This window comes from Rhinolophus sinicus, unplaced genomic scaffold (assembly GCF_057876585.1).
Source record: "Rhinolophus sinicus isolate RSI-liver-muscle unplaced genomic scaffold, RSI-T2T HiC_scaffold_22, whole genome shotgun sequence".
NCBI lineage: Eukaryota > Metazoa > Chordata > Mammalia > Chiroptera > Rhinolophidae > Rhinolophus > Rhinolophus sinicus.
Genome location: NW_028290712.1, coordinates 2593609 through 2665697, shown reverse-complemented (window position 1 = coordinate 2665697; position 72089 = coordinate 2593609). Strand labels below are relative to the sequence as shown.

The 72089-nt window shown below is 41.2% G+C and overlaps 1 protein-coding gene across 1 annotated transcript; it reads left to right on the top strand.

Annotated features, from left to right (window-relative positions):
- Positions 1-56127: 56127 nt before the first annotated feature.
- Positions 56128-65537, top strand: LOC148754349 (uncharacterized). Its single transcript, XM_088795329.1, is given in 6 exon segments — positions 56128-56284; positions 61563-61937; positions 62281-63159; positions 63162-63481; positions 63484-64423; positions 64426-65537. Coding segments are annotated over 6 exon segments (3783 nt in total).
- The last annotated feature ends 6552 nt before the right edge of the window (positions 65538-72089 follow it).

Sequence of the window (72089 nt, the reverse complement as noted above, 5' to 3'; positions counted from 1 at the left end):
GGGTCCTTCAGGATAGCACAGGCTTGAACCAGGAAGAGAACACGTCTGTTAATCCGACTCTCTGACCAATCCTTCCTTTCCACTTCATCGAAATATCTATGCTCACAGGTGAAGAGGCCCATCAAGTTTACTTTCAGAGACTTCTTTCAGTGTGTAATGATTCTCTCCCTTTCAATTCATTGTGAAGTAAATCTGTGAAACTTCTTTCCAAAATCATTGCTCTCTGTGTAAAATGGTAATCTACTCCATCAGGCAAATATCCACCAACACACCAAGGGCACATAAATTTCACTAGTATTGTTTGTTTTTAGAACTGAGGTGCTGTCTCATGTAGCTCAAAGTTTCAAGGAGGCAGAGCCATCACAACATTAGAGGACTTGTGTTGCTTCAGAGCATCCCTACTAGGATTATAGCTTACACTGTTTTGGTAAAATTCACACCACCAGGATGCCATTGGAACCTTTAAAAAATACAATTCAGTTTTGTAATATGCCAATAGCACTTTGCTTTCCTCAATCCTTCCTTCTAGTACCATTTTATTCATTACAGGCAATCAATAGACACCTAAGCCATGCAACTTCAACTTCCCATGCACACTGCCGCACACCTTGCGCCCTGTCAAACACTGACATGCTTCTTTTCCTATGAATTTGACATTGTCTTTCTGTTATGTTAATTGAGAGACAGCCTATGTGGCCTTGGGATGCTAGCTTCTTTCTCTTGCCAATTTCTCAAGATTCTATCTTGTGGTGGCCAGCATCAGGACTTCTGTAACCTTTATGACTGTATATTTTCTCATTTTATAGATATATGACCTTCACTAATGCATTCATTACTTGATCAGATATTGTGTTTCTACATTTTTTGCCTTTATATACAGTGCCATTCTGAATTCTGTTTAGGAGTTTCTGGGCATCTGTTTTAAACATTATTGTATATATATGTATGGTAACTTTATATTTTCATTCTCAACATTTTGGGCACATAGTGAAGTATTTTCCACGTAGCTATATCAATCTATGTTTCCAACAGACACACATAGGTTTCCAGTTCATCTACATCACATTGTCAAAGCACTTCTGATCTTTTCTGTTTGGTTGATGACAGCATTCTTGAAAGAGTAGTATATTGTCTCATTGTGCTTTCGATTTTCCCTCCCTGACTGATAAGGTGTCCAATTTTCACAGTAAATATTATAGGCTGTGTGGCTTCAATAACAGAAGTGTAATTGTCACCATCCTGAAAGTCCAAGATGAGGTGCCAGACTGTTGCTTTCTCAGGAGTGTCTGTCAACAGGATATTGCTCAGTACGGTTGGATGCTGAGGGCATCAGGTGGAAGGAAAAGCCAGAGCAGAGCCACTGAAATCGTTCTCCTAACAGACTCACTGTCTGTTATCCAGAATTGGAATTGGAATCTGTGCTCAGCAGCCGCCTGGGCAATCACATGTCAATATACTCACGTGTCACAAAAACAACAGTGACAACATCATCCCTTTCCCAGGAGGACACAGCCACAGAGGTGCATTGGGCCATTTGCTAGCAAGAGACTTATCCAGGACATTCCATCCACTTTGAGACATGAGTGTGATTTCAACATTCTCTGTTCTCCGTAGAACAATATTTCTCATACTACTGAGGACCTTGGGCCCAGCCATGATGACTTGCGAGGAATCACCTTGCCACTTCAAAGAGGAGCAAGAACAGACATGCAGTTGGGATGTGCACTAGTTCCAAAAAGTGCCCCATCAATGAGGTATACCGGATGAATGTTAGATACAGATAGAAGCAGATTAGGTCTTCTAGTCTCTCATGTTGATTTTCAATATGAACCACTTATCATACACAGCAAGTTGGGGCATCAGGTTCTTAATGGCCCTCGTCATTTGCTGAGTAGTGTCAAGGGAGTTTTGGTACACAGAGAGGAAGGATACACATTTGTATGGTGCCCTGTCAGTTCTGACAGGCAGAATGGGCTCCATGAGTCTGCCATCTGAATTCCCCAATGTGTGCCTATCAACCAGTCAATTTCAGTGTGTTGGATGTAATTCAGTAAAGGTAAAGTTCACTAGGAATTACCTGAGAAAGAAACGAAGGTCCACTTTCTTTATGTGTGGGCTCAGTAGCTGGTTCTGTATATACTGTAGTTCTGCATATTTTTCTTGTCAAAAACACTGACTTTTTCCGGGGAAGACACTCTTTTCCAACCCTTAGCAGGAGATGTAACAAATAATTCAAAGTCTCAACAGACTCTCTGACCACACATGGAATCCCACATGCAAAATGTACAGACTGTCTGAGTAAAAGCGTGAAAACTAGGAATGGTTCCTCAATCATGAAGATCAGAGTATTACATGCAACTCAACAACAAAAAAACAAACAATCCAATTTAAAAATGGGCAGATGACCTTAAGAGACATTTCTCCAAAGAGGACATACAAATGGCAAATAGACATATGAAAAAATGCTCAAGATCACTAATCATCAGAGAAGTGCAAATAAAAACCACAATGAGATATCTCCTCACCCCAGTTAGAATGGCTAACATCAACAAGACAAATAGTAGCAAGTGTTGGAGAGTCTGTGGAGAAAGAGGAACCCTCATACACTGTTGGTGGGAATGCAAACTGGTGCAGCCATTATGGAAGGCAGTGTGGAGGTTCCTCAAAAAATTATGAATAGAATTACTGTATGACCCAGCAATCCCTCTCCTGGGTATCTACCCAAGGAATCTGAAAATATTTATACATAAAGACAAGTGTGCTCCAATGTTCACTGCAGCTTTGTTTAGGGTGGCCAAGACATGGAAACAACCAAAATGTTCTTCAATAGATGAATGGATAAAGAAGTTGTGGTGTATATACACAATGGAATACTATTCGGTGGTAAGAAAAGATGATATAGGAACATTTGTGACAACATGGATGGATCTCGAGAGAGTAATGCTGAGCGAAATAAGTCAGACAGAAAAAATAAAGAAGCATGTGATTTCACTGATTCTGTACATATTTAATTTGCAGTAAATGAAATCTGTGAAAACTATTTTCCAAAATCTTGTTCTCTCTGTAAAACGGCAAGTTATTCCATCTGGCCTATATCCATCACACACTTATTTCTGGCAAGGGCAATTCATCCATTGGGACCTAAATTTCACTGCCAGTGTTTGTTTCTAGAACTTAGGAGCTTTTTCCTATTGGCCAAAGGGTATAGGAGACAGGGAATTCACAACATTAGAGGACTTTTGGTATTTGATAGGTGCCCTACTGGGAATATCCCTTACATTGTTTTGGTAAAATTCACACCAGGGTTTGCCTTTGGAACTTTTGAAAAATACAATTCACTTTTGTACTATGTCTACAGCATTGCGATTTCCTCAAACATTTTAGTATAAAATTTTTTTCTGATTATAAGCAATCATTAGAAGCCCAAGCCAGCAACTTTCAATTCCCAACCACGCTGCCCACACCTTGTGACCTGGTCAACACTGACCTGCCTTCTTTCCCTATGGATTTGACATTGTCTTTCTGTTATCTTAATGGAGAGATATTGTATATGTTCTTGGGGTACTAGCTTATCTCTCTTGCAATTTTCTCAAGATTCTTTCTTGTTGTGGCCAAAATCAGGACTACTGTCACCTTCATGACTATATCTTCTTTCATGTTATACATACGCCACCTTCACTAATATATTCATCAGTGTACTTGACATTGTGTTTGTACATTTTTGCCATTTTCTACAGTGCCATTCTGAATTCTGTTTAGGAGTTTCTGGCATTTATTTTGAGATATCCATTCCTTTTATATATCCATGGTCACGTGATATTTACATTTTCACAATACTGGACAAATATCAAAGTGTTTTCCACAGTAGCTATATCATTCTATGTATCCACCAGAGACATGTGAGCATTCCAGTTCTTCCACATCACATTGTCAACACACAGGTGATCTTTTCTCTTTGGTTATCACAGCATTCTTGGAGGCGCAGTATATTGTGTCATTGTACTTTCAATTTTCCCTCCCTGACCAATAAAGTGCCTGATTTACATAACAAAATGCTATAAACTGTGTGGATTCAATAACAGAAGTGAATCTCACCCTGCTGAAAGTCCAAGATGAAGGTGCCAGAATGTTGTCTTCTCAGGATGATCTGTCAACAGGAAAATGCTCAGCATGGGCTGACTCTGAGTGCCTCAGGTGGAAGGAACAGCTGAGAAGTACCACAGAACTTGCTCTCCTCACAGACTCACTCTCTCTTGTCTTTCCATCACTGGAGCTTTAATCTGTGCCCAGCAGCCACCTGGCCAATCACATATCAATATCCTCATGTGTTACAAACAAACTGAGCCATCATGAGCCCCTCTCCAGGAGACCACAGCCACAGTTGTGCCTTGGTCCATTTGCTGCCCAGAGACTTATCCAGGATGTCTTTCCACTTTGAGACCTGAGTGTCACTTCACCATTTTCTGTGCTTTGTAGAACTATCTTCTCATATTACAGAAGCCCTTGCAGCAACCAAAATGACTTGCCAGGAATCACCTTGCCATTTCGAAGAGGAACAAGAAATTATATGCAGTTGGTGTGAGCACTGGTTCCAAAAAGTGCCCCATCAAAGAGTGTTCCGAGATGAATGTGAGCTTCAGATAGAAGAACTTTGCATCTTCTAGTCTCTGATGGTGTTTTTAAAATAGAATGCCTTATCATGCCTACGAGGTTTGGGTATCGGGTTCTTGATAGACCTCAACATGTGCTGAATAGTGTCATGGGAATGTTGGTACATGGAGAGAAACGATACACATTTGTATGTTAATCTCTCAGTTCTGATAGGCAGGATGGGATCCACGGTTCAGCCATCTTAATCTCCCAAAGCATGCCTATCAACTGTCTGATTTCAGAAGTTGGATGTAATTCAGTGGAGTTCAGGTTCACCAGGAATTACATAAGATAGAAAGGAAAATCCATTTTCTTTGTGTGGGGGGTTAGTGGCTGTCTAAGTATATACTGTAGTTCTCCATATTCTGCTGGTCAAAGACACTAAATTTATCTGGGGAAGAAACTCTCTGTGAACCCTTAGTAGGTGATGGAACAAAGAATTGGAATTCACGATAGATTCATTGACTGCACATGGAATCACACATAAAAAGTGAACAGACTCTAGGAGTAAAAGGGTGAAAATTGGGAATGTTTCCTCAATTATGAAGAACAGCGTATTAACATGTTGCGTACGGCGGGGTTTAAATCCCTCTTGAAGATTCTTGTGATCCGTATGCAACATGTTAAAGTAACACACACAACATGCACAAAATATAAAAGATGAAACAGATAGGCATGCCACAGGAGGCCCTCAGTAACATGTAGATAATGGGAGGGGCACTCAGATCTGCAGCAATCGAGTTTCAGCCTGATTTAGACACCAGGACCCTCATGATAGCCCAGTCTTAAACCCAGCAGGATACCACAACCATTGCACAGTCTCTCTGACCAATCTTTCCTTTCCACTCAAATTAATTATCTATGGTCACAGGTGAGGAGGCCCATCATGTTTTGTTTCAGAGACTTCTTTCAACGGGTTATGATTTTTTCCCTTTCAATTCACAGTGAATGAAATCTGTGAAAACTCTTTTCCAAAATCAGTGCTCTCTCTGTAAAACGGTTATGCAGTCCATCAGTCAAATATCCACCATCACTCTTATTTCTAGTAAGGGCAATTCTCCAATTGGTACCTGACTTTCAATGGCAGTGTTTGTTTTTAGAAAAGAGGAGCTTTCCCATGAAGCCAAAAGTGTCTAAGAGGCAGTGCCATCACCACATTAGAGGACTTGTGGTTTAGGAGAGGTGACCTACAGGAAATATCCATTACATTGTCTTGGTAAAATTTGCACGATGATTTTGCCATTGGAACTTTAAGAAATACAATTCAGTTTTGTAATATGCCAACAGAATTTTGCTTTCCTCAATCCTTGCTGTCTAATACCATTTGTCTGATTACAAGTAATCAACAGAAACCTAACCAATGCAACTTCCACTTCCTATTCATGCTGCCCCACTCCTTGCATACTGGAAAACACTGACTTGCCTTCTTTCCCTATGAATTTGACATTGTAGGGCTGTTATCTTAATGGAGAGACAGCATATGTGGCCTTGGGATGCCGGCATCTTTCTCTTGCAATTTCTCAAGATACTTTCTTGCTGTGGCCAGTATCAGGACTTCTGTCACCTTTATGACTGTATCTTGTTACATTTTACTCATATAACACCTTCGCTAATGCATTCACCAGTTGATCTGATATTGTGTCTCTGCCTTTTTCCCATTATCTACAGTGAACTTCTGAATTATGTTTAAGAATTTCTGAGCATGTGTTTTAAACACTATTATGTATATATCAATGGTTACATGACATGTTCATTCTCAACATACTGGAGAAATAATGAATTGTTTTCAACCATAGCTATATCATTCTATGTATCCAACAGAGACATGTTTGCATTCCAGTTCTTCCACATTGCATTGTCAAAGCTCAGGTGATCTTTTCTCTTTGGTTGATCTCAGCATTCTTGAAGGAGTAACATATTTTCTCATTGTACTTTTGATTTTTCCTCCCAGACTGATAATGTCTTATTTTCAGAGCAAAATATTATAAACTGTGTGGCTTCAAAAACAAGTGTATTTATCATCATCCAGAAGTCCAAGATGAAAGTGCCAGAACATTGCTTTCACAGGAGTTTCTATCAACAGGAAACTGCTCAGCAGGGTCTGAAACTGACATCAGGTTGAAGGAACAGCGCGAGCATTGCCACAGATCACTCTCCTCACAGACTCACACTCTTTTGTCTGCCCCACACTGTAGCAGTAATCCGTGCCCAGCAGCCAACTGGCCAATCACACATCGGTGTACCCCTGTATCACAAAAAGACAATTGTGACATCATCATCCCTTCTCGAGGAGGCCACAGCCACAGAGATGCCTTGGAACATTTCCTGCCCAGAGATTTATCCAGCACTCTCCTTATTCTTTGAGACCTGAGTGTGACTTCATCATTCTCCGTGCCCCGTACAGCCATCTTTCTCATATTAGTGAGACCCTTGGGGCCAGCGAAAATGACTTGCCAGGAATCACCTTGCCCCTTTAAGGAGGAGCAAGAACTTATATGCAGTTGGTTTGAGCGATGGCTCCAAAAATTGCCCCATCTAAAATTGTTCCCAAATGAATGTGAGCTCCATATTGAACAAGATCCAGTCTTCTAGTCTCTGATCATGATTTTCAACCAGAACAACTTATGATCCTAGCAAGTTTGTGCATTAGTTTCTTGATTGTCCTCATCATGTTAAGTAGTGTCAAGGGAGTGTTGGAACACGGAGAAGAAGGATACACATTTGTATGTTGCTGTGTCCGTTCTGACAGGCATGATGGGCTCCACGGGTTTGCCGTCTGAATTCCCTGATACTTGCCTATCAACTGGATGATTTCAGGAATGGAATTTAATTCAATAGAGATCAGGTTCACCAGGAATTACATGAGAATGAAAGGAAGGTCCACTTTCTTTGTGTGTGTGCTCAGAATCAGGCTCAGTACACACTGAAGTTCTCCATATTTTACTTGTCAATACCACTGCATTTCCCCATGGAAGTCACTCACTTCCACCCCATAGCAGGATACGTAACAAAGAATTGGAAGTCACGATAATTTCTATGACCAAACATGGAGTACCACATGCAAAATGTACCGACTCTCTGAGTAAAGAGTTGAAAAATGGGAATGTTTCCTTAATGATGAAGATCAGAGTATTAAGAAATGCACATAACATTCATAAGCAGTGTTACCAGATGAATGAGAGCTCCACGTAGGAGCAGATTTGGACTTCTATTCTCTGATAGTGATTTTCAAAAAGAACCACTTATCATAATAAGCAAGTCTGGGCATCAGGTTCTTGATTGTCCTCACCATTTGCTGAGTAGTGTCAAGACAGTGTTGGTACATGGAGAGAAAGGATACACATTTTTATGGTGCTCTGTCAGTTCTGACAGGCAGGATGCACTCCATGTGTCTGCCATCTGAATTCCCTGATGCACGCCTGTTAACCTGCTGATATCAGAGGGTTGGATATAATCCAGTAGAGGTCAGGTTCACCAGGAATTACCTATCAAAGGAAGGAAGGTCCACTTTCTTTGTGGGTTGGCTCAGTAGCTGGCTCACTATATACTGTAGTTCTCCATATTCAACTTGTCAAAGCACTGAATTTCTCTGGGTAGACTCTTTCTGCCACCTTTTAGCAGGTGACTTAACAAAGAACTGGAAGTCATGATAGATTCTCTGACCACACATGGATTCTCACTTACAAAATGTGCAGACTCTGTGAGTAAAAGGATGAAAATTGGGAATGTGTCTTCAATTATGAAGATCAGAATATTAAAGAAAAGCGCCTATCAGATGCAAAATGTAAAAGATGGAACAGATAGGCATGATGTAGGAGGCTCAGCAACATGGAAGAGAATTAGAGTGGCAGAGAATATCAGCAGTAATCTGAGTTTTAGCCTTGTTTGGTCTCGAGGTCCTTCAGGATAGCCCCACAAGAGACCACAGCTGTTGACCCGGATCTCTGACCAATCCTTCCTTTCCACTAGAAGGCAATATCTATCCTCCCAGGTAAGGAGTCCCATGATTTTTTGTTTCAAAGCACTCTTTCAATAGGTAATGATTTTCTCCCTTTCAATTCACAGTGAATGAAATCTTTGAAAAATTTCCTAAAACAGTGCTCTCTGTGTAAAACTGCAGGCTATTCCATCAGATAAATATCCATCACCTCACATATTTTTAGAAAAGGCACATCTCCCATTGCGACATACATTTCACTGGCAGTGTTCATTTTTAGAATTAAAGAGCTTTCCCATGTAGCCAAAAGGGTCTATGAGGCATGGTCATCACAACCTTGGAGGACTTGTGATTTAGGAGAGGTGCCCTACTGGGAATAGCCCTTACATTGTTTGGGTAAAATTCACACCATCAGTTTCCTATTGGAAACTTAAAAAATATACAACTCAGTTTACTAATATGCCAACAGCATTGTGGTTTCCTAAATCCTTGCTGTGTAATATCATTTCTCTGATTACAAGCCACCAATAGAAATCCAAGAGATGCAACTTTCATTTCCCATCCACTCTCCCCCACTCCTTGCGCCCTGGAAACACCTGACTTGCCTTCTTTCCCTATGAGTTTGAGATTGTTGTTCTATTATCTTAATAGAGAGACAACATATGTGGCTTTGGGATTCTAGCTCATTTCTGTTACCAATTTCTCAAGATCCTTTCTTGCTGTAGCCAGTATCAGGACTTCTGTCACCTTTATTACTGTATCTTGTATATATATATATATATATATATATATATATATATATATATATATATATATATATATATATAAAACCTTAGCTAATGCATTCATCAGTTGACCTGATATTGTGTCTCTATATTTTTGCCATTATCTGTCGTGACATGCTGAATTTCATTTAGGAGTTCTGGGCACCTGTTTTAAAAACTACAACATATATATATATATATATATATATATATATATATATATATATATATATGGTCATGTGATAATTTCATTCTCAACATACTGGACAAATAACGAAGGGTTTTCCACAGCAGCTATATCATTTTATGTATCAACTAGAGCCAAATGATAATTCAAGTTCTTCCGCATCTCAATGTCAACACACATGTGATATTTTCTCTTTGATTGATCACAGCGTTCTTTCAGGGATACCATATTGTCTCATTGTGCTTTCAATTTCCCCTCCCTGACGAATGAAGTGTCCGAATTGCATATCAAAATATTATAGACTGGCAACCACTAAACTATTATCTGTGTCTATAAGTTTCTGTTTCTCATTTGTTTGTCTTGTTCTATTGTTGTTTTTGGTTTATATGGGTGGGGGGTGGGGGGTGGGAGATGAGGGTAAGGGGGATCGAATATATGGTGATGGAAGGAGAACTGACTCTGGGTGATGAACACACAATGGGATTTATAGATGATGTAATACAGAATTGTACACCTGAAATCTATGTAATTTTACTAACAATTGTCACCCCAATAAATTTAATAAAATAACATAAAAAATATTATAGACTGTGTGGTTCCGTAGAGAAGTGTATTTCTCAAAGTCCTGAAAGTCCAGTTTGAAGGTGCCGGAGCATTGCTTTCCCAGGAGAGTCTCTCAACAGGAATCTGCTCAGCAGGTTGTGCCACTGAGGCTGTCAGGGGGAAGAAACAGCCAAGCAGAGCCACAGAGGCCACTCTCCTCACAGACTCACACTGTTGTCTGCCCAGCACTGGAGCTTTATTCCGTGCCCAGCAGCCACCTGGTACATGACATATCAGTATCCTCTTACGTCACAAAAAGACAACTGTGACATCATCATCCCCTCTCCAGAGGTCACAGCCACAGAGGTGCCTTGGACCATTTGCTGCCCTGAGACGTATCCAGGACAGTCCTTTCACTTTGAGCCCTGGGTGTAACTTCAACATTCACTGTGATTTGTAGAGCCATCTTCTCATACTACAGAGGCCCTTGGAAGCAGCCAAAATGACTTTCCAGGAATAAGCTTTACACTTCAAAGAGGAGCAACAATTGACATGCAATTGGTGTGAGCACTGGTTTGAAAATTTGCCCATCAAGAGTGTTCCCAGATGAATGTGAGCTCCAGATAAAAGCAAATTGTGTCTCCTAGTCTCTGATGTTCATTTTAAACCAGAACCATTTATCATAAATAGCAATCTTGGGTATCAGGTTCTTGATAGAACTCATCATATGCTGAGTAGTGTCAAGGGAGTGATGGTACACGGAGAGGAAGACTATATATGTATGGAGCTCTGTCAGTTCTGACAGCCAGAACAGGATCCATGGCTCTGCCATCTGAATTCCCCGATATGTGCCTATCAACCAGCTGATTTCACAGGGTTGGATGTAATTCAGTAGAGGTCAGGTTCACCAAGAATTACCTAAGAAAGAAAGGAAAGTCCAGTTTTTGTGTGGACTCAGTAGCTGGTTCAGTACATGCTGCAGTTCTCCATAGTCTTCCTGTCAAAGACACTGAATTTCTCCAGGGAAGTTAATCTCTGCCACCTTTAGCAGGTGCCATAACAAAGAATTGGAAGACATGATATATTTTCTGACCACTCATGGAGTACCACTTGCAAAATGCATAGACTCTATGAGTAAAATGGTGAAAATTGGGAATGTTCCCTCAATTGTGAAGATCATTCTATTAAATAAACCCACATTACATGCAAAAAACGGAAAAGATGAAACAGATAGGCATGCCATAGGAGGCCCTCAGTAATGTGGAAGAGAATGTGAGAAGCACAGCAGATTGGCAGCAATCCGAGGTTTAGTCTGATTTAGATTCAACGTCCTCCAAGATTGCCCAGGCTTGAACCCCACAAGAGACCATAGCTGTTACCCAGGCTCTCTGACCAATCCTTCATTTCCACTCGATGGAAATATCTATGCTCACGGGTGAGGAGCCCAATCTCCTATTTTTTCAGAGACTTATTTCAATGGGTAATCATTCTCTCCTTTTCATTTCACAATGAATGAAATCTGTGAAAACTGCTTTCCAAAATAATTGCTCTCTGTAAATTCCTTGAACCCCACAAGAGACCACTGCCTTTTTCCCAGTTCTCTGAGCAATCTTTCCTTTTGACTTGAAGGAAATGTCTACGATCAAAGGTGAGGAGGCCCATCACGTTTTGCTGCAGGGACTTCTTTGAATGCATAATGTATCTCTCCCTTTCAATTCCCAGTGAATGAGAAATGTGAAATCACCTTTCCAAAATCAGTGCTCTCTCTGTAAACAGCACCTATTCCATCAGACAATATCTACCACCACACTTATTTCTAGCAAGGCTACTTCTCCCATAGGGAACTAAATTTCACTGGCAGTGTTTGTTTTTAGAACTGAGGAGCTTTGTCAAGTAGCCCAAAGGTTATAGTAAGCAAACAATCACAACATTAGAGGACTTGTATTTTAGGAGAGGTGCCCTACTTTTAGCATCCCTTACAATGTTTTGGTAAAATTTACACGTCAGTTTGACTTTTGAACCTTTAAAAATACAATTCATTTTGTAATATGACAACAGAATTGTGCTTTCCTCAATCCTTGCTGTGTAATACTATTTTTCTGATTAAAAGCAATCAATAGTAACCCAAGCCATGAAACTTCCACTTCCCACCCACACTGCCCTACATTTTGCGCCCTGGCATACACTGACATGTCTTCTTTCCATATGAATTTGATGTTCAGTTGTCTTAATGGAGAGGCAGCCTACGTGGCCTTGGGATGCTAGCTTTTATCTCTTACCAATTTCACAAGATATTTTCTTGCAGTGGCCAGTATCAAGACTTCTGTCACCTTTATGACTGTGTGTTGTTTCATTTTATGCACATAACACCTTTGCTAATACATTCATCAGTTGAACTGATATAGATTTTCTACATTTCTGCCATCATATACAGTGCAGTTCTGAATTCAGTTTAGTAGTTTCTGGACAGGCGTTTTAAACACTAGTTTGCATATATCAATGGTCACGCAGTGTTTTAATTGTCAACATACTGGGCAAATAAGGAAATGTTTTCTATGGTAATTATATCATTCTATGTATCCAGCAGAGATATGTGCACATTCCAGTTCTTCCACATCACATTGTCAACACTCATGTGATCTTTCTCTTTGGTTGATCACAGCATTCTTGTAGGAGTAGCATAGTGTCTCATTGTGGTTTCGATTTTCATTCCCTGAATTGTAAAGTGTCTGATTTTCATAGCAAAATGTTATGGACTGTGTGGTTTCAATAATAGAAGTGTTTTCTAACCATGTTGAAAGTCCAAATGAAGGTGCGAGAATGTTGATTTCTCAGGAAGGTCTGTCAACAGGAAACTGCTCAGCAGGTTCTGACGTTGAGGGAATCAGGAGGAAGGAACAGACCATGGACAGCCACAGAATTTGCTCTCCTCACAGACTGACACTCTGTTGTCTGACTAGCACTGGAGCTGTAATATGTGCCCAGCAGCCATCTGGCCAATCACAAATCAGTATCCTCATGTGTGACAAATTGACAACTGTGACATCATCATCTTCTCTACAGGAGTCCTCAGCCACAGAGTTGCCCTGGCCCATTTGCTTCCCAGAGACTATCCAACACAGTCCTTTCGATTTGAGCCCTGAGTGTAACTTCACCATTCTCTGTGCTTCACAGAGACTTCATTCCCATACTACAAAGGCCTTAAGCCCCAGATATAATGACTTGACAGGCATCACCTTGTAACTTCAAAGAGGGCAAGAACTGACATGCAGTTTGTGAGAGCACTTTCTCCAAAAAGAGTCCCATCAAAGAGTATTACCAGTTGAATGTGAGCTCCATAAAAATGCAGATTTGTTCTTCTAGTCTCTGTTGATGATTTTCAAAAAGAACCACTTATCATACAGAGCAAGTTGGGGCATCAGAATCTTGACTGTCCTCATCATTTGCTCAGTAGTGTCAACGGTGTGTTGGTACAAGGAGAGGAAACATACATATTTGTCTGGTGCTCTGTCACTACTGACTGGCAGGTTGAGTGCCATGGGTCAGCCATCTGAATTCCCCCATGTGTGCCTGAAGTGGCTGATTTCAGAGTTTGGATGTAATTCAGTAGAGGTCAGTTTCGCCAGAAATTACCTAAGAACACAAGGAAGGTCAAATTTATTTGTGTGTGGGCTCAGTATGTGACTCAGTAGATACAGTAATTCTCCATATTCTACTTGTCAAAAACAGTGAATTTCTCCGGAGGAAGACAACTACTGCCTCCCCTTAGCAGGAGACATAATAAAGAATTGGATGTGACAATAGATACTCTGACAACACATGGAGTCCCACATGCAAACTATGTAGACTCTATGAGTAAAAGGGTGAAAATTGGGAATGTTTCCTCAATTACAACATCAGAGTATTAAAGAAAAGCACATTACATATGCAAAATGTAAAAGATGAAACATATATGTTGGCCGTAGTAGGCCCTCAGTAACACAAAAGATAATGGGAGAAGCAGGTCCTATCTGCAGCACTCCAAATTTTAGCTTGATTTAGATTCCAGGTCCATCAGGATAGCTTAGGCTTGAACCCCACAAGAGACCACAACCATTGCTGCAATGGTTCCTTTCCTGAGCAATCATTCCTTTCCACTCCAAGGAAATATCTACCCTCACAGGTGAGGAGGCCCATCACATTTTGTTTCAGAGACTTCTTTCAATGTGTAATGATTCTCTGCCTTTCAGTTCAGAGAGAATGAAATCTGTGAAAACTCCTTTCCAAAATCAGTGCTCTCTCTGAAGAATGGCAAGCTACTCCATCAGGCAAATATCCACCAACACACTTATTTCTCGCAAGGGTATTTCTCCCATTGGGACATAAATTTCACTGGGAGTGTTTGTTTTAGAACTGAGGAGCTTTCTCATGTAGTCCAAAGGGTCTATGAAGCAGGGCAATTATAATATTAGAGGACTTGTGCTTTATGAGAGATGCCCTAATGGGAATCTTCCTTACATTGTTTTGGTAAAATTCACACAAACAGTTTTCCATTGGAATCTTCAAAAAATACAATTCAGTTTTGTAATGTGGCAACACATTGTGCTTTCCACAATCCTTGCTGTATCATAACATTTTTCTGATTACAAGTACTCATTAGAAACTCGAGCCATGCAACTTTCACTTCCCATCCATGTTGCCCCACACCTTGCACCCTGGAAAACACTGATATGCCTTCTTTCACTACGATTTTGAAATTGTTGGTTTGTTATCTGAATAGGTAGACAGTGTATTTCAATTTGGGATGCTAGCTATTTTCCCTTGCCAGTTTCTCAAGATAATTTCTTTTGTAATCGTGACTTCTGTCATCTTAAAGACTGTATCTTGTTTCATTTTGTACGTACACCAGTTTCACTAATGCATTCATCAGTTGACCTGATATTGTGTTTCTACATTTTTGCCATTAACTACAGTGCAGTTCTGAATTCTGTTTGTTTCTCGGCATCCGTTTTAAACACTGTTGGGTTTATATCACTGTTCAGCTCATATTTTCATTCTCAACATCCTGGAATATTAGTTTACAGAACTGTTTTCCACAGTAGCTGTATCATTGTATGTATCCGCAGAGACAATTGAGCATTCCAGTTATTCCACATCACATTGTCAACACACGTTATCCTTTCTCTTTGTTTGATCACAGCATTCTTGTAGGAACAGCATATTGTCTCATTTTGCTTTTGATTTTCCTTCCCTGATGAATAAAGTATAGGATTTTCATAGCAAAATGTTATAGACTGTGTGCCTTCAATAACAGAATTGTACTTCTCACTGTCCTGAAAAAGTACAAGATGAAGGTGCCAGAAGTTTGCTTTCTTAGGAGGGTCTGTCAGCAATCAACTGCAAAGCAAGATCTGAGGCTGAGGGCTTAAGGAGAAAGGAACAGCCTGAGGAGAATAATAGAATTCGATCTACTCACAGACTCAGACTCTCTTGTCTGCCCAGGATTGGAGCTTTTATCTGTGCACAATAGATGCCTGGTTAATCACATCTCAGTGTAACCAAGTGTCACACAAAAACAACTGTGACACCGTCATCTCCTCTAAAGGAGGCCATAGCCACAGAGGTACCTTCAACCATTTGCAGACCAGAGACTTATCCAGGACAGTCTTCCACTTTGATCCCTGAATGTGACTTCACCATTCTCTGTGCTCTGTAGAGACTTCTTTCTCATACTTCTGAAGCCCTTGGGCCCAGCCATAATGACTTGTGAGGAATCACATTGCATCTTCAATGAGGAGCAAGAACTGACATGCACTTGATGTGAGCACTGGCTCCAAAAATTGTCAACTTCAAAGAGTGTTACCGGATGAATGTGAGCGCAAGATAGAAGCAGATCAGGTCTTCAAGTCCCTGATGGTGATGTTCAACAATAACCACTTATCATACCTAGCAAGTTTAGGGATTAGGTTCTTGATTGTCCTCTTCATTTGCTGAGTAGTGTCAAGGAATTTTTTGTACACAAAATGTAAGGATACACATTTGTATCAAGCTCTGTCAGTTCTGATAGGCAGGACAGGCTCCATGGTAATGCAATCTGAATTCTCCTATATCTGCATATCGACTGGCTGATTTCAGAGTGTTAGATGTATTTCAGTAGAGGTCACGTTCACCCAGAATTACCTAAGAAAGAAAGGAAGGTCCAATTTATGTGTGTGTGCGCACAGTTCCTGGCTCAGTGTATACTGTAGTTCTCCATATTCTACTTGTCAAAGATAGTGAATTTCTCCAGGAAAGACAATCTCTGCCACCCCATAGCAGGTAACGTAATAAAGAATAGGATGTCATGACAAATTCTCTGGCCACACATGGAGTCCCACACGCAAAAAATACAGACTCTGTGAGTAACAATGTGAAAATGGGAATGTTTCCTTAATTATGAAGATCAGAGTATTAAAGTAATGCACATAACATTTGCAAAATGTAAAAGATAAAACAAATAGGCATGGGAAAGGAGGCCCTCAATAACATGGAAGAGAATGGAAGAGGCACAGTAAATCTGCAGCAATAAGAGTTTTAGCCTTATTTAGACTCTAGATCCTATAGGATACCCCAGGCTTGAACCCCACAAAAGGCCACAGCCATTGTCCTGGCTCTCTTATCAATCCTTCCTTTCCATTTGAAGGAAATAATCTATGCTGACAGGTGATGAGGCCCATCACGTTTTGTTTCAGAGACTTCTTTCAATGTGTAATGATTCTGCCCCATTGAGTTCACAGTGAATGAAATCTGTGAAAACTCCTTTCCAAAATAATGCTGTCTCTGTAAAATGGTAATCTACTCCATCAGGCAAACATCCACCACCACACTTAATTCTAGCAAGGGAAATTCTCCCATTGGGACCTAAATTTCTCTGGCAGTGTTTGTTCTAGGAAGTGAGGAGCTTTCTCATGTAGCCCAAAATGGTCTAAGATTCAGAGCAATCAAAACATTAGAGTACTTGTGGTTTATGAAAGGTGCCCTACTGCGAATAACCCTTATATTATTTTGGTAAAATTCCCAACACAGTTTGCCATTGGAACATTTAAAAAATACAATTCAGTTAGGTAACATACCACCAGCATTGTGCTTTCCTCAGTCCTTGCTGTCAAATACCATTTTTTTTTATTACAAGAAACCCAATCTATGCAACTTTCACTTCCCATCCATGCTGCCCCATGCCTTGTGCTCTAGCAAACACTGACCTGCCTTCTTTCCTATGAATTTGACATTGTCTGTCTGTTATGTTAATGGAGAGAGAGTGTATGTGGCCCTGGGATGCCAGCTTATTTCTTTTGCCAATTTCTCAAGATATTTTCTTGCTGTGGCAAGTATCAGGACTTCTGTCATGTTTATGTGTGACAGGCCAGCCGCCAAGAGTCCATGGGTTCCCGAATGGGGGAGTGGGGAATGAATAAAAGACACTCTCACATATGATGATGGCAATCTGGGACTTCAGTGATCCTGAAGACACTAAGTTTATTTTACTGCACCCATATAAGCAGTTTGAGCACGTGCAAGTATGTATTAACATAACAAATGTAAATTCTTTAGCTTTCACATAGAGGATACAACATTCACGGAAACTCTCACAAGTAATTATCTTATCAATTGCCCTGATAGGCATCAGCCTTCTGTGTCTGGGAACTGGCCGCTCCCACCAAATTCCTCAGCAGCTTACAAGCTCAAGATCCCCCCAGGTGCAGGCAGAGACAATTGCCTCAGGGGGAGGAAACAGCTAGCATAAACCTAGCCATTCTGCAAAGCTCAGAGTTTCCTGTAACCATGGCTCCCCACATCTATGACTGTAACTTTTTTCATTTTATACATATACCACCTTTGTTAATGCATTCATCAGTTGACCTGATATTGCATTTCTACTTCTATGTGATTATCTACAGTGCAGTTCTGAATTCTGTTTTGGATTTTCTGGGGATGACTTTTAAACACTACTGTGTATACATCAATGGTCATGTGATATTTTCATTCTCAACATACGGGACAAATAGAGAACTGTTTTCCACGGTAGTTGTATCATTCTATGTATCAACCAGAGACATGCCAGTATTCTTGTCCTTCTACATCAGATTTTAAATGCACATGTGATCTTTTCTCTTTGGTTTATCACCGCATTCCTGAAGGAGTAGCATATCGTCTTATTGTGCTTTCAACTTTCCCTCCCTCATGGATAAATTGTTCAATATTCATAGCAAAATATTATAGACTGTGTGGCTTCAACAACAGAATTGTATTCCTCTGTGTCCTGAAAATCCAAGATGAATATGCCAGATCCTTGCTTTCTCAAGATGTCTGACAACAGGAAACTACTCAGCAGGGTCTGATGATGAGGGAGTCAGGAGGAAGGAACAGCCTAAGAAGAGCCACAGAATTTGCTATCCTCACAGACTCACTCTGTTGTCTTTGCAGAACTAGAGCTGTAATCCATGAACAGGCACTGCCTGGCCAATCACATATCATTATCCTCATGTGTCACAAAAAGACCACAGTGACTTCATCATCCTCTCTCCAGGAGGCCTAGTCACAGAAGTGCCCTGGACCATTTTCTGCCCCGAGACTTATCCACGACAGTCCTTCCACTTTGAGCACTGAGTGTGACTTCACCATTCTCTGTGCTACGTAGAGAATTATTTCTCATACTACAGAGGCCCTTTGCCCCAACCATAGTGACTTGCTCGCAATCTACTTGTCACTTCAAAGAGTAGAACAAACAGACATGAGGTTTGTGTGAGGGCTGACAAACATATGTGCTCCATCAAAGAGAATTACTGGATGAATGTGAGCTCCACATAGAAGCAGATTGGGTCTTCTAGTCTGTGATGGTGATTTTAAACAATAACCAATTATCGAACCTAGCAAGTAGTGCATCAGGTAATTGATTGTCCTCATTAATTGCTGAGTAGTGTCAAGGGAGTGTAGGTACACAGGGAAGAAGGATACAAAACTGTATGGTGCTCTTTCAGTTCTGACAGGCAGGATGGGTTCCATATGTCTACTATCTGAATTGCCTGAAACGTGCCCATCAACTGGCTGATTTCAGAGAGTTGGATGTCATACAGTAGAGGTTGTGTTAGCCAGGAATAACCGAAGACAGAAGGGAAATTCCACTTTCTTTGTGTGCAGTATCAGTAGCTGGCTCTTTACATACTGCAGTTTTCCATATTCTAATTGTAATTGTAAAAGACACTGAATTTATCCAGGGAAATCACTCTCTGCCACCCCTTAACTGGTGACCTAACAACAAATTGGAAGTCATGATAGATTCATTGACTGAACATGGAGTTCCACATGCAAAATGGACAGATTCTGTGAATAAAAGGGTGAAACTAGGGAATGTATCCTCAATCAGGAAGATCAGAGTATTAAAGTAATGCACACACATGTGCATAATGTAAAAGGTGAAACAGAAAGTCATTCCGTAGGGAGCCCTCAGTAACATGGAAGAGAATGAGAGAGGTACAGCATATTTTCAGCAATCCGAGTTTTACCCTGATTTAGGTCCTTCAGTATAACTGAGGCTGAACCCCACAACAGACCACAGGCATTGCCGTGGCTCTGTGATCATCTTTCTTTCCACTCGAAGGAAATGTCTACACTCACAAATGAGGAGGCCCATCATGTTTTGTTTCAGAGACTTCTTTCAATGTGTAATGATTCTCTCCCTTTCGATTCTCACTGAATGAAATCTGTGAAAACTCCTTTCCAAAATCAGTACTTTCTCTGTAAAACGGCCAGCTACTCCATCAGGCAAATATCTTCCACAACACTTATTTCTAGCAAGGTCTCGTCTCCAATTGGGAACTACATTTCACTGGCAGTGTTTGTTTTTAGAGCTGAGGGGCTTTCTCATGTAGCCAAATGGTCTATGAGGCTGGGCCATCAGTACATTAGGAGACTTAACCTACTGGGAATATCCCTTACATTGTTTTGGTAAAATTTACACCATGAGTTTTCATTGAAACATTTAAAAACTACAATTCAGTTTTATTTTTTCCAACAGCATTGTTCTTTCATCAATCCTTGCTGTTTAATACCATGTTTTTTTAATACAAACAGTCATTAGAAACCCAATCCATGCAACTTTCTCTTCCCATCCACGCGGCCCCACACCTTGCGCTCTGGCAAACACTGACCTGCCTTATTCCCTATAATTCGACATTGTCTGTCTGTTATCTTCATGGAGAGACAGTGTATGTTGCCTAGGTTTCCACCTTCCTTCTCTTACAAATTTCTCAAGATAGATTCTTGCAGTAGCCAGCATAAGGACTTCCGTCACCTTCAAAACTGTGTCCTGTTTCATTTTAAATATATACCATCTTCATTAATGCATTAATCATTTGACCTGATATTGTATTTCTATATTTTTCCATTATCTACAATGCAGTTCTGAATTCTGTTTTTGAATTTCTGGGCATCTGTTTTAAACACTAATGTGTACATATCAATAGTCACGTGATATTTTCATTCTCACCATACTGGACAAATAGTGAACTGATTTCTATGGTAGTTATATCATTCTATGTATCCACAAGAGACATGTGAGCATTCCACTTCTTCCAGATCACATTGATCATGCATATGTAATCTTTTCTCTTTGGTTGATCACACCACTCTTGTAGGAGTAGCATATAATCTCATTGTACTTTCAATTATCCCTCCCTGACCAATAAAGCGTCTGATTTACATAGCAAAATATTATAGACTGTGTGGCTTCAATAACAGAAGTGTATTTCTCACCACCCAGAAAGTCCAATATGAAGTTGCCAGAACATTGCTTTCTCAGGAGGGTCTGCCAGCAGGAAACTGCTAAGCAGGGTATGATGCTGAGGGCTTCAGAGGAAAGAACAGCCCAAGCAGAATCACAGAAGACACAATCCTCACAGAGTTAAACTCTGTTGTTTTTCAAGCACTGGCTCTTTAATTAGAGCCCAGCAGTCGCCTGGCCAATCACATATGAGTATCATACTGGGTCACAAAAAGACAACTGTGACATCCTCATGCCCTCTCAAGAAGGCCATAGCCACAGAGTTGCATTGGACCGTTTGCTGCCAGTGACTTATCCAGGACCGTCCTTCCGTTTGAGCCTTGAGTGTGACTTCACCATTCTCTGTGCTCCATAGAACCATCTTTATCATACTATGGAGGCCCTTGGGCTCAGCCAAAATGAATTGCCAGGAATCACCTTGTCACTTCAAAGATGAGCAAGAAGTGACATGAGGTTAGTGTGAGTGATGGCTAAAAAAGTGCACATTCAAAGAGTATTACCTGATGAATGTGAGCTCCAGATATCAGCAGATCAGGTCTTCTAGTCTCTGATGGTGATTTTCAACAAGAACCACTTATCATACCTAGCAAGTTTGGACATCAGATTCTTGATTGACATCATCATGTGCTGAATAGTGTCAAGGGAGTATTGATACATGGAGAGGAAGGATACACATCTGTATGATGCTCTGTCAGACCTGACCAGCTGGATGAACTCCATGGGTCTGATATCTGAATTCCTCGATACTGCCTATGAACTGACTGATTTCAGAGGGTTGGATGTAAGAAAGAAAGGAAGGTCCACTTTCTTTTTGTGTGGCTCACCATATACTGTAGTTCTCCATCTTCTATTTGTCAAAGGCACTGAATATTTCTGGGGAAATCGCTCTCCGCCAACACTTAGTGTGTAATGTAACATGGAATTGGAAGTCACACATGGAGTCCCACAGACAAAATATACAGATTGTGTTAGTAAAAGGGTGAAAATTGGTAATGTATCCTCAATTATGAAGATCGGAGTATGAAAAAAAAAAACCACATAGCATGAGCAAAATGTAGAACATGAAACTGAAAGACATTCCATAGGAGGCCCTCAATAACATGGAAGAGAATGGGAAGACACAGCAGATACGCAGCAATCTGAGTTTTAGCCTGATTTAGACTCCAGTTCCTTCAGGACAGCCCGAGTTTGAACCCTGCAAGAAACCTCATCATTGCCCCAGTTCTCTGACCAATCCTTCCTATCCACTCAAAGAAAAGATCTATGCTCATAGGTAAGGAGGACCATCATTTTATACATATGCCACCTTCGCTAATGCATTCATCAGATGACCTGATATTGTGTCTCTACATTTTTGCCATTATCTGCAGTGCTGTCTTGAATTCTGTTTAGGAGTTTCTGGTCATCCAGTTAAACACTATTGTGAATATACATAAGGTCACGTGATATGTTCATTTTCAACATCCTGAACAAATAGCAAACTGTTTTTCACTGTAGCTATACCACTCTATGTATCCAGGGGAGACATGTGAGCTTTCCAGTTCTTCCACATTGGATTGTCACACACATGTGCTCTTTTCTTTTTGGTTGATCACAGCATTCTTAAAATAGTAGCATATTGTCTCATCGTGCTTTCGATTTTCCATCCCTGACTGATAAAGTGTCTGATTTTCATAGCAAAATGTTATAGACTGTGTGACTTCAATAACAGAAGTGCATTTCCCACCATCCTGAATGTCCAATATGAAGGTTCCACAATGTCGCTTTCCCAGGTGGTTCTGTCAACAGGAAACTGCTCAGTAGGGTCGATCACTGAGGAGCCACTGAAGTAGCTCTGCTAACAGACTCACACACTGTTGTCTGCCCAGCACAGGAGCTGTTATCCATGCCCTGAAGCCACATGGCCAACCACGTATCAGTATCCTCATGTTTCACAAAAAGACAACTGTGAAATAATCACCCATCTCTGGGAGGCCACAACCACAGAGGTGTCTTGGACCATTTGCTGCCCATATACTTATATAAGACAGTCTTTCCACTTTGAGCCACGAGTGTAACTTCACAATTCTCTGTGCTCCATAGAGGCATCTTTCTCATATTACAGAAACCCTTGGTCCCAGCCAAAATGACTTTCCAGGAACCACCTTGCCATTTCAAAGAGGAGCACAAAGTAACATGAAGTTGGTGTGAGTGTTTGCTCCCAACTGTGCTCCATTAAAGAGTGTTCCCTGATAAATGTGAGCTCCAGATAGCAGCAGATCATGACTTCTAGTCTCTGATGGTGATTTTCAACAACTTGTAATACTTACAAAGTTTGGGTATCAGGTTCTTGATTGCATTCATGTGCTGAGAAATGTCATGGGAGTGCTATACATGGAGAGGAAGGATACAACTTTGTATGATACTCTGTGAGTTCAGCCACACAGGATGAACTCCATGAATCTGACATCCTAATTTCCTGATACATGCATATGAACTGACTGATTTCAGAGGGTTGGATGTAATTCAATAGAGGTCAGGTTCACCAGGAATTCCCGATCAAAGAAAGGAAGCTCCACTTTCTTTGTGTGTGGGCTCAGTAGATGGCTCAGTATATTCTACTTGTCAAGTACACTGAATTTCTCTGGGCAAGACACACTCTGTCACCACTTAGCAGGTAATGTAACAAATAGTTGGAGGTCACGATAGATTCACTCACCACACATGTAGTCCCACATGCAAATTATACAGACTCTATGATTAAAAATGTGATCATTGGTAATATTTCCTCAATTATGAAGATCAGAGTATTAAAGTAACACATGCAAAATGTAAATGAGGAAACAGATGGATAGGCCATAGGAGGCACTCAGTGAAATGGAAGGGAATGGGAGAGGCAGGCACAGCAGATCCGCAGCCATCCGAGTTTAAGCCTGATTTAGACTCCAGGTCCCTTAGGATAGCACAGACTTGAACCACACAAAAGACCACAGCCATTGCCCCGGCTCGCTGACATTTCCTTCTTTTCAACTCGAAGGAAATATCTATGCTCACAGGTGGTAAGGCCCATCACACTTTGTTTCAGAGTCTTCTTTGAATGTGTAATGATTCTCTCCCTTTCCATTCACAGTGAATGAAATCTGTGAGACCTCCTTTCCAAAATCAGTGCTCTCTGTGTAAAACGGCCAGCTACTCCATCAGGATACTATCCACTACCACACATTTCTAACAAGGAAATTTCTCCAGTTGGGACCTAAATTTCAATGGCAGTGTTTGTTTTTAGAACTGAGTAGCTTTCTCATGTAGCCAAAGGATCAAAGTGGCTGGGCCATCACATTAGAGGACTTGTGGTTTAGGAGACGTACCCTATTAGGAATATCCTTTACATTGTTTTGCTAATATTCACACCACAAATTTGCCATTTGAAGCTTAAAAAATACAATTCAGTTTTGTAATATGACAGTAGCATTTTGCTTTCCTCAATCCTTGTGGTCTAGTACCATTTTCCTGATTACAAGCAATCAATAGAATCCCTAGACATGCAACTTCCACTTCCCATCCAAGCTGACCCACACCTTGAGCCATGGTAAACACTGACATGCCTTCTTCCCTTATGAATTTTTTATTTATTTATTGGGGTAACAATATTTAGTACAATTTCATAGATTTCAGGTGTACAGTTCTGTATTACATCATCAATAATTATCATTGTGTGTTCATCACCCAGAGTCAGTTCTCCTTCCATCACCATATATTTGATACCCCTTACCTTCGTCACCCACCCAAACCCCAATTACTCCCGTTGTTCCCTAGGAATTTGACATTGTCTTTCTGTTATCTTAATTGAGAACCTGTGTATGTGGCCTTAAGATGCTAGCTTGTTTCTCTTGCCAATTTCTCAAGATTCTTTCTTACTGTGGACACATCAGGACTTCTGTCACCTTTATGACTGTATCTTGTTCATTGTATACATATAACACCTTCGCTTATGCATACACCAGTTGACTTGACATTGGGTTTCTACATTTTTGACATTATCTTCAATGCAGTTCTGAATTCTGTTTAGGATTTTGTGGGCATCCATTTTAAACACTATTGTGTTTAAACACTACTCTAGCAAAGGAACTTCTCCCATTGAGACCAAATTTCACTGGCAATGTTTGTTTTCAGATCTGAGGAGCTATATCATGTAACCCAAAGGGTCTAGGGGTCAGGACCATGAAAACATTATAGGACTTGTGGTGTATCAGAGGTGCCCTACTGGGACTATCCCTTAGTCCCAGTAAAATTCACACCACTAGTTTGCCATTGGAACCTTTACAAAAATATAATTCAATTTTGTAATATGTCAACTGCATTGTGGTTTCCTCAATCCTTGCTGTGTAGTACCATTTTTCTGTTTACAAGCAATCAATAGAACCCCAGGCATGCAACTTTTACTTCCCTTCCATGTGGCCCAACACCTTGCGCTTTGGCAAATAGTAACCTGCTTCTTTCCCTATGATTTTGACATTGTCAGACTGTGACCTTAATGGAAAGAGAACCTATGTGGCCTTGGGATGATAGCTTATTTCTCTTGCCAATTTCTCATGATTCTTTCTTACTGTGGCCAGGATGAAGTCTACTGTCACCTTTATGACTGTATCTTGTTTCATTTTATACATATACCACCTTGGCTAATGCATTCATCAGTTGACCTGGTATAGTGTGTCTACATTTTTGCCATTATTTTCAGTTCAGTTCTGAATTCTGTTTATGAGTTTCTGGGCATCCGTTTTAAACATTATTGTGTATATATCAGCAGTCAGGTGATGTCTTCATTCTCAACATACTGGAAAAATACCTAACTGTTTTCCACCTTAGCTGTATCATTCTCTGCATCCAGCTGAGACATCAGAGCATTCCAGTTCTTCCACATCACTTTGTCAACACATATGTGATCTGTTCTCTTTGGTTGATCACAGCATTCATGTAGGAGTAGTGTATTGTCTCATTCTGCTTTTGATTTTCCCTCCCTGACTGATAAAGTCTCTGATTTTCACAGAAAATGTTATAGACTGTGTCGCTTCAATAACAGAAGTGTATTTCTCAGCATCCTGAAAATCAAAGATGGAGGTGACAGAACGTTCTTCCTCAGGAGTGTCTGTCAACAGGGAACTGCTCACAGCGTCTGATGCTGAGGGCATCAGAAGGAACAACCTGAGCAGAGGCACAGAAGTCGCTCTCCTCATAGTCTCACACTCTGTTGTCTGCCCAGCACTGGTTCTGGAATCTGTGCCTAGTACCTTGGCCAATCACATATCAGTATCCTCATGTGTCACTAAAATATAAATGTGACATCATCATCCTCTCTCCAGGAGTCCACATCCACAGAGTTGTCTAGGACCATTTGCTGTCCAGATATTTATCCATGACAGTTCATCCAGTTTGACCACTGAATGTGACTTCACCATTCTCATGCTCTGTGGAACATTCTTTGTCATATAAACAAGGCCCTTGAGCCAGACATAATGACTTGCAAGGAATCACCTTGTCACTTTAAGAGAAGCAAGAACTGACATGCAGTACTTGTTCTGGTGTGAGCACTGACTCGAAAAAGTGTCCCATCAAAGAGTACTCCCAAATGAATGTGGGCTCCAGATAGAAGCAGATTGGGTCTTCTAGTCTCTGGTGGTGATTTTCAACAAAACCACTTATCAAACTTAGCAAGTTTGGGCATCAGGTTCTTGATTGTCCTCATTATTTGTTGAGTAGTGTCAAGGGCCTCTTGGTACATGGAGAGGAAGGATACATTTGTATGGTGCTCTGTAAGTTCTGAAAGGCAGGGTGGGCTCCTTGGGTCTGTCTTCTGAATTCCCTGATATCGGCCTATCAACTGACTGATTTCAGAGGGTTGGATGTAATTCATTAGATGTCATGTTTACCAGGAATTAATGAAGAAAGAAAGGAAGGTCATCTTCTTTGTGTGTGGGCTCAGTAGCTGGCTCAGTATATATAGTAGTTCTCCTAAATCTACTTGTCAAATACATTGAATTTTTCCTTGGAAGAAACTCTCTGCCACCCCTTAGCAGGTGACATAACAAAGAATTGGAAGTCACGATAGATTCACTGACCACACATGGATTTCAACATGTAATATATACAGAATCTGTGAGTAAGAATGTGACAATTGGGAATGTTTCCTCAATTATGAACATAAGAGTATTAAAGTAATGCACATAACTTGCGCAAAATGTAAAAGATGAGAGGGGAGAAGAAAATGGCGGTGTGAGTTGAGCCTGTGTAGAGCTCCCCTGGAATTTACAACAAATCAAACAAAAAAACTCCACAAAGGAATCTCTGCACAGCAGACAGGCAAGAAGGAGAGGTCCACTACTGAATTCACATACAGGTGGGAGAATCACGCGAGCGGGGGAGGAGAGAAGGGAGTAATGTGGTGACGTTTCCACGCGGGCACAGGACGCAGACCTAGCTCAGTGCTCCGAGCTCGCTGCTTCCTGAGACTACCACAGCTGCAGGAGATGGAAGAACTTGGACTTGTAGGGCTACACTACCCACAGGGCTGAGGGGGCAACATATAACACAGCTGAACACAACACTCACGGCAGAGACCTCGGAGAAAAGACTGAGGGAAGAAGGCTGAAAATGGTGGTTTAAGACCTCACTGCCAAGCAGAGAATGGAAGCCTTAGCCACTAAGACAAATACCCTCTCCCTACCCTCCCAGAACTCGTCCCGCCCCCTCCTGCCTGATGCTAGAAAAAGAACAGTAGCAGTGTCAGATCAAAAGAATAGAATATTTGCTGTTCTGAGAATTGTGGACCGCAGACACAGATTTGCAGCCCAACTAGTTCCGGCAAGAGGGAGGGAGCTGTGTAATCAGGACAGGCTGGTGGTGGTCACCGCCATTGCTCTGGGAAACCTCTCACAACTCACCCGGCCCCTGGCCCCACCTATCTGGACAGAGCCCTGCAGGAGTAAACAGAACTGCTGTAATAAATGGGCTCTGACTCTGGATCTGGACGAGCTTTGGAACATCAAAAGTTATGCGCAGACAAACCGGGACACTGCGCCTTGTGACCTAGACGAACTATTAACAGAGGAGAAGGCCGTCTCTCAGGGAATGCCCCCATTGTGTGAGACGCTGGAATAGTGCAGAGAAAACATAGCACTACCATGTGGAAGAAAAAAAATAAGATGCAGTCAAAGAAATATAAAACATTCTACCAACAAGTACTGGAAAACAAAAGAAACACCTCTTCCTATCAACCTGTTGCAGAAGCCACTCATGTAGATGTCTAGGAAGAGAAATAGTAAATCAGTAATTGCCATGAATACCCAAGGCAACAAGATAGCTCAGAGAAAAAGTGAAACATCTCCAGAGAAGGCACTTAAAGATACAGAAATATGTGACTTAAATGACAGAGAATTCACGATTGCAGTTCTGAAAAATCTCAACGAGATGCAAGAAAACACAGATAGGCAGTTAAATAAACTCAGAAACACAATCAAAGAGCAGGTATGCATTTTATGAAGAGATTTAAATTTTGAAAAAGAACCAAACAGAATTTCTGGAGATTAAGAACTCAATAGAACAAATTAAGAACGAAATATCCAGCTTAGGTAGTAGAGTTGACCAGATGGAGTAAAGAATCAGTGACATCGAAGATAGAAACCTGGAAATTACACAGATGGAAGAAGAAAGAGACTTGAGACTTAAAAGAAATGAAAAAACTCTACAAGAACTTTCTGACTCCATCAGAAACAGCAATATAAGAATAATGGGCATACCAGAAAGAGAAGAAAGAGAGAGGGGAACAGGGAATATATTCGAACAAATTGTCGATGAGAACTTCCCAAATTTGTGGACAGAACTGGACCCTCGAATCCAAGAGCAAATAGAACACCTAGTTATCTCAATCCCAACAGGCTTTCTCCAAGGCACATTTTATTGAAGCTGTCTAAAATCAACGACAAAGAAAGAATCCTCAAGGCAGCCAGGGAAAAGAAGACGGTAACTTACAAAGGATAACCCATTAGATTATCGTCAGCTTTTTCAGCAGAAACTCTACAAGCCAGGAGGGAGTAGAAACAAATATTCAAACTAATGAAAGAGACAAATTATGAGCCAAGAATAATATATCCAGCAAATATATCCTTTAGATATAAGGAGGAATAAAGACCTTTCCAGACATACAAAAGCTGAGGGAATTTTCTAATACACGAACTGCACTACAGGAAACACTAAAGGAGGCTGTTTGATCACCATAAACAGGGAAAATTTGTGGCAAACAAAACATAAAAAGGGGGAGAGTAAAGGCCTGATTCGGAATACAGGAATGGAGAAAGTAAGCGTGCTGAAGAAAATGGAATACTCTAAATATCAAACTTTCTTTTACATAAACTTAAGGGTAACCAATCAAAAAAAAAAAAAAAAAAAAAAAACACACCAGAACGGAAATATATACTGTAATAAAAAAAAAAAGAAATAGAAGGAAACAGCATAGAATACCACCACACAGAAATAGTAGACAACTAAAAAAAGCTAAAAAACAATGGAGACACAGACTTGCCAGAAAACTAAAAATAGAATGAAAGGAAATCCTCACATATCAATATTCACCTTAAATGTAAATGGATTTCACTCACCAATAAAAAGGTACAGAGTAGCAGATTGGATCAAAAAACTACACCCAACAATATGCTGTCTCCAAGAGACACATCTCAGCTACAAGGAAAAGGATAGAATCAAAGTGAAAAGGTGGAAATTGACATTCAAAGCAAATGGTACCCAGAGAAAATCAGGTGTAGCCATAATGATATCGGATGAAACAGACTTCAAGGTGAAACAGATAAAAAGACAAAGATGGACATTTCATAATGGTGGAGGGGACTATACAACAAGAAGTCATACAGTCATCAATATTTATGCCCCCAATCAGGGAGCACCAAAATACACCAAGCAACTACTAACAGAACTAAAGGGAAAAATTGACCAAAACATAATTATACTAGGGGACTTAAATACATCATTGACAGCTATGGATAGATAATCCAAACAGAAAATAAATAACTAAAGAGCAGCCCAAATGACAAACTAGGTGAAATGGACAAAATTGAATTTATACAGCACTTCATCCTAAAACATCAGCCTATAGCTTCTTTTATAGTGTATACGGAACATTCTCAAGGATAGACCATTTATGGGACATAAAATCAGCTTCAGCAAATTTGATAGGATTGAAGTCATACCAAGCATACTCTCTGATCACAAGGCTTTGATATTGGATATCAACTGCAAAAAGAAAGGAGGAAAAAACTCAAACACATGGAGATTAAACAACATACTTTTAAAAATGAATGGGTCAAAGAAGAAGTTAGAGGAGAGAGCAAAAGATACATAGAACAAATGACAATGAAAATACATCCTACCAAAATTTTGGGGATACAGCAAAAGCAGTCTTAAGAGGAAAACTTATCTCATTATAGGCCTTTCTCAAGAAACAAGAAAACTCCCAAATAAATAACCTCATGTTACACCTTAAAGAATAGAAAAAGAAGAACAAGTAAAACCCAAGGTTAGCAGAAGAATGGAAATAACAAAAATTAGAGCAGAACTAAATGAAATAGATAACAAAAAGACAATAGAAAAAATAATGTGGCAAATAGCTGGTTCTTTGAAAAGATTAACAAAATTGACAAACTCTTGGCCAAACTCACTAAGATAAAAAGATAGAAGACACTAATTAACAAAATCAGAAATGAAAAAGGGGAAGTTATCACGGACAGCACAGAAATACAAAGGATCATCCAAGAATACTATGAAGGACTATATGTCACCAAATTCAATAACCTAGAAGAAATGGACAAGTTCTTACATACATATATCCTTCCAAGGCTGAACAATGAAGAACTGGAAAATCTAAACAGACCGATCGCCAGTAACGAAATTGAATCAGGCATCCAAAACCTTCCCAAAAGCAAAAGTCCGGGACCGGGTGGCTTCACTAGTGAATTCTACCAAATCTTCAAAGATGATCTAATACCGATCCTGCTCAAACTTTTCCAAAAAATTGAAGAAGAGACAGTACTCCCTAACTCATTTTATGAGACCAACATTAACCTGATACCAAAATCTGTTAAGGACAGCACAAAAAAAAAAAAAAAAAAGAAAGAAAACTACAGACCAATATCCCTGATGAATACGGAAACAAAAGTACTATATAAAATTCTAGCAAATCGAATACAACACTGCATTTAAAAGATCATTCATCACGACCAAGTGGGGTTCATCCCCGGGGTAAAAGTATGGTTCAACATCCGCAAGTCCATCAATGTGATACATCACATAAACAAAATGAAGGACAAATATTATATGTTTATATAAATTGATGCAGAAAAATCATTTCAAAAGACTCAACATCCGTTTATGATTAAAACACTTAATAAAATAGGTATAGAAGGAAAATACTTTAACGTAATAAAGGCCATATATGACAAGCCCTCTGCTAATCTAATAATTAATGGTGAAAAACTGAAGCCCTTTGCTCTATGTTCAGGAACACGACAGGGCTGTCCCCTATCACCTCTGCTTTTCAACATAGTGTTGGAAGTCCTTGCGAGAGCAATCAGGCAAGAGAAAGAAATAAAAGGCATCCAAATTGGGAAGGAAGTAGTTAAATTATCACTCTTTGCAGATGACATGGTGCCACATATAGGAAACCTTAAAGACTCCACCAAAAAGCTATTTGAAACAATCAACGAATACTGTAAGATGCTGGCTACAAAATCAACGTACAAAGTCCATTGCTTTCCTATATACTAACAATGAAATCTCAGAAAAATAAATTAAAAAATGAATTCCTTTGCAATTGCAGCAAAAAGAAAAAAAAAATAACTAGTAATAAACTTAACCAAGGACGTGAAAGACCTATAAGCTTAAAAGCATAGGACATTTTAAAAAGAAATTGAAGAACTCACAAATAAATGCAAAGACATTCCATGCTAATTGATTGGAAGAGTCAATATAGTTAAAATGGCCATATTACACAAAGACATATGCAGATTTAATGTGATCCCCATCAAAATCCAAATGGCATTTTTTAAAGAATTGGAACAAAAAAATCATCAGATTTGTTTGGAGCCACAAAAGACCCAGAATAGCCAAAGCAATCTTTAGAAAATTGAACAATGCTGGAGGTGTCACACTCCTTGACTTTAGCTTTTACTACAGGGTAGCAATAACCAAAACAGCATTTTTGGGAGGAAAATGTACACATAGAACAATGGTATAAAATAGAGAAACCAGGAATAAAACCATAAAAATACAGACAGATAATTTTTGACAAAGAAGCTAAAAACATACAATGGAGAAAATACAGCCTCTTCAATAAATGGTCCTGGCAGAATAGGAAGCCTTGTGCAAAAGAATGAAACTGGACTGCTACCTGTCACCAAGTACCATAATTAATTCAAATTGGATCAAAGACTTAAGCTTAAAACATGAAACAATAAACTGCATAGAAGAAAACATAGGTACTAAACTTGTGGACCTTGGGTTCAAAGAGTATTTTATGAATTTAACTCAAAAGGAAAGGGAAGTAAAAGCTAAAATAAATGAAAGGGTCTATATCAAACTTAAAATCTTCTGCACAACAAAAGAAACGATCGAGGCAACCAACTGAATGTGAAAGGCAAACAACTGTATGGGAGAAGATTTTTGCGAACTGCTTCTCATGAGGGGGCTAATATCCAAAATATACAAGGAACTCATGCAACTCAACACACACACACAAAAAAAATTAAAATGGGCAGAGGACTTGAAGAGACATTTCTCAAAAGAGGACATGCAAATTCCAAATAGACATATGAAACAATGCTTTCTGGTAAGTGGGGTGGGGAGTTGAAGATGAGGGTAAGAGGGATCAAATATATGGTGATGAACGGAGAACTGACTCTGGGTGGTGAACACACAATGGTATTTATAGATGATGCAATACAGAATTGTACACCTGAAATCTATGTAACTTTACTAACAATTGACACCCCAATAAACTTTAATTAAAAAAGTCAAATACCATACAATTTCACTCATATGTGGAATCTAAAAAGCAAAATAAATGAACAAACAAAACAAATCACAAAGGAAAATAAGTTGTATCATACACAATGGAATATTATTCTTCGGTAAGAAAAGATAAAATAGGACCATTTGTGACACATGGATGGACCTTGAGATTATGTTAAGCGAAATCAGTCAAAAAACAGGGAACAACGTGATTTCACAGGTATGCGGTATATGTACCAAAAGCAACAAAAGAACAAGACAAACAAATGAGAAATAAAAAGTCATAGACATAGATTATAGTATAGTGTTTTCCAATGTGTAAGGGGGAGGAGATGGTAGATGAGGGTAAAGGGGAACAAATATATGGTGATGGAAGGAGAACTGACTCTGTTTGGTTAATACACAATGGGATTCATAGGTGATGTAATACAGAATTGCACAAAATTAAAAAAAGAAATAATATAAGTCCATAATGATAAAAAAAAAAGTTGAAATATTTCCTGATACTAGCAACGACAAGGATAAATCATGAGACCTTGGCAAGTGAAAGAAGCTATATTCAGAAGGCCACATATGGTGTTAACGCCATTTACGTAACAGAAAGACAATATTAAAATTGTCTTTGAATAGAAGGCAGGTCTCTGTTTGCAGGGTCCAAGGTGAAGGGAGAATGGGAAGTGAAAGCTCCATGGCTTGGGTTTCTATTGATTGTTTGGAATCAAATAAAGCATATTAGATAGCATCCATTGATGATAGCAATGTTGTTGGCATATTAGCATGACTGAATTTTATTTTTTAATGCTTCAAATGGCAAACTGGTGTGCATTTTAGGAAACAGTGTAAAGTGATATTCCTAGCAGAGCACATCTGATAAACCATAATTATTGTAAAATCTGATGGCCCTGCCTCCTAGACCCTTTAGGGTACATAACAAAGAGTCTCAGGTATAAAATCATTAAACACTACCACTGAGTTAGGTCCAAATCAGAGGAGGGCCCTTGTTAGAAGGAACTGTGGTGGTGAATATTTGCTTGATGGAGTAGATTATAGTTTTGGTGAGGGCACTGATTTTGGAAAGGAGTTTCCACAGATTTCATTCAATGTGAATAGACAGGGACAGAATCATTACACATGGACAGAAGTCTCTACAACAAAACATGACGGGTCTACTGACCTGTGAGCAAAGACATTTCCTTGAAGTGGAAAGGAATGATAGGTCAGAGAGTAGGCTCTGTGGTCACTTTGTAGGTTTGAGGCCTGGGCTAAACTCAAGAACTTGCAGTCTGGACCAGGCTAAAACTCAGACTGCTGCAGGTCTGCTGTGCCTCTCCCATTCTCTTCCATATAATTTAAGGACTCATACTGGAAGTCTACCTGTTTCATCTGTTACGTTTTGCATATGTTGGGTGTGTTTCTTTAATAATCCGATCTTCATAATTCAGGAAACATTCCCAATTTTACATGTTTACTCAGAGAGTCTGTACATTTCACATGTGTGAATGTATTTGTGGCCAGAGAATGTATCATGTCTCCCAATTCTGTTACATGACCCGATAAGTGGTGGCAAAGAGTATGTTTCCTGGAGAAATTTAGAGTGTGCTTTGACAAGTAGAATATGGAGAAACAGCATTTACTAGGTTAACAGTACTCGGCAATCTACTGAGACAACACCTAACGAAAGTGGACCCTCCCGTCTTTGTTAGATATTTTCTGGAAAATCTGAACTCTACTGAATTAAATCCAACCCTCTGAAATCTCCTGGCTGAGAAACTATATCGTCGTTTTCAGGTTTCAAACCCATGGAGTCCATCCTGCCTATCAGAACTGTTAGAGGAACATACAAATATGTATCAAGCTTTTCTGTGCACCAAGGAAAGGAACGAGTGGTTAGAGAGCCTGGTCGATGTCTGTGGTCTCTTCCAGGGTCCTGGCCGAATTACACTGAAGGAACTGCAATCTGGACAATGCTGAAACCCAGATTGCTGTGGGTCTGCTGTGCTTCTCCCATTGACACGGCTCTCTGAACAATTTTCCTTTCCACTCGAAGGAAATATCTATGCTCACAGATAAGTAGGCACATCACGTTGATTTTAGAGCTCTTTCAATGTGTAATGATATCTGTGAAAACTCCTTCGCAAAATCAGTTGTTCTCTCTGTAAAATTGTTATGTACTCCATTAGGCAAATATCCACCACCGCACTTATTTCTAACAAGGCCACTTCTCCCATTGGGACCAAAATTTGTCTGGCATTGTTTGTTTTTATATCTGAGGAGCTTTCTCCTGTAGCCGAAAGGGTCTAGGAGGCAGAGCCATTAAAATATTAGAGGACATATGGTTTGTGACAGAGTTTTCTACTGGGAATATCCCTTACATTATTTTGGTAAAATGCACACAACCAGTTTTGCCACTGGAACTTCTAAAAAATACAATTCACTTTTGCTAATATGCCAATAACATTGTGCTTTCCTCAATCGTCACAATCTAATACCATTTATCTGATTCCAAGCAATCTATCAAAACCTCATGCCATTTCACTTCCCATTCCTCCTGCACCTTGGGCCCTGGCAAACACTGACCTGCCTTCTAGCCCTATGAATTTTACTACTATTGTTCTCTTATGTTAATGGAGTAACACCGTATGTGGCCACCTGAAGCTAGCTTCTTTCTCTTTCCAAGGTCTTAAGACACTTCCTTGTTGTAGCCAGTATCAGGACTTCTGTCATGTTTATGACTGTATGATATTTCATTTTAAAAATATATCACATTTGCTAATGCATACGTCAGTTGATGTGATATTGTGTTTCTACATTTTTACAATTATCTATAGTGCAGCTCTGAATTCTGTTTGGGAGATTGTGTATACTTGTTTTAATCTCTTTTGTCTATATGTCAATGATCATATTATGTTTTCATTTTCAAAATACAGGACAAAATGTGAACTAATTTCTACAGTGGCAACATCATTCTGTTTTTAGCAGAGACATGTGAGTGTTCCAGTTCCACCAAATCACATTGTCAACGACTAGTGAAATTTTTCTTCATGTTCATCACACCATTCTTGAGGGTGTAACATATCACTTTGTGGTATGGATTTCCACTTCCCTAGCTGTTAATATGTTAGTGTATTCAGAATTTCATGGCAAAATGTTATAGACTGTGTGGCTTCAATAACAGAAGTGTATATCTCACCATCCTGAAAGTCCAAGATGAAGGTGCCCTGAACGTTGATTTCTCAGGAGGGTCTTGTAAAAGGAACAAGCTCAGCAGGGTCTGACGCTGAGAGTGTCAGTAGGAAGGCCCAGCATGAGAAGAACCACAGAGGCTACTCTGCTCACAGACTCACTCTCTGTTGTCTGCCCGGCATTGGAGCTTTTATACCCACCTATAGCCGTCCAGGCCAATCCCATCACAGGATCTGTGAGTGTCACAGTGATACAACTTTGACATCATTGTCCCATCAACAGGGGGACACAGCCACAGAGGTGCCGGGCCCATTTCCTTACAAGACACATATCTATTATACTCCTCCCTTTCGAGTCTTTATCCACCTGCACCACCCTCTGTGCTCTATAGATGCAGCATACTCATATTACAGAGGCCCTTCAGCCCAGTGATAATAACCTGCATAGAAATCAGAGTGCCAGTACAAAGAGGAGCAATGTCCTGACATGCAGTCTGTGTGAGCCCTGCCTCCAAAAAATGAGCCATCCCAGAGTGTTCAGGAATAAATTTGAGCTCCGGAAATAAAGCAGAAGAGGGTTTCTCCTCTTTGTTGGTACTTTCAACAATAAGCACTTATCATACCTAACAGGTTTAGGCAACAATTTATTGATAATAGATCCACATTTCCTGACTAGTGTCAATGGGGTGTTGGCTCACAGAAAGGCACAATACGGACTTGCATGATCCTCTATCATTTCAGATAGGCAGGATGGGCTCCACGGGTCTGCCATCAAATACAATGATATATGCCTCTCAGCAGGCTGATTTCTGAGGGTTGGATTTAATTCAGTAGACATCAGATTTTTGAGAAAATACCTAAGAAAGAAGGGAGGGTCCACTTTCTTTGAGTGTTGGCTCAGTAGCTGGCACTGTTTTTCTCATTATTCTACTTTTCAAAGCACACTCTGAATTTTGGTGGGAGGACACATTCTGCCACAACTTGTTGGGTAATGTAACAAAGAATTGGAAGCAACAATCGATATCTGTCCACAAATAGTTTCCACATACCAAACGTACAGACTCTAGGTAAAACAGTGAAAATTGGGAATATTTCCTGATTTATGAAGATCAGATTATTAAAAAACACACAACGCACACCAAGTGTAAAAGATAAAGCAGATAGACTTGCAATATAAGGGCCTAAATTATATAGCATGCAATGGGAGAGGCACAGCAGACCAGCAGCAATCCGAGTTTTAGCCTAGTCCAGACTGCATAGCTAGTCCTTCTGTATAGCTAAGCCCTGAACCTTGGAAGAGACCACCACCTCTGAGGAGACTCTCTGTTGAGTCCTTCTCACAGCTCCAAGGAAAAGTCTATGCTCACGGGGGGGGAGGCCCATCAAGTTTTGTTGTGGACACTTCTTTCCATGTGTGATGATTCTGTGCCTTTCCATACACATGGAATAAATCTGTGAAAAACCCTTTCCAGAATCAATGCTCTCTCTGTAAACCTGTAACCTACTCTATCAGAAAAATATCCACCACCACCACCTCTTTACAACAAGGGCATGTCTCACATTTGTACTAAATTTTAGAAGCAGTGTTTAGTGTTTTTATCACTGAGAAGCTCTCTCATAGAGCCGCAAGGGTCAAGGAGGCAGGTGCCATTAGACTATTTGAGTATGGATTATCAGAGGTATGGTACAAGGAATATTCCTTACATTGTTTTGGTGAAGTGCCCACAACCAAGTTACCATTGGAACCATTAAAAATTACAATTCAATCATGCTGATAGACCAACCACATTGTGCTATAGACAATAGGTGCTCTCTAATACCGTTTATCTGATTCCAAGAAATCAATAGAAACCCGATGCGATGCAGCCTTCATTTCCTGTTCTCCCCTGACCTTGGCCCCAAGCATACACTAACCTACCTTTTTTGCTATGGATTTGACTAATGTCATTCAGTTATGTAAATAAAGTAACACCATTCCTGGCCATCTGAAGCTAGCTTCTTTCGCTTCCCAAGATCTTAAGATTCATCCAATTTTCAGAAAAATGGTAGCGTGAGGTGAGGCTCTGTAAATCTCCCCTGGAATTTACAAAGAATGGAACAACAAAAACTCCACAAAGGACTCCCTGCACAGCAGACAGGCAAGACGAAGAGGCCCACTACCAACTGACATCACCTACAGGTGGGAGATTCACGCTAGTGGAGGGAGGTGGAAAGGGAGAAGTGCGCGGAGACTGAGCTGTGCGGCGCAGGACGCAGACCTAGCTCAGTGCTCTGAGCTCGCTGCTTCCAGGAACCACTGCAGCTGTGGGAGAGGGAAGAACTCAGACTGCTAGGTCGCTGCTTATGGCCCACAGGCCAGAGGGGGCAGCATATAACATAGCTGAACCCAACGCTCACGGCAGAGACCTCAGAGAAAAGACTGAGGGAAAAAGGCTGAAAACGGTGGTTTAAGCGCGCACTGCCGAGCAGAGAACGGAGCCTTAAGCAATGAGACTAGCCGCCTCTTCCCTCCCCTCCCAGAGCTCACCCCGCCCGCACCTGCCCGGTGCTAGAAGCGAAACAGTAGCAGTGTCAGATCAAAACAACAGAAAATTTGCTGTTTTGAGAACTGTGGACCACAGACACATTCACAGCCCAACTAGATCCGGCAAAGGGGAGGGAGCTGTGGAAGCAGGAGCAGCTGTGGTGGTGGTCACCGCCATTGCTCTGGGACACCTCTCACAATTCACCACGCCCCTGACCCCACCTATCTGGGCGGATCCCAGCAGGAGTAAACAGAACTGCTGAATATACAGGCTCTGAATCAGGAGCTGGAAGAGCTTTGGAACATCAAAAACTTTCCGCATACCCACCAGGACACTGCACCCTGTGACCTAGACAAACTATTAACAGAGGAGAAGCCATCTCCCAGGTAATCCCCCCATTGTGTGAATGGCAGGAATAGTGCAGAGAAAACATAGCACTAATATGTTGGAGAAGAAAAATAAACTGCAGTTGGAGAAATAATAAAACATTCTACCAAAAAGTACTGGAAAACAAAAGAAAGACCTCTTCCTATCAACCTGTTGCAGAAGTCACTCCTGTAGATGTCTCGGAAGAGAAATAGTAAACCAATAATCACCATGAATAACCAAGGCAACAAGATACTTCAGAAAGAAAGTGAAAAATCTACAGAGAAGACACTTAAAGATACAGAAATATGTGACTTAAATGACAGAGAATTCAAGATTGCAGTTCTGTAAAAACTCAATGAGATACAAGAAAACAAAGAGAGGCAGTTAAATGAACTCAGAAACTCAATCAAAGAATAGCATGAGCATTTTAGGAAAGAGATTGAAATTTTAAAAAAGAACCATTTAGAATTTCTGGAGATTAAGGCTCAGTAGAAGAAATTAAGAACAAAATAACCAGCTTAGGTAGTAGAGTTGACCAGATGGAGGAAAGAATCAGTGACATCAAAGATAGAAACCTGGAAATGACACAGATAGAAGAAGAAAGAGACTTGAGACATAAAAGAAATGAAAGAACTCTACAAGAACTTTCTGACTCCATCAGAAAGAGCAATATAAGAATAATGGACATACCAGTAGGAGAAGAAAGAGAGAAGGGAACAGAGAATATATTTAAACAAATTGTCGATGAGAACTTCCCAAATTTGTGGACAGAACTGGACCCTCAAATCCAAGAAGCAAATAGAACACCTAGTTACCTCAATCCCAACAGGCCTATTCCAAGGCACATTGTATTGAAGCTGTCTAAAATCAACGACAAAGAAAGAATCCTCAAGGCATCCAGGGAAAAGAAGATGGTAACTTACAAAGGATAACCCATTAGATTATCGTCAGCTTTTTCAGCAGAAACTCTACAAGCCAGGAGGGAGTGGAACCAAATATTCAAACTATTGAAAGAGAGAAATGATGAGCCAAGAATAATATATCCAGCAAAGATACCCTTTAGTTATGAAGGAGGAATAAAGACCTTTCCAGACATACAGAAGCTGAGGGAATTTTCTAATACACGACCTGCACTTCAAGAAATACTAAAGGAGGCTATTCGACCACCATCAACAGGGACAATTTGTGGCAACCAAAACTCAAAAAGGGGGAGAGTAAAGGCCTGAACCAGAATATGGGAATGGAGAAAGTAAGCGTGCTGAAGAAAATGGAATACTCTAATTATCAAACATTCTTTTACATAAACTTAAGGGTAACCACTGAAAATAAATCCAGAACTGAAATATATACTGAAATAAAAGAAGAAACAGAGGGAAACATCGTAGAATACCACCACACAGAAATAATAGACAATAACAAAGAGACAATGAAACAATGGAGACACAGCCTTACCAGAAAACTAAAGATAGAATGACAGGAAATCCTCACATATCAATAATCTCCCTAAATGTAAATGGACGGAACTCACCAATAAAAAGGCACAGAGTAGCAGATTGGATCAAAAAACTAAACCCAACCATATGCTGCCTGCAAGAGACACATCTCACCTACAAGGACAAGCATAGACTCAAAGTGAAAGGGTGGAAATTGACACTCCAAGCAAATGGTACCCAGAGAAAATCAGGTGTAGCCATAATGATATCAGATGAAACAGACTTCAAGGTGAAAAAGATATCAAGAGACAAATATGGACATTTCATAATGGTGAAGGGGACTGTACAACAAGAAGACATAACAGTCATCAATATTTATGCCCCCAATCAGGGAGCACCAAAATACACCAAGCAACTACTAGCAGAACTAAAGGGAGAAATTGACCAAAACACAATTACACTAGGGGCCTTAAATACATCATTGACAGCTATGGATAGATCATCCAAACAGAAAATTTACAATGAAATAGTAGCCCAAATGACACATTAGATGAAATGAACATAATTGACATTTATAGAGCACTTCATCCTAAAACATCAGGTTACACATTCTTTTCTAGTGTACATGGAACATTCTCAAGGATAGACCAAATATTGGGACATAAAATCAGTCTCAACAAATTTAAGAAAATTGAAATCATACCATGCATATTCTCTGATCACAAGGCTTTGAAATTGGATATCAACTGTAAAAAGAAAGCGGGAAAAAACGCAAATACATGGAGACTAAACAACATACTTTTAAAGAAGGACTGGGTCAAAGAAGAAATTAGAGGAGAGATCAAAAGATACATAGAAACAATTGACAATGAAAATCCATCCTACCAAAATTTTTGGGATGCAGCGAAAGCAGTTTTAAGAGGGAAATTTATCTCATTACAGGCCTATCTCAAGAAACAAGAAAACTCCCAAATAAATAACCTCATGTTACACCTTAAAGAACTAGAAAAAGAAGAACAAGTAAAACCCAAGGTCAGCGGAAGAAAGGAAATAACAAAAACTAGAGCAGAACTAAATGAAATAGAGAACAAAAAGATAAATGAAAAAATTAATGTGACAAAGGGCTGGTTCTTTGAGAAGATTAACAAAATTGACAAAACCTTGGCTAGACTTACTAAGATAAAAAGAGAGAAGACACTGATTAACAAAATCAGAAACGTAAATGGGGAAGTTATCACGGACACCACAGAAATACAAAGGATCATCCAAGAATACTATGAAGGACTATATGCCACCAAATTCAACAACCTAGAAGAAATGGATAAGTTCTTAGAAACATATAGCCTTCCAAGGCTGAACCATGGAGAACTGGAAAATCTAAACAGACCGATCACCAGTAACGAAATTGAATCAGTCATCCAAAACCTTCCCAAAAGCAAAAGTCCGGGACCAGATGGCTTCACTAGTGAATTCTACCAAACCTTCAAAGAGGATCTAATACCAATTCTGCACAAACTCTTCCAAAAAATTGAAGAAGAAACAGTACTCTCCAACTCATTTTATGAGGCCAACATTACCTTGATACCAAAACCTGGTAAGGACAGCACAAAAAAAAGAAAACTACAGACCAATATCTCTGATGAATACCGATGGAAAAATCCTAAATAAAATTCTAGCAAATTGAATACAACACTGCATTAAAAAGATTATTCATCACGACCAAGTGGGGTTCATCCCTGGGGCACAAGGATGGTTCAACATACGCAAATCCATCAATGTGATACATCACATAAACAAAATAAAGGACAAAAATCATATGATTATATCAATTGATGCAGAAAAAGCATTTGACAAGATACAACATCCATTTATGATTAAAACACATAATAAAATGGGTATAGAAGGAAAATACCTTAAAATAATAAAGGCCATATATGACAAGCCCTCTGCTAATCTCATAATTAATGGAGACAAACTGAAGCCCTTTGCTCTACGTTCAGGAACACGGCAGGGATGTCCCCTATCACCTCTGCTTTTCAACATCGTGTTGGAAGTCCTTGCCAGAACAATCAGGCAAGAGAAAGAAATAACAGGCATCCAAATTGGGAATGAAGAAGTTGTATTATCACTCTTTGCAGATGACATGATGCTATATATAGAAAACCGTAAAGACTCCACCAAAAAGCTATTAGAAACAATCAACGAATACAGTAAAGTTGCCGGCTACAAAATCAATGCACAAAAGTCCATTGCCTTCCTATATACTAACAATGAAATCTCAGAAAGAAATACAAAAAAACAATTCCTTTTGCAATTGCAGCAAAAATAATAAAATACCTAGGAATAAACTTAACCAAGGATGTGAAAGACCTATATGCTGAAAACTATAAGACATTTTTGAAAGAAATCAAAGAAGACACAAAGAAATGGAGAGACATTCCGTGCTCATGGATTGGAAGAATCAACATAGTTAAAATGGCCATATTACCCAAAGCAATATACAGATTCAATGCAATCCCCATCAAAATCCCAATGGCATATTTTAAAGAAATAGAACAAAAAATCATCAGATTTGTTTGGAACCACAAAAAGACCCCGAATAGCCAAAGCAATCTTAAGAAAAAAGAACAATAATGGAGGTATCACACTTCCTGACTTTGGCTTGTACTACAGGGCTACAATAATCAAAACAGCACGGTATTGGCAGAAAAACAGTCACATAGACCAATGGAATAGAATTGAGAACCCAGAAATAAAACCACATAAATATGGACAGAAAATTTTTGACAAAGAAGCTAAAAACATACAATGGAGCAAAGACAGCCTCTTCAATAAATGGTGCAGGGAGAATTGGATAGCCACGTGCAAAAGAATGAAACTGGACTGCTATTTGTCACCATGTACGAAAATTAAGTCAAAATGGATCAAAGACTTAAGCATAAGACCTGACACAATACACTGCATAGAAGAAAACATAGGTATTAAACTTATGGACCTTGGGTTCAAAGATTATTTTATGAACTTGACTCCAAAGGCAATGGAAGTAAAAGCTAAAATAAACGAATGGGACTATATGAAACTTAAAAGCTTCTGCACAGCAAAATAAACCATTGACAAAATAAAGAGGCCACCAACTGAATGGGAGAAGATTTTGCAAACAGTACCTCCGATAAGGGGCTAGTATCCAGAATGTACAAGGAACTCATGCAACTCAACAACAACAAAAATAAACAACCCAATTGAAAAATGGGCAGAGGACTTGAAGAGACATTTCTCCAAAGAGGACATACAAATGGCAAATAGACATATGAAAAAATCCTCACCATCACTAATCATCAGAGAAATGCCAATCAAAACCACAATGAGATATCACCTCACCCCAGTCAGAATGGCTATCATCAACAAGACAAATAGTAACAAATGTTGGAGAGGCTGTGGAGAAAAAGGAACACAATGGAGTACTACTCTTTGGTAAGAAAAGATGATATAGCAACATTTGTGACAACATGGATGGATCTTGAGTGAGTAATGCTGAGCGAAATAAGTCATACAGAAAAAGCAAAGAACCATGTGACTTCACTGATATGTGGTATATAAACCAAAAACAACAAAAGAACAAGACAAACAAATGAGAAACAGAAACTCATAGACACAGACAATAGTTTAGTGGTTGCCAGAGTGTAAGGGGGTGGGGGGTGGGAGATGAGGGTAAGGGGGATCGAATATATGGTGATGGAAGGAGAACTAACTCTGGGTGATGAACACACAATATGATTTACAGATGATGTAATACAGAATTGTACACCTGAAATGTATGTAATTTTACTAACAATTGTCTCCCCAATAAATTTAATAAAAAAAAAAAAAACAGCAACTGGAGTTGGAGCTGAGCTGCGCCCTCCACAATTAGATTGAAGGACAAAGACTGGAGCTGATGGGTCCTGGAAAAACACACTGTTCCCCAATATTCCCCAATATAATTAAAGTAAAAAAAAAAAAGATTCATCCCTTTGTAGCCAGTATCAAATCTTCTTTCATCTTCATGACTGTAGGATATTTCATTTGACAGATATACCCCCTTTGCTAATGTATTCATCAGTTGATGTCATATTGCATTTTCCAAGTTTTAGTTATTATCTACAATGCAGGTCTCAATTCTTTTTGGAGTATCTGAACTCGTGTTTTATTCCCTTTTTTCTATATATCAATTGTCATATACTATTGTCATTTTCAACATTCTGCACAAATATTGAAGTGGTTTCCACTGGAGCTATATCATTCTAATTTTCCACCAAGATGTACATGTTCCTGTTCTTCCACATCACATTATCAATCACATGTGATCTTTCCTCTGGTTCATCACACCACTCTTCAGGGTGTAACAGATTATCTCACTGTGCTATTGCTTTCCCTTCCCTGATGGGTAAAGTGTGAGTGTATTCAGGTTTTCATAGCAAAGTGTTATATGCTGTGTGGCTTCAATAACAGAATCTCACCATCCTGAAAGTCCAAGATGCAGGGGTCATGAACATTGCTTTCTCAAGAGGGTCATGTAACAGGAAATTGCTCAGAAGGGTCTGACACTGAGGGTGTCAGTAGGACGGCCCAGCCTGACCAGAACCACAGAGGTCACTCCCCTCACAGACTCACTTTCTGTTGTCTTTCCTACATTGCAGCTTTTATCCCCACACAGCAACCTCCTGGCCAGTCACATCAGGATCTGCATGTGTCACAATGATACAACTGTGACATCATCGTTCCATCTCCAGGTGGCTGCAGCCACAGAAGTGACCTGGCCTGATTCCTGCCCAGAGATACACATAATGTCCTTCAACTTCGGGACCTGGGCTCCAACTGCACCATCCTCTGTGCTCCATAGAACCAGCTTACTCATCTTACCTAGACCCATGGGCCCAATGATAATGACTTGCCCAGAATCACAGTGCCAGTTCAAAGAGGAGCAATGTCCTGACATGTGGTATGTGTGAGTTCTGGCTCCAAAAAGTGCTCCATGCAAGAATGTACTGGAAGGAATATGAGCTCCAGAGATAAGCAGAAGGGGGGTCCTCATCACTGTTGTTGACTTTCAACAATAACCTCTTATCCTACCGAATAAGTCTGGGCCTCAGGTTCTTGAGAATAGATTCACATTTGCTGAGTAGTGTCAAGGGGGTGCTGGTGCACAGGATGGCACGATATACATTTCTACGGTCCTCTGTCAGTTCTCATAGACAGAATGGGCTCCATTTGTTCTATGCCTCCTGAATACACCAATCCATGCCTCTCAGCCAGCTGATTTCAGAGTGTTGCATTTCATTCAGTAGAGTTCAGATTTTTGAGAAAAGATCTAAGAAAGGTGGGAGTTTCCTCTTTCTCTGAGCCTTGGCTCAGCAGCTGGCACAGTACGTACTGTAATACTCATTATTCTACATGTCGACACACACTCTGAATTTAGGGGGTAGGACACACTGCCGCCACCTATTGGGTGACGTAACAAAGAATTGGAGGCCACAACAGATTCTGTGGCCACAAATAGATTCCCACATGCCAAATGTACAGACTCTCTGAGTAAAAGAGTGTAAATTGGGAATGTTCCTGGAATAATGAAGATCAGAATATTAAAACACACCTGACGTACATCAAATTTAAAAGATGAAGCAAATAGATGTGCTGTAGGAGGCACAAAATTTTATACAATGGAGTGGGAGAGGCACAGCAGACCTGCAACAATCTGAGTTTTAACCTAGGTCAGACTGCATAGGTAGTCTTACTGTATAGCTCTAGCCTGAACCTTGGAAGTGACCACAGCCTCTGACCTGGCTCCCTGTCCAGTCATCCTCGCCACTTCAAGGAAATGTCATCAAGTTTTGTTGTGGACACTTATTTCCATGTGTAATGATTATGTCCCATTCAATTTACATGGAATGAAATCTGTGAAAAATATTTCCAAAACCTCTCTGTAAAACTGTCATCTACTCCATCAGACTAATATCCACTACCACACTTCTTTCTAACATGGGTCTGTCTCACATGTGGAGAAAATTTCAGAGGCACTGTTAATATTTTTATCACTGAGATGCTCTCTCATGTAGATGAAAAGGTCAGGGAGTCAGGGCCTTAAGACTATTAGAGGACATATGGTTTGTAAGAGTTGCCCTACTAGGAATGTTCCTTACATTGCTTTGGTAAAGTGCCTACAAGCAATTTGCCATTGGAAACATTAAAAAATACAATCATGTCATGCTAATATGCCAACAGTGTTGTGCTCTTGTCACTTGGTACTCTGTAATGCCATTTATCTGACTCCAAACAATCAATAGAAACCCCATGCCATGCAGCCTTCACTTCCCATTCTCCCGTCACTTTGGGCCCAGGCATACACTAACCTGCCTTCTTTGTCTATGGATTTGACTAATGTCCTTTGATTATGTAAATGGAGTAACACCAGATGAGGCCATCTTGAGCTAGCTTCTTTCGCTTGCCAAGGTCTCAAGATTCATCCTTCTGTAACCAGTATCCAAACTTCCTTCATCTTTTGACTGTAGGATATTTCATTTGATAGATATACCTCTTTGCTAATGTATTCATCAGTTGATGTCATATTGCGTTTTCCAGATTTTGGTTATCTACAGTGCAGCAATCAATTCTGTTTTGGAGTTTCTGTACATGTGTTTTATTCCTTTTTGCCTTTATATCAATGGTCATATGCTCTTTTCATTTTCAACATTCTACATAATTAGCGAAGTAGTTTTCACAGTAGCAATATCAATCTATGTTGCTACCAAGACATGTGAATGTTCCAGTTCTTCAACATCACATTGTCAACGACATGTGACATTTCCTCTACATGTTCACGATTACCATTCTTGAGGGTGTAACAGGTTATATCACTCTGCTATCACTTGCCCCTACCTGGAATGGTACAATGTGAATGTATTCAGATTTTCATAGGAAAGTGTTATAGACTTTGTGGCTTCAATAACAGAATTCTATAGCTCACCGTTCTGAGAGTCCAAGATGAGGGGACCATGAGCATTACTTTCTCCTGAGGGTCTAGTAACAGGAACCAGCACAGAAACTCTGACCCTGAGGGTGTCAGTAGATGGCCCTGCTTGAGCAGAAGCACAGAGGTCGCTCCTCTCACAGATTCACTTTCTGTTGCCTGCCTGGCACTGCAGCTTTTATCCCACACAGCGACCCCCTGGCCAGTCCCATCTCAGGATCCACGTTTGTCACATTGATGCAATGGTGACATCATCATCCCATCTCCAGGTGGCCACAGCCACAGAAGTGCCTTGGTGCAATTCCTGCCCAGAGACATACCACAACAGTCCTTCATCTTCGAGCCCTGGCTCCACCTGCACAATCCACTATGCTCCGCAGAGCCAGCTCACTCATCCTACAGAGACCCTTGGACACAGCAATAATGATTTGCCTAGAATCACCGAGCCTATTCAAATGGAGGCAATGTCCTGACATGCGGTTTGTGTGAGCCCTGGCTCCAAAAATTGCTCCATACATGAGTGTTCATGGATGAATATGAGCTCCGGAAATAAGCAGAAAGAGGCTTCTCATCTCTGTTCTGAATTTTCCACAATAACTACTTATTCTGCCTAACAATTTGTGCCTCAGTTTCTTGACAATTGATCCAGATTTGCTGAGTAGTGTCAAGGGGGTGTTGGTGCACAGGAAGGCACAATACACATTTGTATGGTCTTCTGTCAGTTCTGAAAGACAGAGCGTGCCCCGTGGTCCCATGCCTCTGGATACGCCGATCAATGCCTCTTAGCTGGCTGATTTCAGAGGGTTCCGTTTAATTCAGTAGAGGTCAGATTTTTGAGAAATAATCAAAGAAAGAAGTAAGGATCCTCTTTGTCTGAGTCTTGGCTCAGTAGCTGGCGCAGTATATATTGTGGTTCTCCTTATTCTACTTGTCAAAGCACACTCTGAATTTTTGGGAGAGGTCACAGTCTGCCATCACCTATCTGGTGATGTAACAAATAATTGGAAGCCACGATAGATTCTCTGGCCACAAATAGATTCACACATACCAAATATACAGACTCTTGAGTCAAAGAGTGAAAGTTGGGAATATTTTCTGAATTATGAAGATCAGGGTATTAAAACACACCCAACATGTGCCAAATGAAAAAGATAAAGTAGATAGACTTGCCATGGGAGGCTCTACATTATATACAATGGAATGGGAGAGGCACAGGAGTCCCGCAGCAATCTGGGTTTTAGCCTAGACCAGACTGCTGGTCCTTCTGTATAGCTCAGGGCTGAACCATGGAAGAGACCACAGCCTCTGAGCTGGTTCCCTGTCCAGGCCTCCTTGCCACTCCAAGGAAAAGTGTATACTCATAGGTGAGGAAGCCCATCAAGTTTTGTTGTGGAGACTTCTATCAAGGTGTAATTATTTTTCCCTTTCAATTCACATGGAATCAAAACTGTTAAAGCATTTTCCAAAATTGGTGCTCTCTCTGTGAACTGTAATCTACTCCGTCAGGCATATATTCACTGCCACACTTCTTTCTAACAAGGGATGGTCTCTCATTGTGGCAAAATTTCAGAGGTAGGGTTCATGTTTTATCACTGAGAAGCCCTCTCATGTAGCTGAAAGGGACAAGGATGCAGAGTCATCACACTGTTAGAGGACATATGGTTTATCAGTGGTGCCCTACTAGGAATATTCCTTACATTGCTTTGGTAAAGTGCCCACAACTAGTTGGCCATTGGAACCATTAAAAAACACAATTCTGTCATGCTACTATGCCAACATCATTGTGCCATCATCAATCAGTTCTCTCTAATACCATTTAACTGATTCCAAGCAATCAATAGAAACCCCATGCCATGCAGCCTTCATTTCCAATTCTCAGCTCACCTTGGGCCCTGGCATACACTGACCTATCTTCTTTCGCTATGGATTTGACTAATATCATTCAGTTATGCAAATGGAGTAACACCTGATGTGGTCTTCTGAGGCTATGGTCTTTCACCTGCCAAGGTCTCAATATTCATCCTTCTGTAGCCAGTATCAAAACTTCCTTCATCTTTGTGACTGAAGGATATTTAATTTTGTAGATATACCACCTATGCTAATGTTCATCAGTTGATATCACATTGCATTTTCCAGATTTTGGTTATTATCTACAGTGCATCTATCAATTCTGTTTGGAGTTTCTGTACATGTGTTTTATTCCCTTTTGCTTATATATCAATGGTTATATGCTATTTTCATTTCGTATATTTTGCACAAATATTGAAGTAGTTTCCACAGTAACTATATCATTCTATGTTTCCACCAAGACATGTGAATGTTCCCGTTCTTCAACATCCCATTGTCAACCACATGTGAGATTACCTCTTCTCATTCATAATACCATTCCTTCGGTTGTACAGTTTATCTCACTGTGCTATTGCTTTCACTTCCAAGACTTGTACAGCATAGAGTAGATATCACCTCCTTTTGGAAAACTTGGTTGAAGCGGGATCCAAGCAAGTACAGATTTGACTTACAGGAAAAATCCTTGTACATACATACTCTTTTCCAGTGTTATTTAAGGTTTTAGAATTCCTTATTAGGTTTGAGTGAACTTGTCTGCCATTATATGTCATTGTTGGCGTGACATACTTTATCTTTGTGTACACTCTGATATAATACAAATGGATTGTTCCCTACCAGTTGAACATTATCTTTTTTTTTTCTTCAATTCAACAACTTGGAAAGATTAAGTATCAGCAACAATTTGTTTCAAAAGAAGCCCTTAGTTTTCAGACCTGAAGACAATTACATTCTTTCAGATACCACTGGTGTAAATACGTATGTTATCAGTACCCAAGGAGTATGTTTATAATTGTTAACCTAATCATGTTAACCTAATTGAAAACCTAATCAATCATAGGAATGTATTGAACAAAACCATATCTTTATGTGATGCATCCTGAGCACAAAATGATTGATAGCTGTGTACAACATGAGTGAGAGCTATTAAGCGAGCATGTTGCTCTTTCATAGGTGCTTAAGTAGACATAGTTCTCTGTCTAAGACAAAGAACATTATCACTGGCATTAAAAGCAGTTTCAATAGATTATATTGGCTGCAGTTTACTAAACTTACACTGCCGATGCAGAATCACAATTTGATTTTCCCTCTGATGCTGTCTGTGTTTCAGGATGCAACTGTCCTTGTGGATAAAATACCAGATTTATTATCAAACAATGGTATGTCTCATATCTATTATATATACATACATACATAGGATATATATATATATATATATATATATATATATATACACACATATATATGGTATACATACATACATAGGATATATATATATATATATATATATATATATATATATATAGTATACATATATTCATAAAGTATACATATTTTGATCTTTTAAAGGTACTTTTTTCCAAATATTTCTATGGGAAATGTCCTAGAGTAAAGAGTAGAATAGCCTAATCCATTTTTCATACAGTAAAATAGTCATAGAGGTAATCATATTATATCACCACATTAAACTTGGGGCTTATGATACAAAAAAACATAGGATAAACACACTCATCAAGACATTCTACCCTAAATGTCTCCCTGAAAACTGTAATTTCAATTCTGTGATTTTGTGGGGATTCCAATTCAATTTTATTCTCATTTTATTCCGCTTAAACCCAACATTCAATCAATCCCATTTTAATCATGAGCCTACTGCAGAAGCATGCAATTATTCAATAAAATGAACTATATTCCTAACTGTTTGTGAAATCTGTAAAGCACAGTGTTAGTATAAACCAGCCCATTTTCCTCTGTCTCTTATATACCAAAAAATAAAAGGCAGCATTGACAAGTGTATAGCAGGGTTGGTGATATAATTTATTCGTTCTGCCTGACAACAAAATGGAAAACACTTCAATGTATAACATAATGAATCAAAACAAAACAAAAACAAACAAACAAAAATATAAAGAAATACACGTGGAATTAAAAAGTTATAAAGGTAAACATGAATGTCAAATCAACTGTCCTAACTATGAATAACAAGTCATTGATATTTTAATGAACACTATTCACTTATGAGAAAGGTGACTTAATGGGTCTTCAAAAGTCAAATAAACACGGCTATAACTGCTGAAAAACGCTGTGAGAAAAATGTATCTATGTGTCATAAGAGGCTGTGTGAGATATTTGTTTAAAATTAAGAAAAGCAATTGAAGATAAAAACATGGAAGATGTTGTTGACTCCTAAGAGTTTGTTCTTGCTGACAGTTCCAAAGATTACCATTCAGTATGGGGGAAATTCAAGGGACAATCAGATAGACAGAAATGCCAAGGTATTGTTGAAATCATGAATAGGTGAGCAGGACAACATGGGCCTATCAAACAAATTTACAGTGTTCAAGCCCATTAGTGTTGATAAATCCCAAAGGACACACAGGATCATTAGCAAGTGCTCAAGATAAACACGTCACTCAAGGCCAACGGGAGATACTCATCATCCCCAAAACTCTCAGTACCTCACTGCAGATATCAGGACCAACAATGTTGTCCTTAGGATGACCAGGGTGCACAGGAAAAGTGGGAGACACAGATGTATTCTAATTGGCACACAGGACAATCTAAATATGCTTAGCACCAAACACTACATGAAAAACAACCAGAACAAATGAAGAGCATCACTAACAACTGATTCACACTTTGGCCTTGTCATGACAAACATGACACACTCACAACTGCAAAGGCAATTAGGCACACCTGTGGCAATATTGTACTTCCAGGCAACACACAGGACATAAAGAGGCTTACCTGAACAACAGGGGATACTGAGGGCAACCAGATTAGCTCAGAAACAAGGGATTGCATCAGGACAATTATGGATCCATTAGACTAACAAATTACCCCAAACACAAGCAGAGGAAACACAAGGATATTGTCACATTCCTCCTTATCAGCTGAGGGCAATCCTAACAACCTGAAAATCTTGAGGTCAATCAGGGAGCTAAGTGAATCCATTAGCATATGCCCCAAACATCATGCAGGTACTCAGAAAACCCAGAGATGGTTAGATAGTAAGGATGCTCTCAAAATAAGCAAAGTGCACTGGTCCACCAGCAGGTGCCAGGAATGCTTACATACACTAACAGGAACACCCAGAACCACTAGGGGACACTCCAAAACCATCGGTGACCCAGGGACATCAGGACATTCTACTAAACCTGCTGTGGGCTCAGGACAATCAGAACACTCAAGCAGAGAGTGGATTCTTCACACAAACAAAACTCTAACATGACAAGTGTGTTCTATCAGAAACACCAAATGACACTTAGAACAACCACTATGTACTCAGGATCACAGGTCCAAAACCAAGATGTCCTGGGTTTGTACAAAACATCACAAGGTCAGTTAGGACAACCTGTGTGTTTCCTATCATAAAAGAAGAACCATCAATTACCATAAGGTTTCAAGTCCACAAGATTTTTAACAGCATCAACATTGGCAGTTGGAAAGACAAGACATTGTCTCTACCAAAATGCAGATTCAGAACCTGAGCAGGCGGAACAACCAATTCCAGCAGTGTCCACTGAAGATACGGAAGGTGCTGTCGTTACCACTAGGGGACTCTCAAGGCCATGGGTTGTTCACGACACCATGAAAGGTATAGTCAAGACCATGGGGGCTCTCAAGACCACCAGAATGGTACTCCAAGCAACCATGGTTTCATCTGGGTTCATAGGGACCCAGTACAGCCAAGAGGTGCTCACAAGCACTACAATACTGTCAGGGTGACTAGTGGTCACAATAACCTGCATGCACAAATAATTGCCACAGAGCACTCAGGAACAACTGAGGCCATCCCCAAAGAAGAGCAGAAACAGAGTTACACCGAGAGGTGACACTGAGGAAAAGCAAAAACTCTTGAGGACAAACAAGGAACTTTCAGAAATTCTAAAATGGGGTCAAATGCACAGGGGAGGGATGAGGACAATTGGGAAGGAGGAAGTGGTGAGGATGACCAGGACTTCCAAGATCACTGTGGGGTGCTCATGTCAAAGAGAGAGATGACAAGAAACCAGTGGGCCCCCTGGAAAGAAGATTTAAACTCAGGGTCACCAGAAGGACTTTGGATAACAGGGATTTTGAGGGATCAATAATCTATTAATGCAGACAGCAGGTGAAGCTCAGTAACACAAGTGGAATCTAGGAAAGAGTAGAAGCACACAGAAAAAGCAGGGCCAGGTATGGAAGACCACTGTAAACTCAAGGCCACAAGTGTGCTCCAGAACACTAACAATGACTAAAAACAACAAAGAAATGATGAGGCAAACAAAGAGAATCAATAAATCCAGAGAATGCTCAAAATCCCTTGGGAGACATCAACATAACCAGGAGGTATCTTCAGAAATAAGGAGGCCTGTGGGACTACCAATGCACTAACAATTACATCAGGAGGGATGAAGAATCATCTGCTGTCATTAAAAACTACCAAAAGAAACTCAGGAATCCCCAAAGTCCCAAGGCACACCAACACTCTGACGGGCACTGAAGACCTGTAAGGGCATTAGAGATCATGAAGGAAAATGCAGGATAACCAAGAAGTACTCACAATCATCACGGTGTATACAGGTCGAGAAGGAGCTGCTCAAAAGCACCAGGGCACTAGCAGAAACACCAAGATCACCAGGCGCTTCTCAGTATCATAACGGACCATTCAGGACAATCACTGTGAATTCTGGAAACCAGGGAACAGAAAACATTTACTGAAAACAATGAATATACCATCAGGAGCAGGTGGGGTTACTCAAATTGATCTGAGGATAACCAGAAAAAAAAAAAGGGAGGTTACAAATCACCAGGGTGAAAACAGGAGCACAAAAACCACTAAGGACAATCAGAGTGCTAAGTGTAACAACAAGGGTCACTTGGTCCAGAAACATCTCTTGGGACCAGGAGTGGTGCAGTGAACACACCTGGAGCCATCTGATAACACCAGTGAAAGACAGAAGACAACTTATTCTCCATCACTCTTTCCCAGGTGGTCAATAAAATCAAGTTATGCCACTTGTCCTGGGAATGTCTTTGTTTCCCTGAATGAGTTCTACAGTGCTTGGCTGTTTCTTGTAATTTAGATTGTTGTACTGAAATCCAACACGTCTCACACTGGTCTCAATTCTTCTGTTAGTTATGAGCAGGCTTTAGAATCTTGACAAAACTATGGTGATGCTCAACCACACACTAATGCTGTTGGGAGCCCCATGATGGAATTACTAATTAATAGCTATACAGAGCATGATGTAGTTCTTTGGACAACCCTTTAGTGATTGTCTGCATTTCCAGTTGCACCTTAGAGCTCTTTGATGTTCTTGAGTGCCCTTTTCTATTTCTGAAACACTTAGTTTGCCCTGAGTTACTTGTTTCGATTCCAAATGTCCCCTTTGAAGCCGAAGCACTTCTGGAGGTTCCAGTAGTGCCATAGTACTTTAGAAAACAGTAGCATTTCTCAGAACTCTGGTTGCTATGAGTTTCTTGATATGGACATGACCAGTCTCTAAAAGTCCTAGGGGCAGCATGATAACTGTGAGCACATCCTGTTCTTGCTGAGAAATCAGTGGTTGCTCTGGATGTCTCTCAGTTGTCATGATGGCCTTCTGGTAATCCTGACATACCCTTTGTGGCCTTTGAGCTAAACTGTACTTCTGATAGTTCCCTTATCTCTCTAAAAAGCCTCTGCTGGGTGCTCAATTACACAACGGTTTTCAGGTTGTCCCATTCACATTCTGAAAATCCCTTGGCTATTCCAATAACTTCCTTTCAGTTTTTGTAATTCTTTTTTTATTTATTTTGGTGCCAATTCCAATGTCTCAGCTTCCTTAGGTGTTCCTTGGTAGCCTTAGTTATCTTGAGTGCCCCTGTTTCTTCTGAGAGAATAAAAGATCCTGAAGGACCTTTTGGTAATAATCACCTTTCTAATACTTTTGGATACTAAAGTACTGTGAACTTCCAGGCCTTTATAAAAAATAATCAGAATTCAATGGTACCCCCTAAGTGCGGGGGGAACTCCATTGCCAATTAAATCCCACCATATTCCAACAGGGATATCAGGAGCTCAGCAAGTAAGACCTAAGCAAGAGAGCAGCTCTAGATACTTGGTTCTAAAACATGACACAATAGCGTTCAAAAGAACAGGTATCAAGTACACCAGGATACTATGAAACCATACATACATGATCAGGGATAGTAATGGTTTTCAAACTGTTAGCAGATTAAATCTAGATGAATAACAAACACAATAGAGATATTCACAAAAGGAAGGTGCATTAAAAAGCAGTAGAGAACACCCATGAGTATAATGTGGTGCCGAGGTTGCCCACATGCAAATAAGGGCAACCATAAAAAACTGAGCACAGGAAGAGCAGTATCACTGAAAACTGAATGGTTGCAGGAATACATGGGGGGTACTTAGCAAAAACAAATAGGACACTCAGGGTTTACAAGACACTATGAAGTACACCAGGAGTTATTAATGTAAACCTGTGGCTCCTGAGGAAATCAATGGTCCTTTACCATGAAACTCTAATCACTCAAGACATCCAGGGTGTAACCAGAAATATTAGTGCACTGTCATAATCCTGACCAGAGGCTCACCATTTTGGGTGTATCTCAGGTTTACCAGGAAGCCCTCAGGCCATGCATTTGGAATTCAAGAAAACAAAAGTTTCCCAGAAGCAAAAATCTGCCATGGAAATTCAGGAATACCAGGAAATGAAAACCAGCATCCCGCACAAATACCATGATGCAATCAGGACCACCGGAGCATCATCAGGGACATCAGAAGGCACTACTAGTAAACATAGATATATTGGCAACTGCAGGACCCTGGAAAACACTACAGACAATACAAGATATCCATAGATGTCAGTACCAGCAGAGTGTATTTAGGAAATCCAGGAAAATATGAGGTTCACTGGAGGTTACTGAGGACCATAGAGCCCCATCCAGAAATGCCGCAGCACTATCAGCTTTACCTAAATGCTCAGGATCACCTGACCACTTTTGGACCACCACAGTGTACTCAGGATCACAGAGATTGCTCAGGACCCCTCAGGTAGCACAGAAATTTTAGTGACTTTTGAGGATTGCAGGGGGTTCTACAACAGCCAAGAAGCACAACAATCACCAACGGTCACTCAACACGACCGGTGTCTTATAAGATGCATGTAAGCACTAGGAGACCACAGATGACACTCAGGGGTGCCACCTGGTTCAAAGGAGTCCCAGTGTACTGTCAAAATTACTCTGGTCCAGAGTATTACTGGGGACATGTGAAGAATGCCAATGAGTCTTGAGAACATGAGGGCTCAATGAGGACAACAAGAGGTCACTCAGAATCACCAGAAAATGCTCAAAAACGCAGTAGGGAATTAAGATTATCAACATGCTTACAGGCTATATGGTACACCCAGGATTATGTGGGGTTCCCCGTGAATGCCACATTATGTTCAAGACTGAAAGTGTCTTCCAGAAACACCAGGAGTTTCTCTGCACCTCTACGGAAAATACTTATGTCCATGATGGTAATATCAGTTCCACGATGTAGTGTTCGGACAAGCATTGGAAAATTACACAACAAGGCATAATCAGGTACACCTTTTCAGGGAGCACAAAATCACCACAACACTGTGATAAATTAGAAAATTCCATCACATCAACATGAAACTGTGAGTGCTATGAAATTTTTAGGAAATCCTCTAGCTGCATAGCTCCACAATGTGCACTGTGGGCCATCATTGACACCTAACTCTACAAGGCATTGAAAAGGATGATCACTGTGCAATCAGAAATACTTTGGTCACTCTGGACAATCACCAATTTTTAAGAGTGGCAGCTATGACTTAGGAGAACCTACAGGTGCTCGCAACTACTGCTGTACAACCCAAATCCAATGAGAACAGTCAGGATATATCCAGGACCACCATCAAGTGCTTTTGTCTTTGTACAGGTGACAAGAACCAAGCAGGGGGTATATACGCATTACCAAAGGGCACTGATAGCCACAAGCAGATGCATAAAACAATGAGATTCCCATGTATGTCTGAGCACCACAAGTGTGCATTGATTCCCACAGGAATTCCAGGTACATCAACAAATGCCCATGATAATCTAGGAAACTGTGGTCAACATGGATAGTTTAATATCGCGTCCAGCACAACATGGGTAGTGAGGGAATGAGAAGGGACACCGTTGTGTTAAAAAAGAAACAGAAATTAAGAAAGTTTTAATCGGAGGACCAAAGGTCTCGCACCCTCAAAAGACTGAGAGTCCCAAATCGGGCCATCTTGTGGCTTTTATTGATATACACGGAAGTAGCATGGTTTTTTCCATGGTCTGTGAGTCTCAGCATCATACCAGAAAAGATTCAAAACAATTACCATTGTCTGCAAACAGCCAAACCAGAAAGTTCCATGATGTCTTAACAATTATGGTATGTGCCTTCCCAGGGACAAATCCTATATACAGAAACTTATTGCTAAGAATGGAAGAAGAGTTGATGTAATCACTTCACTGACTCACTTTCCAAGCAGGTGGGGGGATGAAATAGTCATAAGCAGAGGCTCTCCTTAACCAGGGTAAGTTGGGACTGTGCCACATCTATCGACCCCGTGAATTCTCCTGCTGGTCCACACACACGGTTCTGCCTAGCTTGGGTTGTTTCTCCCTTCAGAAATCTTACCCATCATTGGCTGACAAATCATCTTTATGGGACAAACAGAAAGGCATGAAGTGTACGCACAAAGGTAAAGCAAAGTCCTTGAAAGGAACAGTTTTACAGACTCTTCTTTCTTTAGGAAAGGCACAAGGGGCAGATGGCTAGGCTGCTGCGTGACAACAGCTTAATACACACTGGGAACATAAAAATCGTTCAGATGACACTTAAGACTGCCAGGGCTCAATGATGAAAATATCTCACAATGAAAAAAGAAAGAGGGGGATACAGGAAAATAAGGTTCTAACAATCCAAGCAAGTGATGTTCAGAGTAACAAGGGGGTATCCAGGACTGAGGTCTTGGTACAATCACCAAAATACTGGACAACACACACTGAGGACAACCAGGAGTATTTCAGAGACATTAGGGTAGTATCAGAAACAACAGAGTATGGTCATGACAATCAGGGGCACCTTTATCACCAAGAATTAACACAAGCCCTCTATGGCACTCTAAGGACTATGAAGGAACTCTCAGAAACACCAGGTTTCACTCAATATCTCCACGGTAATGTTAAAAGAAACTGTGCTTGCACAGGGCACATGAGCATTCTCGGGAACACAACGGCTATAAGGAGAACTTCTCACAGTGAACGTTAGTCTCCAAGGATAATGTAGGGTCACTCAAGAACAGCTGGGACAACCCATAACACGAAGAAGCACTCAAGTACACCAGGGTGCAGTCGTGACAATGAGTACATGTGCAGGAACAACAGTAATCACGCAGGTACAAGGCCATGCTCTCAAACATTTGGTAAAACCAAAACCACCAAGGTGACTCTGAACAATTATATAAGAGAAGAGCAACAGGAAATCTGAGGACCACAATTTGTCTCTTAAAATCAAACCTAACAGCACAGGCATGTGACTACAAGTATCAAAATGGAGTATTCTGGATTGCTAAGGGTAACCCAGGATTCATAGGAAGCACCTAAGATGACCAGGGAATGCTGAAAACAAATCAGCAGTGCTTAGCAATCCCTGAACTTGCGCAGTAGAGGCTGGACATCCAAAACAACCATGGAACTCAGAAAAACATAAGGTTTTAATGAAACAGAAGCAGACACTCAGAAAGGTTGAGACTACTATGGAGAACTCCAGATGACATTGCAGGTCAAAAACAAAACAGAACAGGGGAGACTGAAGTATCTGGAAAATGCTGTTAAAGAGGGTGGTAATGGGATGACAAAAAAGTGCTCAAAAACAGCAGTGATCATATTGAATTAATTTTGGTTATTCTTGAAAATTTGGTGAAACCAGTGACCACCAGCAACTTTTCAGGACACTTAGGGAATCATCATGATATTAAGGGCACTATTGTATTTATCTAAAAGGGGACAGTATAAACAAAACACTCAACTGTAGCTCAGTACAACTAGGAGATATAGAAAATGAGGAAGAAATTGTCTGAACTACAACAGCAATGAGAATACCAGCAAAACCATTTCAGGAAAAAGAATGTGAATTCAGGACAAATAAGGGAACTCTAACACAATCAAAAGAACTGGACAATCAGGAAATTCTCCAAACCACCAGAAATCTATCAGAATAACAAGTGAACATTCAGGAACACTAGGGTATTATATGTGTTAAAAGGCTGCTCAATATAAATACAACAAGAAGGGACATAGAAGCAGCAGGTACCCAATGAGTACAAAGAAAGGGCACCCAAAATGGACATGAGACACACAAGAATACCAGGAGAATCTCAGAGGCAGTGAAAGCATCAGAACATGCAAGGTGCCAGTAACTGGCAATCACAAACCCAAGGAGAGACTGAGACCTAGCAGGAGGAGCTGAAAACACACCAAGTTGTTGTCATATAAGTGAGTGACACTGACATGTGCAGGTAGCACCGAGGGATACGTGGTGTAATTATGGACCCCCAGTCACTTGTAAAACCAAAAGGAGCTACTCAGATGAACAAGGGTCAACTGGGAGCCCCAGTAAATATTCAGCACCAACCATGAGTCCCATGTTTACCAGAGGTCACTCTAGCAAGCAGGGGTCATCCAGCATTAGCAGAAGTACTCAGGACTAACATGGCAACACATACCAGGGCACTGGTAAACTGAGTTGGCAGTCAGTAGAAAGAAGCTGGTAACAGCACCACAAAGATTCTCTCAGAATCATCAGGGGACAGTCAGAGTCATAAATGTTTCCTTAGCAACAGTCAAGCACATAGTGGCCAACACCTACTCAACATTACACGAGCTCTACGAAGACAGCAGTAGTTTAATGAAACCATATAGGGAATCCCAGGATGACCAGGGTTCTCTCAGGATAAATAGGGACATCTCAGGACAGCTAGGCGGAAAAGTACAATACGGCTGAGCATAGAAATGACAGGGGCCCAGGACCACCACGTGGCCTCAGGACAATTAGCATTCATTCCAGACCATGAATACTTTGATAGAAAACAGTGTACTGTCATTAAAGCAAGGAGGAGCTGGGAACACTGGGTTCACTCAGAACTACAAGAGCACAAGAAGAGTACAATAAAATTCTCCACATAACTAGAAAGTACTTCATGGTAACAGGGCATTGTCAGAATTACCAGTAGCCTCTAAAAGCTCGAGATCTCAAAAGCATGAGTGTGATTGTAAGGGACTGTTAGCATAAGGACTGACGCTTTACGGTTAAGATAGGGTTAACAGCCCTGGCAGCCCTGGGCTCAAGAACTGTTACTTTAAAGTCAGAGTAAGATTAACAGCCTAACAGCCTTGAGCTTAAAACAACCTAATGGCCTAATTGTTAGTTCCAGGAGGTGGGCATAGAGACCAGATGTTTTATCTCCTGATATGGAAGCTTTTGAAACGTATCTATTGTAAACTCCTTGAAGCATAGCACAATGCACCCCCTAAGACTTTAGAAATTACAGAATGTCTTAGTTATGTGAGAATTGACGTCCATACTGTACTCCCTAAGACTTTAGTAATTACTAAACACCTTAAAACTGCTATAAAAACCCTTAGCTTTGTAGGCTAGGGGTCCTTTGTTAAAACCCGCTGCGTTGGGCAGAGACAGGGACCCCAGCTAGCTGGAAGTAAACCTCGCTGTGTGACTTGCATTGTCTTGTGTGTCTCTGTCTTTCTGAGGGGTGAAAGATTCCTGGACTTAACATTAGGGGGCTCGTCCAGGATTCCCCCACTCTCAGAGAAACAGACAACTCCCGATACCGAGGTTTATAGAGGGAACCGTGGTATGAGTTTTGGCCACCTCTGACCGGAGGAAGTCTGAAACAGGGCTCCCCGGTCTTAATCAGGGAGGGCTGAAACAAGTCCTCGGCCAGAGGCTGAAACAGGTCTCTGCTTGGTCTGGTCTGTGCTTGGTCTGTTTTTTTTGAGAATTCTCACAGGAAGGAAGGAGCGGGTTACTACGCTGGAGGCTCCAACTCTGGAAGTCGTGGGAGACGTCCCCGACGAGAAGGTGGCACAACGACGTCCACAGTGGACGCCGTTTGGACAGGCCCGGGGTAAGGATCCTGTGTATGGTGTGATTGAAACAGCGCCTGTGGATGTAGTGTGGTTGACCCGCCGGTGGGTGTTGAAAAGTCCTGTGCGAAGTTGTGTATTTTCTGGCATTGTGTTTTCGGCCCTTTCTTTTGCCTTTTCCTGGTTTCTCTTTATAACCATTATGGGACAGGCTCAAGTAACACCTAAGACTCTGTTCCTGAACCATTTTCCTGACATCCGCGCCAAAGCTCGGGATTATGGCGTGGAAGTGAAAAAAGGTAAGTTTAACACCTTCTGCTCTGCAGAGTGGCCTACTTTTAATGTGGGCTGGCCCCCCCCAGGGGACTTTTTCTCTAGACATCATTAAGAAGTTCCGAGAAATTGTTAATCAGCGCCACCCGGACCAATATCCCTATATTCTGGTATAGCAAGCCTTAGTGGAGAGTCCTCCCTCCTGGCTTAAACCCTTTGACCCCGACAAGCCGGAAGATCCCCCCAAGGTCCTGACTGTTTCAGAACCCTCCTGCCAGCCGGCGGGGCCCACGGCTAGCCCGAAACCCCCGGAAAAGCCGGCCCAACCCATCCTATAGGAACGGTCAAGCATATATCCCTCTTTGATAGATCTAGATTTTGAAGAGAACCCCCCCCCCCCCCCCCCCCCGCCTTACGCGCCGGCGCCACTCCAGCCTGAGGCCGCCGCGGCTTCTGAGCTTCCTCATTCAACGGCTCCCTCTACCCCGGCTCCCCCTGCCCTAGTCCAAGGACCCGCAAAAAGATTGAGGTCCCGTAGACACCGGGAAGAAACTCCAGAGGAGGAGCCCTCCTCCTCCACCTCCGCGGGGGCGCCAATTCTCCCCGTGCGAGCCCTAGGAGGGACTGGCCCAGGTGGGGAGCGTGCATACCAGTATTGGCCCTTTTCAAGCAGTGATATGTACAACTGGAAAGCCCAAAACCCTTCTTTTTCTGAGGACCCGAAAGGTTTAACTGACCTGTTTGAGTCTGTCATGCACACACACAGTCCCACTTGGGATGATTGCCAGCAGCTTCTTAAGACTTTATTCACCACCGAAGAGCGCGAGCGGATCCTCACCGAGGCCAGAAAGAATGTCCCCGGCGACAATGGACGGCTAACGACTCTACCGAACCTGATTGATGAGCGCTTTCCCTTGAACAGACCGGAGTGGGATTATGCTAATGCAGAAGGTAGGGAGCGTCTCTGAGTTTACCGCCAGACTCTTATGGCAGGTCTCCGAGCGGAGGCACGCCGCCCCACCAATCTGGCCAAGGTAAAAGCTATAATGCAAGGAGAAATTGAAAGCCTGGCTGTGTTTTTGGAGCGCCTCTATGATGCTTATAGGCAGTACACCCCATTGGATCCCTTAGCAGAGGAGAACCAGTCGGCTGTAATTATGTCCTTTATAAACCAGGCGGCCCCAGATATAAGAAAGAAATTATATAAACAGGAGGGACTAGGAGAGATGTCTATTCGGGATTTAATGAAATAGCAAAAAGAGTCTTCAACACTCGAGAGACTCCCGAAGAAAGGGAAGATAGAATTAGGAAAGAAACTCAGGAATTATAGGAACAAATCGGGAAGGAGGACAGAGAACATCAGAGTAGGGAGAATAGGAGGCAGCAGAGGGAGATGGCCAAGATCTTGTTGGCAGGCGTACAAGGTACTGTCAGGGAAAGACCAAATCTGGCTGGTCCAGCCCGACGGTGTAGGCCGCGTCCCCAACTGGATAGGAGACAATGTGCTTACTGTAGAGAGTATGGACATTGGAAGAGGGAATGCCCCAAGCACCAGGGCCAAACCGGGCAGACGCACAAGTTCTGCTGGCAGGGATGGACAGTGATTAGAGGGGATGGGACTCGGTTCCCCTCCCCGAGTCTTGGGTAATTGCATATGTGGAGGGGAAGCCAGTAGGATTCATGGTAGATACAGGAGCTCAGTACTCAGTTTTAAACAAGCATACAGAGCCCTTGTCTCAGAAAACCAGTCTGGTGCAGGGGGCAACTGGGTCTAAAGCTTATCGGTGGACCAGTAAGCGCCAAGTGGACTGAGGCCACCACCAAGTTACCCATTCCTTCCTGGTTATCCCTGAATGCCCGGCCCCCTTATTGGGGCACGATCTCCTGACTAAGGTCAAAGCCCAAATCCATTTTGAGTCGGATGGCATCAAGGTATTAGATGGCCAAGGACAGCCCCTCCATATTTTAACCCTGTCTCTTGCGGATGAACATCTCCTATTTGCCCTGCAAGACAGACCCTCCAACCTTCCCCCTTCTGGATGGCCCCATGAGATGAACTGTTGGGTTAAAACGTACCCTCAGGCGTGGGCAGAAATACTGGGTGTAGGTCGAGTGGTCCGCCAAGCACCAGTAGTAGTTGAACTTAAAGCCTCGGCTCAGCCTGTCCGGATCTGCCAGTACCCCGTGTCCTCTGAAGCACGAAAAGGGAATGCCCCATACATTAACTGTCTCCTGGAAGCTGGAATATTAAAACCTTGCCATTCTGCTTGGAACACCCCACTTCTCCCCATTAAGAAGCCAGGGGGGAACGATTATAGGCCAGTCCAGGACTTGAGGGAAGTGAATAAGAGGGTTGAAGACATCCACCCCACGGTCCCTAACCCATATACCTTACTAAGTCATTTACCCCCTTCACATATTTGGTATTCTACCTTAGACCTAAAGGATGCATTTTTTAGCATAGCCCTGGCACCTAGCAGCCAACACATTTTTGCCTTCGAATGGCATTTGCCAATTCGGGAACCCCCGGGCAGCTGACCTGGACTAGACTACCGCAAGCCTTCAAGAACTCTCCAATTCTGTTTAATGAAGCCCTAAATCAGGATTTGGACTCGTTTCACCAGAGCCATACTTCAGTTACACTCCTGCAGTATGTAGATGATTTTCTCCTGGCGGCCCCATCTGAAGCCGAATGCCGGCAGGCCACTGGAGACCTCCTCCAAGAGCTGGGGCAGCTAGGCTATCAGGCCAGTGCAAAGAAGGCCCAAATATGCAAGCAAACAGTCATCTATCTGGGATATAAGCTGCAAGAAGGAACTAGGTGGCTGACAGAGGGCATTAAAGAAACTATTCTTAGACTTCCAGTCCCAACCTCAGCCCGAGAGGTCCGTGAGTTTCTAGGGACGACAGGCTACTGCCGGCTGTGGATTCTGGGGTATGCTGAAATAGCAAAGCCTCTGTATGATGCAACCAAGGACAAGGTCCCTTGGGCCTGGGGGGCAGAACAACAGAAGGCATATGAGACACTCAAGGTTGCTCTCTTAAAAGCCCCGGCCCTAGCATTGCCAGACCCCCTGAAGCCCTTCACTCTTTTCATTGATGAGAGAAAGGGAATAGCGAAAGGGGTACTGATGCAGCGCCTGGGGCCTTGGAAATGTCCGGTTGCCTATTTATCTAAGAAGTTAGATCCAGTTGCAGCAGGATGGACCCCATGCTTAAGGATTATCACGGCGGTAGCCCTAATGGTGAAGGATGCAGATAAACTCACTTTCGGGCAGCATCTGAAGGTGGTGACCCCCCATGCCATAGAGGGGGTCCTGAAATGTCCCCCTGGTAAGTGGATGACCAATTCCCGCCTATCCCATTACCAAGGATTCTTGGTTGATGGCATCGGGCCTTGGGTCCATCACTCTCACGTGCGCCGAGCCAACCAGCTGGAGCAGACACAAGCTGAGGAATGGACTGCGCGGCAGCACCCTGATAACCCTCTGAAGTTGCAACTCTTCAGGCCTCGAAGAAGCGTCAAGCCCCCTGTATCCGCCGACGATGGAGCGGCTGCTAGTCCTGCTTCTACTCAACATCTGGGAGAAAAGCCACACGGGGATCAACCCACACCAACCCCATAAGCTAACCTGGACCCTAACGGACGGACAGACCCAAACTACCCTTAATAGCACTACCCATACTGCCCCAGTCAATACTTGGTGGCCAGACTTGTTTTTTGACTTGCGTGACATTTCTGGCCTTAAACGTGGACGGCAGTATGACTACTCAGTCAGGTCCAAGCGGGCCTTAATCGACACCTATCAAGGACATAGTGCACAAGGGTTTGGGGCTTGTCCGGGGAACCTCAGAAACAATTGGAAAGCCTGTGGCGGTCCAGACCGCTACTATTGTGGTAGCTGGAGTTGTGTCACCTCCTATGATGGGCCTCGACAGTGGGATGTGGGGAATAAAGATCTTGTCAAATTCTCCTTTAGGGACCCCCACAAACAAGTACCCCAGGTACGTGTCCAATTTAACCAAGACGCGGCACGGAAAGAGCGTGGTTGGTTGTCAGGATTAACTTGGGGGTTCCAATTAGATATGGTTCGGTTGGCATGGATGGGCCCCCACCCCGGCGGTCTTCTGACTATTCGACTGTCAGTTGAAACAACTAGCATTCAGGTAGGTCCAAATAAAGTACTGGCCCCTCTTATCCCTACCAAGACCCCGGGAATATCCAGGGAAAAGACACCACAAGAAAATTCGAAGGAACCCAGCCCAAGACCCCTGTAACTCCTTCGACCCCTGTTACACAGGCTACTGAAGACTCATTACGGAAACTAATGTGCACTGTATATGAGGCCCTTAATGGCACCAGTCCTAACCTCACAACTTCCTGTTGGCTGTGCTATGACGTTAAGCCCCCGTTCTACGAGGCAATTGGGCTTAATGCCACTTACACGGCCTCTAACAGTAAGAACCCCTCTCAATGTTCATGGGGAGATCGTAAAATTGGCTTAACTTTGCAACTAGTAAGTGGCTATGGAACCTGTTTAGGGAAAGTGCCCCGGGCTAAGCTAAGTCTATGTGCCTCCATAGATCACACCCCTAGTTGGAAAAGTGACATCAAATGGTTCATCCCCAATACAAATGGATGGTGGATATGTTCAAAGACTGGCCTCACCCCGTGCCTATCTACCTCGGTCTTCAATGCCTCTAATGAATTCTGTGTCCTGGTAGCTGTATTGCCCCGTGTTCTCTATCACCCTGAGGAGAGTATGTATTTACATTGGGATAGTGACACAAGTGTGAGAAGTAAAAGAGAACCCATCACTGCCCTAACCATTGCCACTCTGTTCAGTTTAGGAATAGCCATAGCCGGGACCGGCATAGCTTCCCTAGCTACTCAACAATCAGGAATGACCTCCCTGTGAGCGGCCATAGATGAGGATATAGAAAGGTTAGAAACCTCTATTAGTTACTTAGAGAAGTTGCTCACCTCTCTATCCGAAGTAGTACTCCAAAATAGAAGAGGACTTGATTTGTTGTTCCTCCAACAAGGTGGTTTGTGTGTTGCGCTGGGGGAAGAATGCTGTTTTTATGCTGACCATGCTGGGGTAGTAAAGGAATCTATGGCAAAAGTTAGAGAAGGGCTAGCCAAAAGAAAACGTGAAAGAGAAGCTCAAGAAAACTGGTTTGAAACTTGGTTTAATAAATCCCCCTGGTTCACCACTTTAGTATCAACCTTAGTAGGCCCAATTATTTTACTTGTGCTTATTTTAACCTTTGGCCCTTGTATATTAAACAAGCTTATAAATTTTGTAAAAGATCGGGTTAGTACTGTCCAGCTCATGGTCCTCAGACAACAATATGAAAGAGTGCCCGCCCTTGGAGACCTCAGCTGGCCCATAAATGAGCAAGATTCCTCATTATGAACAACAAACAGAGGGGAATGTAAGGGACTGTTAGCATAAGGACTGCCGCTTTACGGTTAAGATAGGGTTAACAGCCCTGGCAGCCCTGGGCTCAAGAACTGTTACTTTAAAGTCAGAGTAAGATTAACATCCTAACAGCCTTGAGCTTAAAACAACCTAATGGCCTAATTGTTAGTGAAAGATTCTTGGACTTAACATGTGATATCATTAGAATCATGGGGGACTCATAACAACCACTGGGTATCCCCAACATCTTTGAGTATCTCTCTGGACAATTGGAGGAGTCACAACACCCACACAAGTTATGGAGTCAGTATGATTTGAACATAAGAATCCAGATAATCAGATAAAATATCAAGATACCAGTAAGCACCCATAATCACTAGGGGACACTCAGGACACTTTGGTAAATCCAACAACACCCCTGGTGTGCTAAGAAACACTATTGCACTCTGAACACCAGGAGAATACACTCAGGACAAACAGATGATATCAAGGGAAGTATGGGAGACACCAGGGGGACTCTGAGGACCACCAGAAGGCACTTTGTTACAGCAGGCATCACCAAGGAAAGCTGGGTGTTCTTACAACAATGCAGGGACATTCCAAAAGATCTTACCACTCAGGCACACCAAGAGTTTATGGGAGTTTCAGGAGACATCGGAGATAACCATGTATTAGTCAAGACCACAAAAGTGTAGTAAAAATTTAAAAAAGCATCTTTCCACTATCACCATGCACACTCAGATTCTCCTGATAAGAGGGGCGACTACCAAGAAGCCCTGAGGGACATTAGGAGGCTATATGGAATACCAGGCAGTAGCAACATTACCAGTAGTCATAAAGACCACCTGAAGTCATTCATATTCACAAGGGCTTTTAGCACAACCACAGGAATATTTTATCAACCAGCATCTTTGTGGACAGGAAGGACACCAAAAATACCAGGGAATGCTGAGGACCAATTTTCCTTCAAGAATGGTCATGTGCACTGAGCAACTTTTAGTATTCCTGACACTACCACAGTGTGAATCTATGATGGTTCTGATCACCTCTTTGTGATTTTCCACATGGAATGGGATAGTCTTGAATTCTTTTGGCGGTCTTAGCACTACACTAATTCCCTTCCTTTCTCAGGAATTGATGGTGGTCCCAGTAATGTCCACAGAAATTGGGAATCCCAGCAATCCCCAGAAATTGATGGGATCCCCGATTGCTGTGGACATTACTGGGACCACCATTGATTCCTAAAAGAGGAAGGGAATTTTTAGGATAAAAAAAACAATGATCAGGAGGGAAAAAATTTGCTCAGAATACATCTGTACACCAAACACAATTAGTAAACAGAGAAGGCATTAATCAGCGACCCTAGGTGTCACTCACAACTTCCTTCGAGCTATCACAACAGACCAGGAGAGGCCCAGAACACCCAGCATGTACTTAAGACAACAAGGAGCCACTCAAATACAGGAAGGCACAGTTAGGAGCACCAGGGTTTTATGAAAAGTACAATGAAAGTCAAAAATGAATAGTAAATGCTCGTGCCCACCAGGACAAATCTGGGACAACCATCAGTTGACATGCCAATCTAAAAAAAAAAATAAAAAAATAAAAAAATTCTGATCTGAAGATTATACTCGAAACAAGAACAGGACACCAGAACAAGTGTCACTCAGAACTTCAAGGATTCTATTAGGAGAAAACTTCGCTCAGATCATACAGGTTCATCACAGAAAGATGAGGGGTATGTCAGAACCAATATTAGGTGCTCAAAACCACTACAATCAACAGAAAACCATGGGGTCTGACTTATAAACAATGGGACTTGTGGCAAACATTGTATACTGAAAACAATTTTCAGTCATCCAAAAACACCATATGCTTTCACAAACCTTAGTGTAGGGCTATGACAGTCAAAAGAATTCAAGACTAGGCCATTCCGTGTGGAAAATCACCAAGAGGTGAGCAGAACCATCATAGATTCACCCTATGCTGGTGTCAGGAATAATAAAAGTTGCTCAGTGCACATGAAAATTCTCAAAAGAAAATGACCAATTGTCAATATCTGACTGTCTAATAACACTAGGGCAACCAGAGCAACATCAAGTTACTCAAACGAATGGCAGGGACTCAGAAATAACAAGAGGTACTTAAATCCCCTAGACTACTTTTAGTATCGTTACATAGGTTTCATGTGTAAACTTCTGAAATATATCATTTATCTCCCATTGTAGTCACTCCATTAACTTTAATTTTTAAAAAATCATCTACATTGTTATTATAATCAGAGGTGCTCAGGAACATTAATAATCACCTAGGACTCTTTGTGGCTACTTGGATGAGCAGGACCCACCAAGGGAAACGTGTGGGTGCTGAGGACCCAGGGCACTCTCACAATTATTACGATGTTCACATGAGCACTATTGTATCCAACGAGAAGCTATCACAACATTCAAAGTTATACATAAATATCAGATTGCATCCAAGTAGAATAGTGTGCTCTCAAAACAATTCATGGGCTGTCAAAACTTCCAGGGGATTTTCAGGAACAACATTGGGAAACAGGAAAAACACTTGTGCTTTTAGTACAAGAGGTTTTTATCAAAAGGCAAAAGGACTCTCAAAGTTTTCTATGAAGCAGGGACAAGCAAAAACAGTAGATAACAATGAAACAAACTAGGAAACACTGAGGACCACTGGGAGGCATATCAGAAAAACTCAGGTACACTTAGGATACCCTTGGCTAGTAGAGGAAAATTGGAGTCACTCTTGGCAACTGGGGTGCATCCTGGACATCCAGCTGATACACAAATCCACCAAGGCATTATTGGCATCACCTGAATATGGTCAGTAGAAACATTGGATGACCAGGACTGCCTGCCATTACTCTGGGTATGAGGACATTCTGCACAACTGGCCATAACTTAGTGCCAACTAGGCTTAATCAGAAGAAAATAAATATGCTTCATATTCCTGGAATCTCAAAACGTTCAAAATGTTAAAATGCACCCAAGGGACTAGCAAGAACAAAAAGATAGCTCAGGACCCTCCAGAGATATACATGACTATGAGAACTGTATCACAATTTCATGGAATTCAAGATTTGTGTGGGTTGCTAAGGAGGATGAGATGTTGCTCATGATAACCAGAGAGGTATTACAACAACCTGGTTTTTATAGTAATCAAAATGCATGGGAGGACACCAAGAGGTACTCGAGACCACTGGCAAGGCAGCCATATAACAATGAATAGCACTGTCAGAATACTAGGAAATGCTCAGTACCACCACGAGGCACAGTCTAAGCCAGAGGATTTCATCAATATTCTATATGGCTTTCAATCACCAACTAGCACTTAGAAACCCCTAGGTGCTGCCCAGAGGAAGAGATAGTAACTTGAACACCTGAAGCCAGGACATACCACGGCAGACTGAGGAGCAGCACAGGGCATCCAGAAACACCACTGGGTGCCAGGCTTTACAACAAGTTAAGAAGGAACAAATAAGATGTGCTAAGGGCCATGAGGGCCTAAGCATAGAAATAGAAATTTGCTGAGGACAACAGGTTGCATACTGTAAAACTGGGCAGTGAAAAGAACAAGCCAAGGATTTCCACAGGATTGTCAGGAAACACAGCAGTGTGCAAGGGCCACCAGTGGTCTATCAGGACTACCAAGTAGAAATCAGGACAAGCAGGATGCTTCAAATGTAACCACAGGGCACAAATGATGACACAGTTACACTGAAAATCCCAGGACATACATTTCAACAATCGGGAATTAAAAGATATTCATGGTGCATTTAGCACAAGTAGTGAAAACTCTGGATGACCTTGGGCCACTCAGGACCAACACGTATCTTCCAGGACAATTAGAGAAAACAAATGGGCAATACTCAGAGACACAAGCACTTTGTCAGAGTCACCAGGTAGTACACGGGGAAGAGGATGCTCAAAATCTTTTAGAACTGTACAAGACTCCCATGGTTCTATCATATCTGCCATGCTATAATCATGAATACCCAGTGACAACCTGGACCCAAAAATATAACACTGGTGTGCCAGGGGATGCACTGAACAACCAGGACACTACTGGGCCCTCTAATAAAGACTCGGTACCACAATAAGATACCCACGGAATCACTGTTCCATTAGTGATACTCAGTCGCTTGGTATAAACTTATGCTATTTGGTCAACTTTGTGCACACTTAATGACCAAGGATGCTGTCAGAATAACCAGGATGTACCAGAGAACACCATTTTACTATGCAAACTTTCAGGATATATCAAGAATTTCAGGAATCTACCAGCAAAACCACACATTTTTTTGGATTTCTGGGGGGCACCAAGGAATGCTTCGACTCCCCTATTACCACCATGGGAAACGTAGGTACACCAATTTCTGTTCACTAATATGAGGATGCTATCAGGAAATGAGTGGGGCCATGACGACCAGCCAGGTGCACCAGGACCACCAGGATAAACTCAAAACAATCAAGGAGTGCTCTGGAGAACTAGGCTGTACTCAGAAACACCATTTTGACCTCAAAATCAGAAAGAAAATAATAAAAAGTATTATCTATTGGGATCAAAGGACTCAAGAAATCCTCGGCATGCTCTACATAATAAAGGTAAACTTATGGGCACCTGGAGTACCTGAGAATCTACAGTGCATTCCAATATCATCAAAATCAATTCCAGACGGAAAGGGCTATATGGTGCTATGAGTGGCAAAGTCACGACCACTCATAGCATTTCAGT